The following is a 72,089-nucleotide window of genomic DNA, read 5'->3' as shown; positions in this document are numbered from 1 at the left end:
TTCAGAAATCTGGAGAACTTTAAGTCTAGACTAAGTTTGCACTAAGAATTTGACAGTATTGTTAAATTTGTCCTTTGTACTTTTATTGTTTTAACTTATTTGTTTTTTGATTATTGTTCAAAAATCACAGCATATTGTAGATATTGTTTTTAAAGCATTTTGCGAAGTTATTCCATGTAGACCTCTGTTTTTACTGTGTGTTGCATTTTGGGGGGTGTTTTTTCTTGCACTTTTAGCATTCCAGTCTTTAGAGGAATCACAATCTGTGGCATAGCTAGTAGCGCAATGAAACATAATTTAAATAAAGTGTATCAAAAAATGTTTTCAATAATGATTGTTAATTATGTATGCATATTTATTAGCAACAGTATAAAATTAACTGGTGTAATATAGATTTTTGTACTTTATTTTCTCTTCAGTCATTGGTGAAAGTCATTTGTATTTGATGCATGCATTAAGTCACAGCATGACACAGCAAATATGGCAGAGACAGGCTATTGGAGAATAGGATTGGTCTCCAACCCTATCTTCTAACTGCCATGTGCAGTTCACAGCTATTGATGGTGCCTTGCACCATTGTATTGCGGTCCTCTGTCTCCATTCACTACTACTTACAGTATTCAGAGTGCAGCAAATCATTGTAATGTGGTAATGGCCCGGACCGGGAGGTGGTCCACTGCTTACCGCGACCAGACGACACAGACACCAGACAGAGGCAGATTTTGGTTGTAACAGGTCCGAGTTTATTGGCCATCCTCCTGACGACCGTAGCCATATACCGCAGCATCTTCACAGCTCTCCGTATTCAGGCCCGGGTACCGGCACCTTTCTTCAGTCGTAGTGACGTTTCTCATGGCTCTTTTGCTGGGGCTGCCCTAGGCCTATCTACCGCCAGCGCTTCACCAGTCCGAGGTCTTCGTCCAATTGGTACCCCCAGGGCCTCATCTGTCCTGCGGTTCTTTGTGTCAGGGCCACCCCCCTGACGGTCTCTTCCTATCAGTCCACCGGTCGAGCGCTCCACCGTTGTCAGTTCTCCACACTGATTCTTCTCCTCCTGAGCTCCTCCCGGGACTAGCACCATCTGGAACCCTATCCTGTCCTATTTATCCCCCTCCTCGGGAATTTCCCTCCTGGGTTCCTATCTCCCCGCCCCCCATGACTAAGCGGTTTCTAAAGCCCTAAGCTGCTGTCAAGTCCTGAACTACGCTCCCCCCTCTCATCTTGTCGTCAAACTTAGGTACTGCACTCCTTTTCCATTTTCCCCACCTGTGTCCCTTCTGTCATTACAACCATCCATCTACCGAGCACAAACCATCCCGTCTCCCTACAGACAAGTCCGTCCATCAGGTCACCTTCCCTACAGTAGACTGCTGTGCACTGAGCCCTGTAAATAGTGGTGACTACTGGCAGCAGGACAGGCATCCGGGTTTGAGGTGTTGACTTCATCCAGAGGTGAGAAAATGTTGAATAGCTTACAATTGTACTACAAATGTCATGCCGCCAAACTTGTTCTCACCACAGAAAGAAGTCACCACTGCAGCCCTGATGTTCAATCTGCTGTCACCACCCATATCATGGTGCCCAGTCTTCCTTTCATCGCTCATCACTAATTACAGTGATCAGAGCAGAGCTGCTGCTGATGATTTTACTTGCACACTTTTTACACTGTAATTAGCACTCAGTGGTGAGAACAAGTTTGGGCACCAGGATTGTGGCAAAGACTCCTTCCTGCAGTGAGAACAGGTTGGGTAGTCTAGCATTAGTATTATATTGGCATGATGCCCGACCTGTCCTCACTGTGGATAATGTGACGTGGCAATAACAGTGAAGTGAAAAAACAAAAGAAAATGAAACAATAAAAAAAACTATTGAATCTCCACATTTCTTCTCAATTAAAAGTAAAGAAATGAAAAAATAAAGAAATATAGTTTCTATAGCCACACTTGTAAAGGCTGGTCAATAAAAATATACAGTTACTGTAATTAAATACCTGTGGTAAATGCGATAAACAGAAAAATAATCAAAATGACTGAATTTAATTTTTTTGGGGGGTTACCTCTGTAAAAACTGCAACAAGAAGCAATCAAAACATCATCTGTATCCCATAATGATATCAATAAAAAATGTCAGCTCACAGTGCATAAAGCCAGCCCTAGACACATCTCCATTGTCTAAAAAAGTAAAATTTAATGGATCCCAGAAAATGGTGACAATATATATAATTTTTTTACAAATAGAATTTTTTTCAACATTTTGTAACAATTTTTTTCAACACTGTCCACAAGTCAGTATCACATTACGGTCACTCACAGAATTACACTACGATCCTAAACTTTATTCTCCTTTTCCAAACAGCGAGAAGGGAAGGATCGACATCGCACTTACAGCAGTAGCCACATTTACAGCAACCAGAATTCAAGCAAGCGTTACAATTAGTTTTTTTGTCACTTTTTTATATTTTATATAAAAAATAATACTTATTTGAAAAAATAACATTAATACTTTCTAATTGTTTTACTTTTTTATGACAAATTCCTTTTATCTAAAAAAAGACAATCAAACCATAGATACAAAAACACCCAAGAGCATCCAAAGCTGCTGAAAGAAATGTATGAAAAAAAATCCAAGTAAAAATGATGTTGTTTTTACCTGCATTTTTTGTAACCATTGAGTAAAAGTGTGTGAGCCATTTTTTCCATGAATCGGAGTAATAAAAAAAAAATCAACTTAGTGCAACCCCATAAGAAAAGTCCTGGGGAGAGGAACTTTTTTGCAGGCAGTGTATGATAAATGATGAGATATCGCAGACTTGCCTGAGGTCAGAGTTCTCCTTGCATTATTATAATTATTATTTTAGTGTCAGGAGAAAGGCCCCTTTTCATGGCTTTGCATTTACCGGATAGGAGTCTGGTTATAGGGCGGTCAGAAGCGCAGCCACATTGTAACAAGTAGCTAAGGATTCACAAAGGCAGCGGTGACTTTTACCGCTTCCCTGCTCCATCTCGGTCATTAATTTCCTAGTGAGGGATGAGATGGTCACTTTGTACAGTTCTGCTCCATTCATTATGAGGAATGAGAAGCTGTTATAAATGTGCTCATGTGATGTATGCTTAGGTCATTGACTAGAGATACAATGAAGCCATAACTCAATCTCAGCGTCACCTGATGACTTAACGTTTGGATATTTTTTTTTCCTGCTGACATTTATAAAATTATAAATGTGGCTTCCTACCCTTAACCCATTGATAAAGTTTTAGGATTCTTCTGCTGCAGTGCGAAAATAAATTAAGTCCATATACCGGAATCACATAAGATAAATTTAATAAGGCTTCATGCAGAATTTTTCTGGATTACCGTTAACAAGACACTGCCCTAAAGTCACACATTTCGGAAATGAAGCTTCTGATTTCACTTATGTAAAAAAATAAATACTTAGATCAGGTTGGATCCTGATACTAAACTAAATAACAAAGCCATTGAAGAAGACTCAGGTCTTCAAAAATTCATTTATAACAACAAGCAAAAAGGCAGCAACACTTACCTGCCCAGGTCTAGAACAAATGCACTGCAGGGTGCAGCCAGCCCATATAGCAAGATGTCAGCAACACAGGTGCAAAATACCAGATTAACAGCCACTCTCCACATACCCATTCCTGGAGGGGGTGACTGCCCAGTATACAATTGCACAATGAGGGTCCGCATAGGGTACCGTTCACACAAGGGAACTGCATGGTGTCTGGTTCACAGCCTATTAGTAACGCCCCTACTATTCGATTAGGCGGGCTGGCCAGCACCCTCTCAATGCATCCCAGTGTGAACACCCCTCATACGAGACCAAACGTGTCTGGGCTCGGCTGCACCCCGAATAATGTAGTGCACAAAAATTTTTTTACCAATTAGTGAGGTATTAGCTGATATTTTGGGCAAAATACTTGAGCCCGTAAACTGCGCCAAAGTTCCTCACGCTTACGGGTCCCTACACTAAACTAAACTAAATAACAAAGCCATTGAAGAAGACTCAGGTCTTCAAAAATTCATTTATAACAACAAGCAAAAAGGCAGCAACACTTACCTGCCCAGGTCTAGAACAAATGCACTGCAGGGTGCAGCCAGCCCATATAGCAAGATGTCAGCAACACAGGTGCAAAATACCAGATTAACAGCCACTCTCCACATACCCATTCCTGGAGGGGGTGACTGCCCAGTATACAATTGCACAATGAGGGTCCGCATAGGGTACCGTTCACACAAGGGAACTGCATGGTGTCTGGTTCACAGCCTATTAGTAACGCCCCTACTATTCGATTAGGCGGGCTGGCCAGCACCCTCTCAATGCATCCCAAAATATCAGCTAATACCTCACTAATTGGTAAAAAATTTTTGTGCACTACATTATTCGGGGTGCAGCCGAGCCCAGACACGTTTGGTCTCGTATGAGGGGTGTTCACACTGGGATGCATTGAGAGGGTGCTGGCCAGCCCGCCTAATCGAATAGTAGGGGCGTTACTAATAGGCTGTGAACCAGACACCATGCAGTTCCCTTGTGTGAACGGTACCCTATGCGGACCCTCATTGTGCAATTGTATACTGGGCAGTCACCCCCTCCAGGAATGGGTATGTGGAGAGTGGCTGTTAATCTGGTATTTTGCACCTGTGTTGCTGACATCTTGCTATATGGGCTGGCTGCACCCTGCAGTGCATTTGTTCTAGACCTGGGCAGGTAAGTGTTGCTGCCTTTTTGCTTGTTGGATCCTGATACTAAGTCATATTTTGGATCTTATATGTACATGTATACCTTACTTTTGTGTGCCTGTGCTTGAAAAATTGTCCTTCAACCTTAGAGTAATGGAGCTTGATGAAATGAATATTACTGGCAAAATGGATGGACTTTATGACCTAGTAGGGGGCTTACTGGATCGATGCATTATTCGGTGCAGTACATATAATACATGGGGAAAAGTCTCACCTAGAAGTGATGCATTGGGACTTTTGCTACATCAGTAGCGTATGGTTTCTGTGAGAACTGGAGCAATGTTATATTGGCCCCTCGCCCGTGGAACTATATCCGCATCTTATTATATATGTCTATATGCTTAACCTAAAATGGTCATAAGTTCACATTAGCATTGTGGCTTCCCTTCATAATGAAACCAGGCTACTTGATCTTTTTAACAGAAGACAGAGTCCCCCGTAGCTGGAGAGACCCCATTTCAGCACTATTTTTTGTCTAATGATGGATTCTGTACCAGAGACCCAAAAGCAGATGTAAACAGGGCCTTTCATGTGACATTTTACTACCAATCTTCCCTGCCAGGATGCTGACTATTAAGACTCGTTTCAGATGTCTGTGATTTTTCATGCACGTGAAAAATGGTCCAAGTGTCATCAGGTTTTTTTGATTCAAGCCTCATCAGATATTCTATTATAATGAAAAATAATAAAAAAATTACAATGCTTCTCCAATGCATTGATTGTTAATCACGGATAGTAGAGAGGAGCAAATCTTTTGAAATTCGAATTTCTCAACTTTGCTGAATTTTCCCCAAGAATTCAATTCAAAAAGAATAATAAAGCTTGTAATTGTGCATAAAAATAAACATGATGGAGAGAAATAAAGAACTTTGCAAACTATAAGAGCTTGCACTTTACAGGTGAGAAAGAAAGTACCTGCTGAATATAAGAGCTTACCCCAGGGTTGGGCAATTAATTTTCTCAAGAGACAATATGACAGGCCATGACTGTAGTGAAGGGCCGAACCAATAGGCTGAAATTAATATTAGCATATTAATTATAATTATAATAATTATATGACTTAATTTTGAGCAGATTTAAGTGTGCTGACATCCCCATATATGTATGGTCCCTCACACAGCTCTCTTATATACTATAAGAGATTACACACAGCCTCCTATATACAGGGTGGGCCATACATATATGGATACACCTGGGTGGGCCATGTGTATTGATACACCTAAATAAAATGGGAATGGTTGGTGATATCAACTTCCTGTTTGTGGCACATTAGGGGAGAGGGGAAACATTTCAAGATCAGTGGTGACCATGGTGGCCATTTTGAAGTCGGCCATTTTGGATCCAACTTTATAAATGTATCCATATAAATGGCCACCCTGTACAGTATGAGCTCCCACATAGCCCCTCTATGTATAGTATGATCTGCCACATAGCCCCCTGTACACAGTGTGAGCATGTACATAGCCTCTCTATATACAGTAATAGACTTCTACATAAGCCTCAATATACACTATAAGCCACCACATAGCCCTCTATAATACAGTATGAGCCCTCACATGGCCCGTAAATACAATATGAGCCCTCATATTGACCCTTATATACAGTCTGAGTCCCTATATAGCTTATTTATACAGGATGAGCCCCCAAAAGCCTCCTGCAGTTAGTGTTAGCCCCCACATAACCCCTTATATACAGTATGAGCCTCTATATGTCCACTATAGCCTACTATATATAATATGTGCACAACATGTGCCTCCTATACAGTATGAATGTTCACATAGCCCTTATATAAAGTATGAGCCCCACATAGCCTCCCATATACAGTACTAGCCTTCACATAGTCTCCTATACACAGTGTACACAAACATCCCACATAAGTATGAAAAAACAACACATACTCACCTCACTCCCGTTTCCTAGGTACTCTGCTCCTATCTCCGATGCACTAACTCTCCGCACAGCAAATGCAAAATAATGACATCATCAAGTCTACTTTCCAAGGCCCACATGCTGATTGGTGGCAGAAGGAGCCGGCTGCTCCATCTTCCACCAATGTATTCACTACTGTCTGATTCCTAAGGAGGTGGTTAGAAGTAGCAGCATTAGGCAGTGGACTGGGGGCAGGCGAGGGCATGGTGCAGCCCGTGAGCCACTGCTTCACTCCTTCAGCTGTCTCGGTCTGCAGGCTGGACTGGAACAGCCAGAGAACACATGTGGCTTGCGTGCTGCACTTTACTTAACTCTGGCTTACACTCTAAAGGAAAGAGAGGACCCTGCTGATCATAACAGTTTACAGCTTACAGGTGAGAGAGAGATCATCTCACTGGCCATGAAAGCTTACACTCTACAGAAATGAGGTAATGGTGCTGAGCAAGTTTTTTTGTGGTCAGTGAATCTTAGAATGCTAGAATTTGCATAAAACGGCATATTTCAGGAAATGCGAATCGAAATCGATCCTATGCAAATTGATCTGTTCATATCTAAAGGACAGCACACAGATTGTACACGGATGCCATCTACAGTATATGCTGTCTGCAATTTTCATGGTCCCATAGACTTTTACAGGTGATTTTCACTTGTCTCGCCGATAAAAAGACAGACATATCACCATGACTTGGTTCTCATAAAAACATGAATATGTGAACAGTCCCATAGAATTCGTACCCATCATAGTTGTTAGGAGTCAGGCTCCTGCGTCTGCTCTGCAGGAATCCAGACCCTTACATTCTGCGGTCTCTTGCTTTTTATCTACCGCAGAGGAGATTGCCTTGCAGCAAATCTCTCCAGGGGCTGTCTCTCTGTCCTCCTACTGAGCATGCTCATGAGATGGTTTCCCATTGGAGATCGGGAGTCATGTGCTCAGGTCCTCCTCCAGATCTCATTGGTCCATCTCGGAGATCTGGAAGCTTCCGGAAGGTCCCGGCTGCTATAAAAAGCACGCATGGCCGTTCCACCATGTGCTAGTATAGACTATACAGCTATGTGTGAATGGAGACGGAATTATGATTCTGGTGACTGACTTATTATGAAACCCCTTCCCTCTGCTATTACACATGTGGTTAGGGAATTAGTTTTGTAGTCTGCGGCAGCCTGTGGCAAGCCTTAGGCCACTGTGCACACCGTACCTCTGCGCTAGCGTCCGACATAGCGCCTGCTTTGTAGCTGTGTCGTCCAGAGGCAATGTCCTGCACCGTGCTGCAGTTGCAGCCCTTCTTGGCGTTCGCAGTAGCGGCACCTCACACATGTATTTTCTGAGCAATTCCAAGCTTTCCAGTAATGACACGTATGTGAATTTCGCTGCAAATCATATTTTTTTTAGAGAATTTGGCGAAGTTGCAAATTTTACAAGATCCACTTAATTCTGAGATAAAAATAAAAAGTAGAAATATGGGGGCAGAGTGAATGAACCATGTAGTTTTATTGTGCGCACTATCTATTATGCTTGTAGGAGGGTCATTTTTATGTGTGGAGCTTATCACCGTTAACTTGGTACCTCACTCAAGGATGGCACTGAGATTTACACAGACACAGCAAAATTTTACTGAAACAGACATTTGCTCAGGATTAGGTACCTAGCATAGTGCCTACAGTTTATCAGGTACACGGTACAAAGATATACAGTTTATCAAGATTTTGTGAGTTAAATTACAGAATAAAGTTGAGGTACAAGTCTTGGTGATCAGTATTCATAGGAGTAACCATTTGGTTGCTTTTGTTTCTACCCACTGAATTTGCACTGTATGTGGTAAATTATACATTGGAAGTACTGTACAGTATTTTCCAACATATAACTCCAATGGAAGCGTCCAAAATAAGCTGCAGTATTGTCTTACAGTAACATATGTCACCCTGAGGCTCTCATGTTAAAAAGCAAAAAAAAAAAAAATGTTTAAAGGGGTAGACTCATGTTGCTGAAGAGTAGTGCCCTGCTCTCCTGCGTCCAAGCTTCTTTCTTGCTGGGGAATAGGGAGAGTTCCTGGTTGATTGACAGTTTGGACCAGCAACATGGTCACAATGACAGCCTGAACTGTGAACTCGCGGATGCTGCAAGCAAGTGTAAATTTGCCTACACTACATTGGAAGAGCGCAGTTGCACTGTAGTCATCCTCAGTGCAGTTCTTAGCCAAGAACCGGTAAGCGCTAAACTGTCATAGACTCCACTGTGGCAGGTAACCTAGCCAATATGTAATACACAATAAAATTAAAAATTCCTCCTTAATAGAGAAAAAAATAAACTGAGTAAATTGCAACGTTACTTTTTTTTTAACAAAGACTTTGCAATTCTACCCATTTAAGATGAGAAGACAATGCCTTTTAACTGAATGCCTTGATGCGATATACTACACTATTACATGTAATGTAGAACATAGTGTATAAATCTGGCATTCGTGCTAGGAGCTTTTTAATGATTTTCTTTCTTCCATTTATTTCATGTCAAGTAGATGCTGTTTACAAACAGGATACACAGTAAGTGTGAAGGATTTTCAGCAGACAAATGGCGCAACAAAATTTGTAGTAAAATTGTGATAGTTGGGAAAGAGCAAAGATGAATATTTGCATTTAGATTTTACGTTTCCTTTGAAGAATTTCACACAAATATTTTATCTAAGTTTATATCATCGAACTGAAAAATAAAATTATTTGCAAACATTTTATTCATTCTTTTTGCTCACTGAAAATGGTATGACAGGTGTTGGATTCTTTCGAGGTGTAAATATTGACTAGTTTGCTGAAAAATGCAAATTTATTGCAACCACGTAAGCGAGTAACAGTATTTTTGGTCTTCCAAGTTATATAATAATACATCTAAAATTTGTGGAGTGAAACTACTGGATTTTTCAAAAGTATGTTCATATCCTATAGCACTCAGTGGTTCCAAAGGCTATGACTGTATATTATATTACTGTACTCATTGACTAATCCAGCTATGGCCATTCACCTTTGCAAAATGATCTCCATTTACCTCATTTTGCACATGTTCTTGGCATTACCTAAAGATCTATCCAAGCTTCCTTTTTTTTCTCAAATTTGGTTAACAACTCAAATTTCTTACTAAAAAAACTGTATCAAAGTATCACAACATGTATGCAAAACTCTTTACATACACACATCACAAGTATCGTGTAGCCACATATAGACACGCACAGTAGCGAGGAAAACTAAATACACCCACTTTGGATTCTTTACATACGAGGACATAATAAAAATAAAAACATCCGGTCCTTAGAAGGTCTTAAATTAGGTAAATACAAACTCAAATGAATACCAATACATGACAAAGTATACCATATCATTTTATATTTTGAAAAATTAGGCCAAAATGTAAAAGCAGTGTTTGCAAAATTAAGTACACTCTTACTTATTGAATAGGATTTAAGAGGGTAAGTAGAAAACAGCTGCTGTTAAATAAATGCCCTTGATTAATTGTTCATCAGAATGTATGACTACATCTATAAAAGCAGAAGTTTGGGCACTTTGCTGACCCAGAACATTCAAGAGTGTATTAAATCAATGTCAAGAAGTTAAAGGCATCAATAACTTAGAAAAACAATGGCTGCTGCACATTAATATTTAAACGGTAATAAGACCATTTTCAAACAATTTGGAGTCCATAATTTAACAGTGAGAAACATTATTCGCAAGTGGAAAACATTCAAGACAGATGACAATCTTTCCAGGATTGGACATCCCAAAAAATTTGTGAAATTAACCCAAGGTCAGATCATAGAAATTGCAAAGAAAAACAAGAATTGCAGCTCAGACTTTAAAGTCCTCAGTATGTTAAATGTTCAAGTTCATGACAGTATAATTAGAAAAAATATGACTATTTTAGAAAGGGTGCCAGGAGAAATCATCTTCTGTTTAAAAATAACATGGCAGCACGGCTAAGGTTTGCAAAGTTGTATCAGAATAAACCCTACAATATCTGTGACAATTTCCTTTGGACAAACAGGATCAAAGAAGGAGATATTTGTCCTTAATGTCCTGTTCCACCTTTTTTAAAGGGCAAACACAACATACCAGCACAAACACGAACTGATGAGTTCAGTGTCAGAGTGGTGATTATATGGGCTTGTTTTGTAGCCACATGACATGTGTAGCTTCCAATCATTAAAGGGAACCTGTCACCTGTTTTGGCCACTAGAAGATGCAGCCACTGCCTTTCAGGGCTTTTCTTCAGCTTTCTATAATGCTGTAGAGAGGGGCCCCGGTCCGACCTGAAAGATAAGAAAAATTACTTATATTATATTCACCCGGTGTGGTCCGGTCTGATGGGTGTCACAGGTCTGGGTCCAGCGCCTCCCATCATCATCTTCTTGCAACGCCACCCTCCTGCTTGCTTCATCGCTCCCTGGCATCGGGCTCCTGCACAGGCGTACTTCTCTGCCGTGTTGAGGGCAGAGCAAAGTACTGCAGTGCACAGGCGCCGGGAGAGGTCAGAGAGGATCAGCGCCTGCACACTCCAGTACTTTGCTCTGCCATCAATTAAGCAGGGAAGTATGCCTGCACAGTAGTGCGATGCTGGGGAGCAATGAAGCAAGCAGTAGAGGCAAAGTCGCAAGATGATGGGAGGCGCCGAACCCGGACCTGCGACACCCATCGGACCAGACCGCACCAGACCGCCCCCCTGGGTGAGTATAATGTATAATAAAAGTTGTTTTTCTTATCTTTCAGGTCAGACCGGGGGCTTATCTAAAGCATTATAGAATGCTGTAGATAAGCCCTAAAAGTCAGTGGACCCATCTTATAGAGGCCAAAACAGGTGACAGGTTCCCTTTAAGCCAAACATAAGCTTATCTGTATTCCAAAGTATTCTAGAGGTAAATGTGAGGCCATACAACAGGACAATGAACCTAAGTACATCAGCAAAACTACATTATAATGGCAGAAAAAGAAAGGAATCAAAATGTTGCAATGGCCTAGTCAAAATACAGACAAAGCAAAGGGAATAATCTTCAAAGCCAAAGTCTATAAATACATTACTTCCATATACATACATTAAATTCCACTTGTCCTTCAGTAAGGTGCCCTGGAAGGGGGTTACATAAACGCTGAATTTCAGGAAAACAAAGTTTGATCAGCTTAGAGAGGACCTTTGCCGAATTGATTGAGACAATGTCCTCAAAAATAGGAGCACAGAAAATAAATGGGAAATATTTAAATCAGTTTTACACACCCACTGCGAGCTAGCCATACCGTACAGAAATAAAAGGGCTAGGAACAGGAGAATACCAATGTGGCTAAATAAGGATGTAAAAAGGGCAATAAATAACAAGAACAACGCATTTAGGAAGCTAAAACAAGAAGGCAATGAAGAAGCATTAAAAAGTTATAGAGAAAAAAATAAAATGTGTAAAAAACAAATACATTTAGCAAAAGTGGAAACTGAGAGACTCATTGCTAAGGCTAGTTTCACATTAGCATTTACGCCCGCAGCGTCGGGATGCGCACGGCCGCCGCTAAGCCCTGCCCCATGCCTCGCCTCCGCCAGTAGCTCCGCCTATGGGCACATGACGCTGCATGCATCCTGCATCCCCTATCTTTAGCACTGGGGACGCAGACCGAGCGCAGGTATGCATTTGGCGGCGCATGCATCCTTTTGACGGTGCGCCGACCAGCGCCAAACGCAACCTGTAGCAATTTGGAACACTTGGCGCACCGTCAAAAGAACGCATGCACCGCCAAATGCATACCTGCTCTCGGCCTGCGTCCCCAGTGCTAAAGATAGGGGACGCAGGACGCATGCAGCATCATGCACCCGTAGGCGGAGCTACCGGCAGAGGTGCGGCAAGGGGCAGGGCTTAGCGGTGGCCATGCGCAGCCCGACGCTGCGGCCATAAACGCTAATGTGAAACTAGCCTAAGGAAAGTAAAACAAACCCCAAACTATTCTTTAATTATATAAACAGTAAAAAGATTAAAATTGATGGTGTCGGCCCTTTAAAGAACAATGAGGGTGAAATCAAAGAGAGCGATGTAGGAAAAGCAAATGTTTTAAATACTTTTTTCTCAACAGTGTTCACACAGGAAAAGGATTTGCCAGGGGAAATGCAGAGTGATAATGTAAACTCCCCATTAAGTATTACCTGCCTAACCCAGGAAGAAGTGCAGAACCGCCTTAGTAAGATTAAAATTGACAAATCACCAGGCCCTGATTGCTTTCACCCTCGGGTATTAAGAGAGTTAAGTAATGTGATAGTCAGGCCTCTATTCCTTACATTTAAAGACTCTATAGAAACAGGGTCTGTTCCTTTTGATTGGCGGCAAGCAAATGTGGTACCAATATTCAAAAAGGGGTGTAAAAGGGAACCTGGAAACTATAGGCTGGTAAGCATAACATCTGTTGTGGGTAAAATTTTTGAAGGGTTTCTAAGGGATATCATTATGGAATATCTCATTGTTAATAAATGTTTAACTCCATATCAACATGGATTTATGAAGGATCGCTCCTGTCAAACTAACCTGATCAGCTTCTATGAGGATGTAAGCTCTCAAATGGACCAAGGAGAATCATTGGATGTCATTTATCTCGACTTCTCTAAAGCATTTGACACTGTTTCACATAAAAGACTGGTAAGTAAGATGAGAAAGCTTGGGCTAGGGGAAAATGTATGTAGATGGGTAGGTAGCTCACTTAGTGATAGAAAACAAAGAGTGGTTATTAATGGTGCATACTCAGATTGGGCCAGGGTTAATAGTGGGGTACCACAGGGTTCTGTATTGGGCCCCCTAATATTTAATATATTTATTAATGATCTAGTGGATGGCTTACACAGTAAAATATCAGTATTTGCAGATGATACAAAACTATGTAAGGTAGTTAACACAAAGGAGGACAGTTTGCAACTACATACAGATTTGAGTAAATTGGAGAATTGGGCTGAAAAATGGCAAATGAGGTTTAACACAGATAAGTGTAAGGTTATGCACATGGGAAGGAAAGGAGAAACAGATGCTATAATTACTTACTAAATGGGAAACTGCTGGGGAAATCAGACATGGAAAAAGACTTAGGCATCTTAGTCAATAAGAAGCTAAATTGGAGTGCCCAGTGTCAGGCAGCTGCCACCAAAGCAAATAGGGTCATGGGATGCATTAGAAGAGGTCTGGGGACACGAGATTAAAACATAATTCTCCCTCTGCACAAATCACTCGTCAGACCACACTTGGAGTATTGTGTGCAATTTTGGACGCCAGTGCTCAAGAAAGACATTACTAAACTTGAAAGGGTTCAAAGGCGGGCTACTAAAATGATAAATGGAGTTGGGTCACTACAATACCCAGAAAGGTTATCAAAATTAGGTCTATTTACTCTAGAAAAGAGAAGACTTAGGGGAGACTTAATATATATGTACAAGTATATCAGAGGGCAATACAGAGATCTCTCCAATGAACTGTTTGTACCAAGGACTGTGACAAGAACAAGGGGGCATTCTCTTCGTTTGGAGGAAAGACAATTTCTGCACCAGCATAGAAGAGGGTTCTAAACGGTAAGAGCAGTGAGGCTCTGGAATTCTCTTCCTGAGGAAGTGGTGATGGCCAACTCACTGAATTTAAGAAAGGAATGGATGCTTTTCTTGTGAGTAACAGTATAGAAGGTTACGAATAACAGAATATTATAGATAGATGGTTGACCCAGCTTAGGGGAAGGAATTTTTTTCCCTATGGATAAAATTGGCTTCTACTCTGTGGGTTTTTTGCCTTCCCCAGGATCAACAATGCAGAGCAGCTGCACTAAAAATAGGCTGAACTAGATGGACATAAGGTCTTCCTTCAGCCTTCAAAACTATGTTACTATGTTATGTTACATAAGAAATTGAAGATATGAGAGCATTCTAGTAAAAACAATTAAAAAATGCACGCTATAAAACGGTTTTACATTGTGTCGTTTGTGAAGAGTATACTAATGGCTCTTGTTATAATGTCTTTACTACACAAATTTGTTAAAATAGTTCATGTTTTTTCCAAGCCTTGTACTGTAGAGAATTCATTACTGGATTACTTAAGTACTGCAAGAGTTCTAAAGTGTACCCAATTACACAGAAAAGTTGGAAAAAATGTTTATAAAGACACAGCAGTCAAAACAGCCGTACCTGAATATTTCTTTAAGCAGTTTAAAGTTATGAAAAATGGTACTTAATGCTATTTTAGCTGATAACTTTAATTCCTAGGTCCTACAAATTGGTTTGCTTATTACAGTTCTCTGATTGTCCATTTTATGCAATCTGCTCTGTATAACTGTATGTATAGAATTCTTTAGAGACTATCTTTAGAGACTGTCATGGTGACCCGTCCTGTGTGACACGACGGTAACTAAAATGACAAGACATGGGGGAAGGGAAAGCAGTTACAACGGTGGGCCCTGTGCTAGGGAACCGGGACGTGGAGACCTTCTGCACTCCCCTGAGTCAGTGTCCCTCACACTCCTAACGTTCCCTATACAGGCTCCTCACCTGTCGCTGAGCCAGAACCTGTCACCCTAGCACACCCTACACCTATCCCTTGCTAGGGAGCTGGGTGGTGCAGGCACTGACCCCACCGCTGTACTAATACACACCAAGGAAAAATACAAACAGGGGAACACCACTTAGCTTTGCTCTGAACGTTTATTTCCACACATTCGTTTGTCATAATACGGTGAACTCTTTCTGGAACTGACAACAGAGGCGTCCCCCTGTGTCACCACACTCACACCCCCGCAATTCACCAAGGGAAATACCACCCTCCAACCCCTTCCACCATGAGGTCTCTGCCTCCCAGGGTTTGCTAATAGCGAGGGTTGAGCCTTGTCCCTACTCTCCTGCAGCACCTCCGCTGCTCTCACTGGAGAGGAAGGGGACGATTGTAGAGAAACGGCAGAGAGAGTAGCCCCTAGGCAGCAGCCCTCACACGACTGCTCCCAGTTGACTACTTCCCTAGTCCGCCAATCTAAAACCGGGTTGTGTTTTTTAGACCAAGGGGGCCCACAACGATAGGTGCTGGATTTCCCTCCAAGACGTAGTATGACTGTGACTCATCATGATGTTCACTATACAGCACAATGTCTTCTACGACTTGATGTAATCCCCCCTGGCTCAGTGGGATAGAGTTAATGGCCTGGACGCTTATGGGTTTTTCCGGCGTCTCACAACTCAGACCATGAGTCTGGACAAACTGAGCATCCACCAGACTGACTTCAGCTCCACTGTTCACAAGCACCGGTATGCCCTCAGGTACGTCACCAACCATCACCTTTGCTGACATAGTACTTTCTGAGGGCGAGGAGGAAATATACACTCCCAGGTCGTTTTCCTCCACACGACCCGGGGGACACGGCTTCTCTGATATAATCAAAGTTTTGGCGTGAGTGCCAAGGACTAACTCATTAGTCTGCTCACTACAGGGACGTACCCCTTCACCTTGGGGAACACCAGGCAGCACCATGGGGACACCGACTCCACCCACCTGCCTGGGTACGTCCGCCTGTATAAGCAAGTCTTGCTCCCCAGCAGGGACTCCACGGCACATCCTCGCCAAAGCCGTATATGAACCCTCTAGTTGAGGCAGAGGATAAGCCTCAGACCCATAATTCCACTGCAGGTGCTGCTGAAACAAATCATTCAGCTCCTCACTAATCTCAGTGAGAGCCAGCAGCAACTGCTCACTGGTCTGCACTTGGCCCATGGCTCACCAGCGGAACAAAATGTTGCGGTTGGTGATAAGGTCTCGGTGACCCATCCTGTGTGACATGACCCGCAGGCCGGTAACTAAGACAACAAGACACAGCACATGTAACTGTCCTGTGTGACACGACCCGCAGGCCGGTAACTAAAACGACAAGACACGGGGGAAGGGAAAACAGTTACAACGGTGGGGCCTGCGATAGGGAACGGGGATGTGGAGACCTCTTGCACTCCCTTGAGTCAGTGTCACTCACACTCCTAATGTTCCCCATACAGGCTCCTCACCTGTCCCTGAGCCAGAACCTGTCACCCTAGCACACCCTACACCTATCCCTTGCTAGGGAGCTGGGTGGTGCAGGCACTGGCCCCACCGCTGTACTAATACACACCAAGGAAAAATACAAACAGGGGAACACCACTTAGCTTTACTCTGTTGCTCTTGCTCCCAGCAACAGAGTCCACCACCAGAATGCAGCTTTTCCTCCTGAATAGCTGCCACCAAGCTCTGTCAGAGCTGCAAGGAACTCCTCTCTGACTCCTTCCACACCAGGACTCTGACTGAGCTGCCAGGAACTCTCTCTCTCCTACCTTCACCAGTCTTGGTTGGAAATGAGCAATATCATCAACCGTGATTGCAACACCTGACACTCTTTTATAGCAGAGCCAGAGCAATCACACCTGCTTTATAATCACATGCACTAAACTAAAGAAACCAGAGTGCAATGATCCCAATGGCCACCGGGGGCAAAACTAGAACTGAAACCACCACAGTGCAATGACCCTAATGGCCACCAGGGGCAAAACTAGAACTGAAACCACCACAGTGCAATGAGACCCTTATGGCCACCGGGGGCAAAACTATCTTTAAGCACCACAGCTTAAGGAAAAAAAAAGGTTACTAGTGCATTTTATCTGTCATGATCCAGCATGGATCATGACAGAGACTGTCTAGATTAGGCTATTTTCACATTGATATCAAGAATTGATTCCTTCCATTGCCCTTAAAGGAAATGGTCTGTAAGTAAATGGAGATCTAGCAGAAACTTGATAGACCAATCAAAACGTGTCAGTCATATTTATCATGTATACTGTTATATATGTGACATGTAATTCTATAAAATGAGATGACTGCAACAGAATTTTTTTATATTTTCTCGTATGTTGGTTTATAGATTAAGTTCCCATTTTGATCATGTCTCTATTAGCTAAAGCCTTGTGTATGTTTACTTAGTACTGTAGGTGCACATGGATGTACTGCTCTAAATAAGCTGGGCATCTGACTGACACATTAAAACTCCTATGCAAGGTATATTAACATATTAACAGAGTAAAATTATGTTTAAACTATTCCACTTGTATTGTATCTGGCAAGCCAACATGTTTGTTAAACCATACCCTCATTTCTTGTCTTGGCATAATCTATCAATGTATGTCTACTCATTTTAAGGCAGTAACGGGTTTGTTAATGAGGATTTCCCTTGACAATGAGCAATAGTCAGTAAATTTCAAAGTAGGGAGTCATATACAGTTGTGCTCAAAATTTACACACCCCGGCTGAATTTTTGCTTTCTTGGCCTTTTTTCAGAGAATATGAATGGTAACACCAAAACTTTTTCTCCACTCATGATTAGTGGTTGGTTGAAGCCATTTATTGTCAAACTACTGTGTTTTCTCTTTTTAATTCATAGTGACAACCCAAAACACCCAAATGACCCTGATCAAAAGTTTACATACCCCATTTCTTAATACCATCTATTGCCCCCTCTAACATCAATGACAGCTTGAAGTCTTTTTTGGTAGTTGTGGATGAGGTTCTTTATTTTCTCAGATGGTAAAGCTGCCCACTCTTCTTGACAAAATACCTTCCTGTAAGTTCCTGTAAATTCCTCGGTTGTCTAGCATGAACTGCATGTTTGAGATCTCCCCAGAGGGTCTCAATGATATTGAGGTCAGGAGACTGAGATGGCCACTCTAGCACCTTCACTTTGTTCTGCTGTAGCCAATGACAGGTCGACTTGTGTTTTGGATCGTTGTTCCATAAAAACAATCAAACTTTTACTTGACAAATGGCAGTCTTTACAAACAGGCATACAGGAAAAGGCCCATCTGGTTGTTGTCTTTCACACATGTACTGGACACAATTTCAGCCCTGGTTCTTAGTATGAGTAGAGTATCCCTTTTGATTTCTTCCCTACAACTAGGAATTCTTCTATACTTGTAGCAGTATATTCAGATTCCATCTCACTCCGCCACTGAGAGCTTGAGCCCAATATCTCCTGCAGATCTGCAGGAAGAGTGTGCCCTTGGGCCCCAATGTCTATCTTGAGTTCCCATGCTGGCAAAGAGACTCATATGGAGGGCATCTCTGGCAATCCTCTGACCCACTTATTAGGCCCATGTTATCCCTAGCAGCCTCTGACATGCGACTGCTACTAGATACTTCTCTCAACTCACTTGTCACTTCCTGAACTTGACAGTGATCCTCAGTTCCTCCTCCCCATTCTGAGCTGGCTGCTAACCCTCACACTGCCTCTATGCCTGCTTTGTTACTGGGCAAACTTCACTTTCCACCTACATTCTAGACAATGACATCTTGAGACCATTACTCATTACACCAGCCCACAGGGGAATTACAATTGTAATAACAAAGAAACATATCAGGAACAAAACATTATTCACACTCCACACCACAGTAGCATTGATGTCATCTGGGGGAACACGGCAGCTGGTCTATTTCCTTACAACCGCAGCACCTGACTGTCCGGAAGTTTTAGGTAATTGTCACAATCTCTCAATCTAAGTCTATGTGAGTCTTTTTCATATTCCCATAGACTTACATTAAAAAGTGACCCCTGACTCACCCAGCAAACACTGGACTGATCCGGCAGGTCACAAACTGCAGAAGACAAATGGAATGATACAGAGAACAGTAGAAGACAGCAGCTGGTAAGTATAATACTAATGGCAGGGAATTAGTGATATTACATAAGCGATATCACTCAAGCGTTGAAATAAAAACCAAATGCTGTGGCAGTGTTTTAACCAACAATGACCAATTTAAGATTCACATGCATCAAAAATGTTATGAAGATATGTACAGGGATAAATCTTCCCCATTACCAGAAAGATCAGAAATGTGGATTTCTATATGTTCAATCGTATGTTCTCACAAAGGTAACTTCTCCCCTTCTCCCCACTGAGGACACGTGCTCACTCAGCCACGTGAAGTGTGCATGCTTTGTGGGGGCTGGAACAAATAACTTGTGTGCAGAGTGAGAGTGAAAATATTCCAATTTAATTTGATGGACCCCCGAGTGTAGTCTATTAACACATTCTACCTTTAATATTAAATCCTAGAAGATTTAATGTTTATTTCACTTTATGGAAACCAAACTTTATCACAAATAATTATTTTATACTTCTAAGTAGAATTAGCAATCGTTGCAAAAGATAAAGTTGCCCAATAAGAATTGATCTACCTGTCTATTTAGCTACCTTGCTATTTCATGTTTAATTTCTTAGAATTAGCCTTAACAGGTTAACGAGCAGAGATCATCATGTCCTGGGTACTTCTGCTCTTTAACAGTTTTCTAAGCTAATTACAGGAATATAATAGATTTGATCTGACTGTTTACATTTTTCTTTTGAGATCTGACATGGATAATAAAGCTATTGTTGTTATAATGTAACCTTATATTTCGCACTCTCAGCGTGACAGTTGTATGGGGTATGTTACTTTGTCACTGGAGACACCTCATTCCATCATGTCTGACTTTACGCATACAGGCAGCATACACTCTGACTTTTAAATGTCGGCAGGGCTGAAAAATCTATATGGCGTAAACTTTTGCCTAAAAATCAATCTCATGTAGGGTTTGATTAGAGGAAAATTGTTATCCCATTTGTTTCTACATTTGTCTGCATGTTGTCCTTTTCACTCATAGGCTAGCCAATGAGAAACGTTCTTTAAAAATTCCCAGAGAAAGTGTATGACATTAAAATGTCCTTTGATGCTCTTTCACTAAACATTGGACATTAGCAGTTAGGGTGACACTGATCCCTAATGCATCTCAGTTCAATCAATACCTCCAGAATTTTGCAATTAAGAAGGGTTTTCGTCCTTATAATGCAGAATGTTTTGTGCTATTTTCATCTTCTTGTTCCGCGATACGATTTAAGGAGGAAGATACATTTCTAGCTTAGTGAATGATTATATTTGTTACTTAGCATATTATTATCAGACGCAGAAATGCAAATTCTATTTTGCATACCTGCTTTACTAAATACCTCTCAAAAATAACGTTCTTTATCTGTATCTTTCCTGTTTCCGTCCCCCTTTCTGCCTTCCCTAACCCTGTTATTTTGTTCATGCCTTTGTCCCAACAAATTACACTTCTTTTTACTGCCCTCTCAATCTGGTAATTTTATAGTTAAAGGGAATCTGTCACCCATTTTTAGTGATATCTTGTAAAGATATCACCCAATTGTGCATCCCAAAAGGATTCTATTAGGACTTTTGATTCCCCCTGACCCCGCACCTTTGATGCATAAATACCTTTTTTATCTTGGTGGAGATGTTTGGAAATCGCCACGGTCCGGTCCGATGGGCGGGGCTTATTCACCTCCCCCCCCCTCCTCGGCTTGCTGAACATAATCTTCATCTGTCAATATCACAGATGCCGTAGTTTTCTGCACTTGCGCTTTGAAAAGGCCTCCGTCGCTTGCACAGTACACACACCACTCTTGATTCCCACAGAAGTGCCAGTGCCAGAAACCTGGGTAAAACTGACATACTCTTAGACCAGTGACGGGGACAAGGGAGCATCCTCTATGTCTGGAGGAAAGAAGCTTTAAGCATACTCACAGACGTGGATTCTTTACTGTAAGAGCAGTGAGACTATGGAGCTCTCTGCCATATGATGTTGTAATGAGTGATTCCCTACTGAAATTTAAGAAGGGCCTGGATGCCTTTCTTGAAAAGTATAATATTACAGGGTATATACACTAGTTTCCTTAATATTGCGTTGATCCAGGGAGCTAGTCTGATTGCTGTATGTGGAGTCGGGAAGGAATTTCTTTCCCCAATGTGAAGCTTAGTGTTTGCCACATGGTTTTTTTTTGCCTTCCTCTGGATCAACATGTTAGGGCAAGTTAGGATAGGATATGGGTTGAACTAGATGGACTTAAAGTCTCCCTTCAACCTTAATAAGTATGTTACTATAGCAGCTGAGATTCCTACAATGGTGCGAGAGCCCACAGCACCACCGAACTGTATAAGGACATTACCGAATGAGATCCAGATGTGAAAGATTTGTGTTTTATTTGTAAAATTGGCAAATAAAGTCATTATGTTGAATTTTCCTGGGTAACAGCCTAGCTACCTTACTGATGGGAAAGGTGTTGGCTTAAGGGGGCTTTACACATAGCGAGATCGCTAGCAATATCGTTAAAGCGTCACTGATTTTGTGACGCAACAGCGATATCGCTAACGATCTCGCTACATGTGACACTTTCCTGCGCCTGGCCCCCCGCTGGATATCGCTGATCGCGTGTGAACGTCCAGGGCTATTTTCTCCTTGTTGGCGTCCCTCTGGTGCTGATTAGCGATGCATGGACGCAGGCGGAATCGTCATCATCGCTGCCGTGTGAGAGGTAAGAACGACCTCCAAGCATCGCTGGATCGCTGCTGCATCGCTGGTGAGATCTGCCTGTGTGGCAGCTCACTAGTGACCATTTAGCGATGCACCAGCGATCCTGACCGGGTCGTATCATTGTCGGGATCGCTGGTGCATCGTTAAATGTAACGGGACCCTTACATATGCTATGAAACTGTAGTCACTGTTTGCATTTCTCTATGGTACCGAGATAGGGTGAGATGTCACAAAGCCACAGCCTGAATAGAAAACCGATGTAACAAAAAATGTGCAAAGGCTAAAGTAAATGTAAATACAAAAAAATATATTTTTATTAGATAGATAAAAAAAACGCATTCGTGCAAATAGTAAGTGAGAAACTTAATTCAAGCAATAAAGTTATACCGCGATACAAATTGTAGTGCCAGCAAATATAATTCCCTGTAGATTAACCCCTTAGTGACCAGGCCAAATTTTTGAAATCTGACCAGTGTCACTTTATGCTGTATTAACTCTGGAACGCTTCAACATATCCCATTGATTTGGAGACAATTTTTTTTTTGGTGACACCTTATACTTTGTGATAATGGTAAATTTAGGTCAATATGTTTTGTGTTTATTTATAAAAAATATGAGAAATTTTACAAAAATGTAAAAAAATGTGCAATTTTTAAACTTTGAATGATTATCCCTTTAATCCATAGAGTCATACCACATAAAAACATTAATAAATAACATTTCCTTCATGCCTGCTTTACATCAGCACCATTTGTAAAATATTATTTTATTTTGTGAGCATTTTAGGAGGTTTAAAAATGCAGCAGCAATTTTTCCTTTTTCAAAGGACATTTTCAACATTATTTTTTCTAGGGACCTATCCAGGTTTGAAGTGACTTTGAGAGTCTTGTATATTGGAAACTCTCCAAAAATACCATTTTAAAAACAGCACCCCCTGACATATTGAAAACTGCAGTCAGGTAGTTTACTAGCCCTTCAGGTGATAATCAGGAATTAAAAAAAAGTGACATGACAGGAATGAAAAAGTGTATTTTTACCACCTAAATGTTGCTAACTTCTGGACAGATTACTATAGCCGGAAGACTCTACGGCCGATAGTTGGTAGTGAATTGCCATGGCAAACATCAGGACCACACAATTAAGATCTCAGGGTGCCGATGGGGATAAAGAGGGAGCCCCTACACTCTGATAACCATTTATATGATGTAGTCACTACTGACAGCAGCATTTAAGGGGTTAAACAGATATGGATGGTGCCAACACTGATCATGGCTGATATAGCAAGTTGTCAGCTATACATAGTGGACATCCTACTGCTTCTGGATTGTTACCTGTATGGGGATGCTATTCTCTTATACCTCAGGTCAATAAAAAGATGTATTGTGGTCGTTAAGGTGTTAAGTCACATAAGGTGCAGATAGTGCATATAGTAATGTAGACATAATGAGGCTCACCCACCAACTAATGCAAGTTTCCCCAATGCTTTGTCGGGGGTAGAAAAAGTAATGGACATTGATGGGTCCTTCCTTATTTTTGGAGGTTTACCTTGTAGTTTATGCAACATTTATGTTTGTGTCTTTTTTTTTGGATATATACATATGTTTTTTAAATCTATTTAATAAAAATATACTTTTTAGTATTTGCATTTACCTTAGTCCTGGCACATTTTTTGTTGTGTCTGTTTAATTTTTTCAAATTGGTTCTGAAACCTATAAGGAGCGAAAACACAGCCATACAGTTGTGGCCAAAAGTATTGACACCCCTGCAATTCTGTCAGATAATACTTCGTTTCTTCCTGAAAATGATTGCAAACACAAATTCTTTGGTATTATTATCTTCATTTAATTTGTCTTAAATGAAAAAACACAAAACAGAATGAAGCAAAAAGCAAAACATTGATCATTTCACACAAAACTCCAAAAATGTCCCAGACAAAAGTATTGGCACCCTCAGCCTAATACTTGGTTGCACAACCTTTGTCCAAAATAACTGCGACCAACCGCTTTCGGTAACCATCAATGAGTTTCTTACAATGCTCTGCTGGAATTTTAGACCATTCTTCTTTGGCAAACTGCTCCAGGTCCCTGATATTTTTCGAACAGTGCCAATACTTTTGTCCACCCTCTTTTTTATGTTTGGTGTGGAATTATATCCAATTTGGCTTTAGGACAATTCTTTTTGTGTTCTTTCATTTAAGAAAAATTAAATAAAGATAATAATTCCAAAGAATTTGTGTTTGCAATCATTTTGCAGGGGTGTCAATACTTTTGGCCACAACTGTATGTGTGACATAAATTCTAGTCCACTATACGGTAAAATGTTTCCTCTTTTACCGTTTGGAAACTGAACTTCTTAAATGTTTTTTTTTCTGTTTATTAAACATTATATCAATACAATGTAATTTAGACTTATTTCCTGTGTTTAGCTGTTCAGTCTGTGACTTGCGCTGGTCTGAAAGAAAAAGAGCATTTAGGAATGCTTTAAATTCTAGACACAAGTTAAACTTGGCAGCAGAGGTGTCAATACACACATAGTCTTTATTGCCTGCCTATTAAACTTTGCTGAGGGGGAATAGGTACTTCTAATCCAGATGTGGCCACATGCTCTAATCTGCCTGCCATCAGTCTGGAAGGAGGTCCAAGATACATGTTGGATGGATTTCATTAGAGGGAACAAAGTACACATTGTTTATCCTTTCCAGATAGTCCAAGTAGGAAACAAGCGTATCATGCTAATTTGTCTCCATTAGAATATCACTCAGTCAGAAACAGTTTCAGCCGTCCAGATTTCCAGCCTGATACCAGACAGACAAAAGTGAAAATGTTCAGTTTAATGTAACTCCATCCCCTCACGACAAAGCCAACAAACTGGTCATTTGGGTAACCTGACCCTGGAAGTGACTGATAAGTCTGTGTAAGTGGAAGAAAATCAAGTTCTAACAAAGTACCACTGGCAAACATGTCCCCCGAATAACACAATTATCTGCTGACACCAGGTGCAGCCTTGTTGTTCTGTTAGACTTTTGTTTCATTTAATAACATTTCCAAAGTGCTCCCAGACGTCAATTAGACTCAGACCCCTTTCCCCTATGAAGTCGAATGTGCAGCGACATTTTGCTATGAAGTGAACAGCGCTCTCACAAAATCTCTCCATGTGTTCGAGACACATCATTTGAGATTCGTGGTGGCTTGAGGAACTTGGGCAGGTGGCAGCAAATTTCTATTTCCTTTTTAATTTAAACCCTAAAGGCAGCAAAACAAATGTTGTCAGCCCCCAAGTCTGAGAACAGTGAACTGCACTTCCTTTAATTTTGCTGATCGGCTCCTATGTGGCCTGGTTTTATATACAACCCATCAGAATCCATTCTTTTGTGCCTCAACTGATGATAACTGATGTCTAAACAGCATAATTTGTCATCAAGCTTTTCCTTCAGCATCTATTGCAAACTGGTTAGCTGGTTTAAAATAACACAACATGTAGGGTTATCTGATCTGGCTCTTTGAAGGCTCCAGAGGAACAACTGAAAAACTGGATAAATGTGAATGATCCGATAGAGGGCTGTAACTACAACCGGGGCAGCCGGGGCACTGCCCCGGGGCCCCAACCACCCAAGGGGCCCCAAACTGATGGTAAACAATTGTATTTTAATACTTTAATTTCTCATAGAATACCCAGCTCCAATATTATTCGAGTTTAAAGTTAATAAAAATAACGAAAAGATCCATGAAAGTGCAAGCGTAAATGTTTTTGGTTCGTTTATACTTTAAATGGGGAAACGCTATTTCGCTTAGTAACAGGAGTTCTATGGCAGACAGTAGACTGTTAGCTGATCGTGTGGTGTCGCGCCAGGCGGTGACTCAGCCAATAGTTCAGGCAGCGGCCGCGACGTGCACTGACACTGAGGTCTTGTTTACCCCAACTGCTGAACTGCTCATTGGCCATTGCTCATCGGTCAGCGGCAAGTGTCGGATCGTCAGTGCAGTCTGTGTCGCATATAGTAGTTGTAGTGCGTGTGTAGGTAGATAGTATTTAGTATTACCGTATTTTCCGGTGTATAAGACGACTGGGCATATAAGACAACCCCCAACTTTTCCAGTTAAAATATAGAGTTTGGAATATACTCGCCGTATAAGACTACCCCTCTTCTGCGGTATGATTCCCATTGTGAACCCCACACAGCCCTTCATACAGTATAATGGCCCCTACATCTCTTCACACTGTATTATGGCCCCCACACAGCCTTAAAGGGATACTGTCACCAGGATTTTGCCATCCCATCTGATAGCAGCATAATGTAGAGATAGAGACCCGGATTCCAACGATGTGTCACTTACTGAGCTGCTTGCTGTAATTTTAATATTATTACTGTTTTCCCTGCTTCATATTTAGCAGTAAATGAATGTGCTGAACTATTTGATTAGTCCTACAATGTTAATCTCAAACTGATTGAACAGTGATTTTATGAAAACTATACTGAGCAGCCCAGTAGGTAACACTAGTGACAGTGTCCCTTTAAATCACCCTCCATAAAGTAGAAAGGCTTCCTCATAGTCCTTCAAGTATTATCATGCCCCCCTCAGAGCCCTCCCAGTATTATAATGGCTTCCACATAGTATAATTGGCTCCGTATATTATAGTGCATCATCCATAGTCACCCATTATAATGCACCATCATAGTACTCCATATAGTATACTGCACCCCCATAGTCCTCCATCTAATATATAAAGCTCAAGTGTGTGTATGTATGTATGGATGTGTGTATGTCCGGGATTGGCATCCGCACCGTCGCAGCTACAGCCATAAAATTTGGCACAGTCACACGTCTGGACCCCGAGAGTGTCCTAGGCTATGCTGTGAGGCGAAATTTTAACCCCACGTGTTCCAATTCACCAAACAATTTTGCCGCTATCTACATAATGGGGAAAAAGTGTATGTGTATCAAGCCCCGCCCCTCATTATGATGTCATAATGGTTGCCATGGCGACGCTGATGTCATCATAGGTTGCAAGCCCCGCCGCTCATTATGATGTCATAATGGTTGACTATGGGATGGAGGATGTGTGATGGGTATATGGGCACTGGACTACCCATCATATGTATACCCATCATATGTATACCCATCATACATATCCTCCATCCCATATTCCCATGCCCATATACCAATCATACATAGCCTCCATCCCATAGTCCAGTGCCCATATACCCATCACACATCCTCCATCCCATAGTCCCATGCTCATATACCCATCATACATATCCTCCATTCCATAGGATGGAGGATATGTATGATGGGTATATGAGCATGGGACTATGGGATGGAGGATGTGTGATGGGTATATGGGCACTGGACTATGGGATGGAGGCTATGTATGATTGGTATATGGGCATGGGAATATGGGATGGAGGATATGTATGATGGGTATATGGGCACAGGACTATGGGATGGAGGATGTGTATGATGGGCATATGGGCATGGGACTATGAGATGAAGGATCTGTGATGGGTATATGGGCACTCGACTATGGGATGGTGAATATGTATGATGGGTATATGGGCATGGGACTATGGGATGGAGGATGTGTGATTGGGTATATGGGCACGGGACTATGGGATGGAGGATGTGTGATGGGCATATGGGCACTCGACTATGGGATGAAGGATATGTATGATGGGTATATGGGCACGGGCCTATGGGATCGTGGATATGTATGATGGCTATATGGGCACGGGACTATGGGATGGAGGATAATTATAATTTGCTATAACTAACCACAGTTAGTCACTATGCCCGGGCAGCGCCGAGCTCTCCAGCATTGTGTGGAGGGGGGTGGAATATGGGGGTTGGGATGTGCCATCACCGTGAGGGGGTAGGTGACATGGAGAGGAGTTTGTGCTTGTGTCAAGATGGGGGGCAAACTTTCCTGTCAGACAATGTCACCCGGAGGACAGGAGACTCTCATTTCAATAATTTCCAGGAGCTCTGCCAGCTGTCAATTGATGGAAACCTACACTGGCCTGGAGAGTCTCATAGCACAAGATTTGTAACAATGTGGTAGTCTGGAGATCACAGAGAGTTGGCAAGGCAGGCACAGTGCAAACTGTAACAAACTCTCAGCATTGAGAGGAGACAGTCTCAACAGACACAAATATCTCTGCGACAAACTGTGAGAAGCCCTGCCCCTCTCCAGTCTGCAGGTCTATACTGCTGAGAGGGGGAGGGGAGGAGGTCAGGAGGAAGTCTCCATAATCACACATTCCTCCCGGCTCCGGGTCATGCAGTATCTATCTTCTCAGTGAATCATCTGCTTCTTGTTTTCAATAATCAGAGCTGTGTACAACCCCCACTCAGTCTCTCCTCACAACCGGGAGAGAGCAATAGTGACTGCTGTACCTGTGGTCAGGGGTTGTAGTATTTGATGTCTGGCACCTGCTGGGGGAGGCAGAAATGTCAGCTCCAGTCTCTCTCCTCCTGGAGAGAGCTGCTGGACACAGTGCACATATCCTGGGCAGCCGCACTGTCTCTTTGCCAGTAGGTGGCGCCCTGCACCTGGCGTATAAGACGACCCCTGACTTCTGAGAAAATTTTCAGAGGTTAAAAAGTAGTCTTAGGCTGGTTTCACATTCGCGCTTTTTAAGCGCACGCACGGCCCGGGGTAGCTCCGCCCCCGAGCCGGCTCTCTGCCCGGCGTGCCCGCCCCTTCCTTGTAGCGCCACCTCCTAGCGCACAGCGGCGCCTGCGATCGGCGCACCCTATCTTTAGCATAGGGTGCGCAGATCGTGCGCAGGCCGTGCGCTAGTTGCGCTTTGACCTGCGCTGCGCACTTTTGACGGTGCGCCGTGCGCGCCAAAATCCGCAAAGTTTGATTTTGGCGCGCACGGCGCACCGTCAAAAGTGCGCAGCGCAGGTCAAAGCGCAACTAGCGCACGGCCTGCGCACGATCTGCGCACCCTATGCTAAAGATAGGGTGCGCCGATCGCAGGCGCCGCTGTGCGCTAGGAGGTGGCGCTACAAGGAAGGGGCGGGCACGCCGGGCAGAGAGCCGGCTCGGGGGCGGAGCTACCCCCGGCCGTGCGTGCGCTTAAAAAGCGCGAATGTGAAACCAGCCTTATATGCCGGAAAAGGAAAATACGGTACTGTGATTGTGTGTGTTAATAAAACCGTTTATTATGAAACTAATTCGGCACCCACCAGCCAAGTGGAAATAAAAAAAGACAGACTGCGAAAAGAAGAAACTTCGGGGTAAGTTTCCTCAGGTTATTCAACCCAGATCCACGAGGTTCCCAACCTTGTCACTGAGTCCTGCCATTGATATCTTCACCAAATTGGTGACTGAGGATTTTAAAAAACTCTCCTCACGGCGGAGATTTGATAACTTAACTCATAAACAACGACGGGCGATTACTGAGTTACAATCAATTCCAGGGGTTTTGTTTAAACCCGCTGATAAGGGTGGGAACATCGTGGTCTTGCCTACAGATCTTTATGAGCGCGAAGTATATAGACAGTTAAGAAATTCTCATACATATGAGAAACTGTCATACAATCCCACTTCCTCCTTCTCGCTCTTACTCCAGCGTATTTTGATTCGTGCACTGGATGACAATATCATCACCAAGGCAGTTTTTGAGGGGTTAATGGTCAGGCACCCTAGGACACCTACCTTCTATCTTCTGCCTAAGATCCACAAAGACGCCGTCGACCCTCCCAGGCATCCGATCGTGTCTGGCATAGAGAGTCTGTGTGATCCGGTTTGTAAATTTTTGGACTTTCATTTAAAACTTTTGGTCGAATTATTACCCTCCTATGTCAAAGACACGACGGATGTCCTTACACGGGTTTTCTGGAAAACCAGGGGAAGAGTCTTGAGGAGATCATTTGCATATTCCCAGTGCCTTCTGGGATAAGTGAAGAGTCTCCGCAAGCTCAACGATCACTGGGTTTTGGCCGTTGCAGCTGAAAAGAGGAGATCGGAAAACCAGGCTCATCTTTCATCATTTATAAGAAATCTCAATATGGAAGAGGCCAGGAGCCATTTGGTGAGCTGCATTTCTTGCTACATGTTCACAGACTTACCAGTGGAAAAGCCAAACTTCACATGCCACAAATGCAAGCTTGTGTCCCTGTTGGAGGAAAAGTTGCAAAGTCTCGAAGAGAGGTTAGCTACGTTGAAGATCATTAAGGAAGGTGAAGAGTTCTTAGACAGAGCAGAATTATCTCTTCATGTTACAGAAAGAGAAGAAATTCGAAGTGCACCTGAAGAAACAGAGGAATGGAGACATGTGACCCAGAGAAGCAGGAGGATCGGGAGGCAGTCAGCACCCATACTTCTCAGGAACCAGTACCAGGCTCTCACGCAGGAAAACGATGAAGAAATACATCAGGATAAGACTTTGCCCACATACAGCAACCTTGTACGCCTTCAGAGTCCTCCTGGATGGAGAAAGAAAAATGTTGTGAAGAAGAAACGGAGAGTGGTGGTCATGGGGGATTCCCTGTTGAGAGGAACAGAGGCCGCTATCTGCAGACCGGATATAACTTCAAGAGAAATGTGCTGTCTTCCAGGTGCAAAAATTAAAGATGTGGCTGACAAGATATCAGGACTCTTCAGACCTACAGATGACTACCCATTCCTGCTACTACATGTGGGGACAAATGACACCGCAAGAAACGACCTGGAAACCATCTGCAGAGACTTTGAAGACTTAGGCAAGAAAGTGAAAAAACTGGGAGCGCAGGTGGTCTTCTCTTCCATCCTCCCAGTGGATGGCCATGGAACAAGGAGGAGGTGGAATAAGATTCTGCAGGTGAACAACTGGCTACGTCGATGGTGCCGTCAGCAGCGATTTGGATTTCTGGATCACGGAGTGAATTACCTTTACAATGGACTACTTGCTAGAGATGGGGTGCACCTTACGAAGACTGGAAAACATGTATTTGGAAGTCGTCTTGCTCCACTTGTAAGGAGAGCTTTAAACTAGAACAACATGGGAAGGGAAGCAAAAGACCAGAAAAAGCCATACACCTGACAAATGCTATTGAGAACTCTGCTATTAGAAGTGGAAAGGAAGAACAAAGACAAAAGAACCTAATTAATAAAAATATTGGAGAAAGAGAAACCAATCACAAACTAAAATGTTTCTATACTAATGCACAAAGCATGGGCAACAAACAAGGAGAATTGGAACTACTAACACAGGAAAAGAAATATGATGTCATTGGAATCACTGAAACTTGGTGGGACAATACACATGATTGGAATACAAGACTAGAAGGATACAACTTATTTGCAAGAAACAGACTTGATAAACGAGGAGGAGGTGTCGCATTGTATGTTAGAAACGCATATATCTGCACAGAGATTGAAGCTTCAGAGACTGGGAGTTCTGTGGAAACTGTTTGGGTAAGAATACAAGGACAGAACAATGGAAAGGACACCATTGTCGTTATTTACTACAGGCCGCCTGTGCAAGCTGAAGATAGGGATGAACTCTTTATGCATCAAATGGCCAAGTTCTCCAAAAAATATGACATAGTTTTCATGGGAGATTTCAACTATCCAGGCATTTGTTGGGAATCTCTCTCAGGCAAAACTAACAGGTCAAGGAAATTCTTATCCTCTCTTGCTGACAACTTTATCTTCCAAAAGGTAGGAGAGAAAACAAGGGGAACTGCTACCTTGGATCTAATCCTTATAAACAGGGAGGAAATGGTTGAGGAGGTAAAAGTGGCTGGGACCCTAGGAGGTAGCGACTATGCTATTTATAATTTTGGAAGACCTGTGAAGACTCAGACGTCAAGGTTAGATTTCAGAAAGGCAGATTTTAAGGGATACAGAAAGAGAATTGGAGGGATCCAATGGCTGGATATCCTTAAAGACAAAAATGTCCAGGAAGGATGGGAAATCTTGAAAAATGAAATTCTCAAAGCACAATTGTTAACAATTCCAAAAAGAGGGAAGAATAGGAAGCATTTAAGGAAGCCAGGATGGATGAACACAGAACTTAAGCACATGCTAAAAAGGAAGAAAAAAATGTTTATAAAATGGAAAGAGGGAGGCATATCTAAAGAAGAATATAATGCTGTCTGCAGAACCTGCAGGGCACAAATCAGATTAGTAAAGCTGACAATGAATTGAGGCTTGCAAGAGATGTCAAAACCAATAATAAAGGATTTTGGGGATATGTCAAAAGTAAAAGAAAAGTCAAAGATGCTATAGGATTTTTACTGGATGAAAATGATGAAATGGTAAGACAGGATGTTGAGAAGGCCGAACTTTTAAATTCCTATTTTGCATCTGTTTTCTCTCAGAAAGGAAATGTAACACCAACTGTTCTTCACTGTCCTATTAAGGGAATAGAAGAATCCAGGATATCTATAAACAGAAAGATAGTGAGGAAACACTTAGCTAACCTAAATGAATTCAAGTCTCCAGGTCCAGATGAATTGCACCCCAGAGTACTGAAGGAGATAGCAGAAGAAATTTTTGAACCCCTCTCCATAATCTTTGAATATTCTTGGAAAACAGGAGAAGTCCCAGAAGACTGGAGAAGAGCAAATGTTGTTCCTATCTTCAAAAAGGGGAAGATAGGACTTCTATACTCTACTATAGGCCGGTGAGTCTGACTTCTATACCAGGAAAGATCTTTGAACAAATTATTAAACAACATGTATGTCAGTACCTGGATAAGAATGAAGTGATTAAACAGAGTCAGCATTGGTTTGTAACTAATAAATCATGTCAGACTAACTTAATTTCCTTCTATGACGGTATCACTGATTGGGTGGATCAAGGAAATGCTGTAGATATAGTATATCTTGACTTCAGCAAAGCATTTGACAAAGTATCTCATACAATCCTTATTGAAAAAATGACTAAGTATGGAATGGACAAGGCAACTGTTAGGTGGATTCATAACTGGCTTAGTGATCGGACCCAGAGAGTGGTCGTAAATGGCTGCACATCCATTTGGAAGAATGTTTCAAGTGGGGTACCACAGGGCTCTGTCCTGGGCCCTGTATTGTTCAACATCTTTAGCAACGATTTAGATGAAGGAATTGAGGGTAAACTGATTAAATTTGCTGATTACACAAAGCTAGGAGGGATAGCTAATACTAGAGAAGAGAGAGAGAGGATTCAAAAAGATATAAATAAACTGGAGAAGTGGGCAGCAACTAACAGAATGGTTTTTAACAGGGAAAAATGCAAAGTACTACATCTGGGCAATAAAAATGAAAAAAGCATATACAGAATGGGAGGAATAGGCCTAAGCAACAGCACATGTGAAAAAGACTTGGGTATACTAATAGATCACAAACTGAATATGAGTCAACAGTGTGATGCAGCAGCAAAAAAGGCAAATGCAATTCTAAGATGTATTAACAGAAGCATGCAGTCCAGATCACGTGAAGTCATTATTTCCCTCTACTCCTCTTTGGTCAGACCTCATCTGGTATATTGTGTCCAGTTTTGGGCACCACATTTTAAAAAAGACATCAACAAACTGGAGAAAGTTCAGAAAAGAGCGACCAGAATGGTGACCGGTCTGCAAACCCTGTCTTATGAGGAAAGGTTGCAGGATTTGGGATTGTTTAGTTTGCAAAAGAGAAGACTGAGAGGAGACTTAATAGCTGTCTACAAATATCTAAAGGGCTGTCACATTGTAGAAGGATCAACTTTATTCTCATATTGAATCCCTGTACACTTGCATCGATCATAATCAGGGTGTGGATGCGGTCCGCCTCTTCCTGGGGATGTCTGACTTGGATGGCCCCTTGTGTGATTTGATCCTCGAGCTGCTGCACTTTGTCCTTACCCATAATTTTTTTGTATTTAAAGATCAGTCCTATCTTCAGCGGTGCGGCACGGCCATGGGCGCGGCCTGTGCGCCTTCGTACGCTAATCTCTTCCTTGGGTCATGGGAGAGATTCATTTTTGGCAACGGAGGCGCATCGGCCGCCTCCCATGTTCTGTGCTGGCACCGCTATATTGATGATGTATTATTCTTTTGGGATGGGACGGTGCAGCAGCTCGGGGATTTTATGGCGTGGCTTAACATTAATAACTTTAACATCAGGCTTACTTTTAAGTATGATGATAGGTATATCGACTTTTTGGATGTTTCCTTGGAAGTAGACCGTGATCGTCACATTCAGACTGATGTGTATTGAAAACCAACATCAGTTAACTCTTTATTGCACGCCGTATCTGCACACAATTATTCTACCATCAGGGCTATCCCGGTCGGGCAATTTCTAAGGATGAGGCGGATCTGCTGCACAGGTGATAAATTTGAAAATCAGGCCCGCGACCTGAGGACACGTTTTCAATATCGCGGGTATAGTAATAGATGCATAGGGAGGGGCTATGACAGGGCGAGAAGAATGCTACTTAGGGATTTATTGTACCCTCGGGCGGATTCTGGCAGAGGGGTTGGTGTGACCAGTGGAACTTCTGGCAAATTTGGTCCTATTCGATTTATTTTGACCCATAACCACGAGTGGGACCGTATGAGAGAGATTCTTACCAAGCATTGGGCTGTGCTGAGCTCTGAGCCGTCCCTAAATCAGGCTATTGGAGACTATCCCATGATGACCTCAAGGAGGTCTAAAAATTTAAAAGATCTCCTTGTTAGGAGCCACTATGTCCCTGCACCAATTAACCCGTTTGGTACTAGGGGCCCTACAGCCGGCTCTGTTCCATGCGGCCACTGTCTTGCCTGCCGGAATGTTTCGCGATGCTCTACGTTTCGGAATTTGGATGGTTCAAGAGAGTTCCGGATTGCCCAGTGTATATCATGTGGGAGCACCAATGTTGTTTACTATGCTGTATGTGGGTGTCCCATGATATACGTTGAATCATAGAATCATAGAATCATAGAGTTGGAACGGACCTCCTGGGCCATCTGGTCCAACCCCCTGCTCAAAGCAGGATTCGCTAAATCATCCCAGTCAGATGTCTGTCCAGCCTCTGTTTAAAGACTTCCATTGAAATAGAACTCACCACTTCTCGTGGCAGCCTGTTCCACTCATTGATCACTCTAACTGTCAAAAAGTTTTTTCTAATATCTAATTTGTGTCTCCTCCCATTCAGTTTCATCCCATTGCTTCTAGTCTTTCCTTGTGCAAATGAGAATAAAGTTGATCCTTCTACAATGTGACAGCCCTTGAGATATTTACAGACAGCTATTAAGTCTCCTCTCTGTCTTCTCTTTTGCCAACTAAACATTCCCAAATCCTGCAACCTTTCCTCATAAGACAGGGTTTGCAGACCGGTCACCATTCTGGTCGCTCTTTTCTGAACTTTCTCCAGTTTGTTGATGTCTTTTTTAAAATGTGGTGCCCAAAACTGGACACAATATTCCAGATGAGGTCTGACCAAAGAGGAGTAGAGGGAAATAATGACTTCACGTGATCTAGACTGTATGCTTCTGTTAATACATCCTAGAATTGCATTTGCCTTTTTTGCTGCTGCATCACACTGTTGACTCATATTCAGTCTGTGATCTATTAGTATACCCAAGTCTTTTTCACATGTGCTGTTGCTTAGCCCTATTCCTCCCATTCTGTATATGCTTTTTTCATTTTTATTGCCCAGATGTAGTACTTTGCATTTTTCCCTGTTAAAAACCATTCTGTTAGTTGCTGCCCACTTCTCCAGTTTATTTATATCTTTTTGAATCCTCTCTCTCTCTTCTCTTCTTGGGCTGACTTCAAGAGAATTACAGGTTCGAGTCCGTGAGCATGTGCGTGACATTCTGGCGGCAAAGACAGTGGCCGACCTTTCTACTTTGAAGACGATTCCCCGCCATTTTAGGTTGGTACACAACTGCGACCCACAAACATTTATGGTGAGAGGAATTGATTGTGTACATTTAGGAATAAGAGCCGGAAAATATAAAAGAATTTTAGCCCAAAGAGAGACCAGGTGGATTGTCACCCTAGACACAGTTACCCCGAAAGGTCTCAACGAGTCTCTGAGCTTCGCCTCTTTCCTGTAGTTATCTATTTGTATATGTAGTATTCCTTTTTGCCTTCTCCACCACTGCATATATTTCCCCATGGGTGTGGTGTTTATTTTTTTTTTGTTTTTAACTTTATATGTCTTCTTTCATTTTTTAGTTGTTCTTATATCTGTTTTGCTGTTTGGACGAATAGAATCGTTATTCCCTTTTGTTCCAATAATGGGGGCTGCAATGACAATGGAGTGTCATGAAGATCTTATCCGGATTCAGATTTGCTTTTGTGATCTGTTTTAATTATCCTGTTTTCTCCTTTTTCTTTTTTCCTCTATATATGGGGGACTTTATGATCTATGTGATGAAAGCAGGACATTTGTATATTGCATCATGTACATATGCCATTATTTTTTTGGCTCACTCAGTAGTCCCTTATTGGACAATAGTAAGGTAATTGTTTTTGATTGGCGCTTGTCTTTTAAATTGTCATATATATAATTGCATTGTTCTATGTATCATGGTTTATGTTCACATTGGCGCTTTCAGTTATTGGCTGTGCGCATGCGGTATGTGCCCTCCATGCTTTCTCCTCATGGGGCCGGCGCCCTTTAGCCTGCGGCGCGGTCCTGTTGCCTTTGCCCCCGCGCATGCGCCTCAGTGCTGGGTGTCTGTCCCCATGTTAGAGGACCTGGTAGTGGCGCGGCGCATGCGCCGACATAGCCATTCTGATTGGCTTACTCACGTCACATGTTTGGTCATGTGAACGCTACCATGGATACAAAGGGTCCTTTGTCCTAGTATGCTGCATCTCCTTGAGAAAGCGCTCCATGGTGGCGCGAAACGCGCGTCGGTGATCTCTCCACACTCTGGGGTACCCGGGCATCTTCGGTAAGCTCTCCCTTTGTTTTATATTTTGCCATTATGGCGTTATTATGCAGGATATGGGATGTGCTTGCCGCTAACCCTTCTCATTGTGTGTCAGTCGTTTAAGCCTGCTGCCTCTTTCAGGCCTATTATGGTTGTGATCCTTTTATAATGATTATAGACAGCAGCATTTTATGCATACATCATTTGGGCTTTCCATTGAGCAGGGTTTAATGTTTTGGTGCAGTGGGTCGTGAATTTTTTCCCCCCATCCCCCTTATTTTTGGTGTCAGCTAGTCATGTGCAACTTTGCTATGAATATTTATTGTACACATTTGTCATAATAAAATTTGTTATACTTTATTATAATTCTTTGTGGATTCAGTTACTCCGTGTTTCTCTGTGTATATAATTAGTCCATGTAGTTCTTTCTATCATACCATGCCTGGGTTATCAAGTCAAATCGTGAATTCCCAAATCCAAGATGAATCAGACATGGAGTGTGGGTGGCCAGTCAGGGCAGTGGGGTTAATAATCGGTACCAAGCCGGTGTCTCACAGGGATGTGTCACGGTGGTGGTGACCCGTTCCGTGGCCCTGGGCGTCCATGCAAAGGGGTGAATTACGTTTATAGGTGAATGATACGTGACGCCACCTGTGGTTTATGATTAGATTGACCAACGCTGCAGTGTCGCTTCTCTGGGACTGATGTTGTGGTGCAGCTAAGATGTAGAAGCCCTGCACCGGTAGGGCCGTAGTCGCAGGGCAGATGAAAGAGTTGGTAGATGGTGTGCAGTGCAGGATGTAGCAGAGCCGTGTGCCAGGCGCAGGATAAAGATGACAGACACAGTCGTGCAGTTCCTTTACCTGTACTTGGTAAGTGCCGTCCAGGACCCAGAGTACAGATGGAGAAGGAGTTGGTCAGCCTGGAAGCCAATTTCTAATTCTCTCTCTGCAGATAGGTAGTGTGGCCTCCGTTCTAGTGCTTATCTGAGGTACTCGCAGTGCTGAGTTCAATGAAGTTCCCCCTGTTGACTCTCTTTTGGAACTTTCTCGTATGGCAGGCAGCCGTAGCCTTTTCCTTCTGGCTCCCACACGTCGATGCTGGGGCCTCTGAGCCTTAGTTGGGTACAGAGCATTTACAGCTGCTACTTCCTCCCGGTTTCTGCTGCAGGAACGTCAGTGTCCCTACAAACTCGGAGACCGGAATCCGGACCATGCGCTCCAGCTAGCAGTGAGCCTTAACTCTGCTCATCCTCCAGCTCCCCTTCTCACGTCCACACACTTCCCCTTCCCTGCACAGAGTGCCCTAACTTACCTCCTCCCGACCACAGAGAGCAGCTCCTCAGCAGTCAGGTTCAGAGGTCTCCCTGCTGGCCTGGAGTGGGAAATGTGTTGTGTGTTGCTCCATATATAATTGGCCCCATTTCTAATGCTCCAGTGTATAATGGACCCTGTAAATGCTGCTCCAGTGTCTGATGTCCACCTTTGGAATGCTCCAGTGTATTGTCAGCCCCATATATCATTCTCCAGAGTATAGTGCTCCCCAAAAATTGCTGTCCCAACATTGAAAACAATTAAATAAGTCTCCTCACTAGGGAATCCCTGTACTAGTCTGGACTCCTCGTCGTCCCCATCTTCCATCTCACTGCACTTTGCTGTTTAGGCAGAGGGCGTACAGATGTGATGTCATTGCACTCTCTGATCAGAATATCACTGTCAGGACACGCGGAAGACGTCATGGCGGTGGAGCAGGGAGAGGTAATATTTCAACTTTGCAAGTGCTGTGATCCGGAGCAAGCAGGGGGGCCCACTTGTTGGCGACTGCACTGGCACAGGACCCTTCATAGTACGGCTGTGTGTGGTGGTATGTCCGACGGCGGATGGGTCCTCCCACTGGCAGAGACACTTTTGCGTACTATGATGGGCCCTGTGCCAGTGCCGTCGCCCATGAGTATGCCCCCACCAGCTCAAGGAACCTGCACTTTCATCTGCACCTTCCTCTTTGTCACCTTGTAAGGTGGTATAGTATGCGGGAAGGGGAACCTGACTTTCCTCAGGGTCAGATTCTGGCTGTGTAGAGTGTGAGGGGAATCCCTGTACTAGTCTGGACTCCTCGTTGTCCCCATCTTCCATCTCTCTGCACTTGGACTGTTTAGGCAGAGGGCGTACAGATGTGATGTCATCGCGCTCTCAGACCAGAATGTCACTGTCAGGAAACGCAGAAGACGTCATGGCGTTGAAGCAGGGAGAGGTAAGTATTTCAACTTTGCAAGCAGGGGGGGCCCACTCGTTGGCGACGGCACTGGCACAAGGGCCCCTCATAGTATGGTGGTGTGTCTGACGGCGGGTGAGACACTTTTGTGTACTATGAGGGGACCTGTGCCAGTGCCGTCGCCCATGAGTATGCCCACCCACCTGCTCAAGGAACCTGTACTTTCATCTGCACCTTCCACTTTGTCACCGTGTAAGGTGGTATAGTATGCGGGAAGGGGAACCTGAGTTTCATCAGGGTCAGATTCTGGCTGTGTAGAGTGCGAGGGGAATGTAGTGGTCTGGGTCAATGTACCAGCAGAATCATCTAGCAGTGGCTGGGCATCAGTGCACTTGTGGCGCCCCCAGGAGTACGGTCACCACAGTGGCATTGCCTTCTTCCTATGGAGTGTGAAGTCATGCTTGGGAGCAACGAAGGATCTCTCTAGCAGTTAAACCAACATGCAACACAGTTCCCACTCCAGGCCAGCAGGGAGACCCCTGAACCTGACTGCTGAGGAGCTGCTCTCTGTGGTCGGGAGGAGGTAAGTTAGGGCAGTCTGTGAAGGGAAGGGGAAGTGTGTGGACATGAGAAGGGGAACTGGAGGATGAGCAGAGTTAAGGCTCACTCCTAGCTGGAGAGAATGGTTGGGATTCCGATCTCCGAGTTTGTAGGGACACTGACGGTCCTGCAGCAGAAACCGGAGGAAGTAGCAGCTGTAATTGCTCTGTTCCCAACTAAGGTTCGAAGGCCCCAGCAGCGACGTGTGTGAGCCAGAAGGAAAAGGCTATGGCTGCCTGCCATGCAAGAAAGTTCCAAAAGAGAGTCAACAGGGGGAACTTCAGTGAACTCAGTACTGCGAGTACCTCAGATAAGCGCTAGAACGGAGGCCACACTACCTATCTGCAGAGAGATAATTCCAAATTTGCTTCCAGGCTGACCAACTCCTTCTCCATCTGTACTCTGGGTACTGGACGGCACTTACCAAGTACAGGTAAAGGAACTGCACGACTGTGTCTGTCATCTTTATATTGCGCCTAGTGCACGGCTCTGCTACATCCTGCACTGCACACCATCTACCTACTCTTTCATTTGCCCTGCGACTACGGCCCTATCTGTGCAGGGCTTCTACATCTTAGCTGCACCACAACATCTGTCCCAGAGAAGCGACACTGCAGCGCGGGTCAATCTGATCAGAAACCACAGGTGGTGTCACGTATCATTCACCTATAAACGTTATTCACCCCTTTGAATGGACGCCCAGGCCACGGAATGGGTCATCACCACCAACGTGACACATCCATCTGAGACACTGGCCCGGTACCGTTTAACCCCACTGCCCTGGCTGGCCACCCACACTCCATGTCAAATTCATCTTGGACTGGAGAATTCACTATTTCACTTGATAACCCAGGCATGGTATGATAAAAAGAGCTACATGGACTAATGTGAAGTGTGGCCTGCTGCATCATTCACTTTTGGTGGGGGTGAAGGACACAAGGAAAGGGGTTCTTCCTGACCAGGAGCCAGCACTTGACAACTCAGTGCTTACATTTTTTGAAACTTCAGAAGAGGAGGGCATATTTGCTGGAGTCTGTTTCGGCAATGTAAGCCAAACCCAGTTCCTGATGCTCCAGCTTAAAAGTGGTTAACCTACTCCCAGAAAAGATAGCCTTCCAGGCATTCCGGAGCCAGACCATGACGCAGGCTCAACACCTCTTGCCTTAACTGCTACTGTGCTTTTGCTACTACCAGCAGATGCACCACCACCATCAGCACCAGCTGGCCCCCCCACGCCCACGTCCACGGCCTTTTCCACCAAACTTCAAAATGTTGCAGAAAATGAACCCAAAATAACATCAGATATATGTACAGAAGAGTACAGCTCTTTACAGTCAAAGAATGATTGTCAATCTCCCTATATATACCATCAGTCTCAGAGACGCTCACAGGCTCAGTATAGATTAGACAAGAATATAAAAAGTAGAAAAAGTGTACAGTATCATCAGAGAGCAGGTATATATAGTATAGTTTAAACATTCTAAATCTCCATAGATATTTCAGGAGGCAGACACAGACGCTCTCAGGCTCAGTATGGATTACAACACAATCTAAAAAGCCGTAAAATGGTAATAGATCTGAAGAGTACAGCTGTACACAGTGTAGGGGTCATTGTTGTCAATCTCAGTATATATTTCCACAGTCAGAAAATAACTCTCACTTGGTCAGATTGGATTAGACCAGAATATAAAAAGCAGTAAATGGGTAATGTATCACAAGCGTAGAGCTGTATACAGTGTTGGGGCAATTTTTAAATGTACATCTAAATTGCAGGAGTAACCCATAGACACTCACACGCTCAGGATGGATCACACCACAATATAACAAGAAGATCCTCAAGAAATAATCACACATGTGGGACAATGTTCCTGGTGTCAATGATACACTTAGGCTAAGTGCACACGTACCGGAACTCTCGCGGAAATTACCGCGAGAATTCCGGAATTCCATTCCGCGGGAAAATCGCATTTTAAATTCCCGCGATTTTCCCACGGAAAAACTAGCATTTTGCAAGCGTAATTAGCTTGCAAAATGCTAGCGTTTTCCAAGCGATCTGTAGCATCGCTTGGAGAACTGATTGACAGGTTGGTCACACTCGTCAAACATAGTGTTTGACGAGTGTGACCAACTTTTTACTACTGAGGCCGCCTATGCGGCATCAGTAGTAAAAGATCTAATGTTAAAAATAATAAAAAATGGTGTTATTCTTACCTTCCGACGTCCCTCGCAGGCGTTCCCAGTAATCCTTTGCGAAAATGCCCACGATGACGTCCGTTCTCGCGGGATCGCGATGTCTCGTGGTAATTCGCGATGACGTTGCGCGAATGACCGCGAGACTTCGTGATCCCGCGAGAACGGACGCCATCGCGGGCATTTTCGCAAAGGCTTACTGGGAGCAAGAGCGTAGAGAGAGGCGGGAAGATTGCGCGGGACGCCGGAAGGTAAGAATAACAATATTTTTTATTTTAAATTCTATATTTTACAGGGATATGGTACCCAAAGCCCGGAGGACAGTCTCCTCTCCTCCGGACCGTGGGTACCATCCGCAATTGTTCTGCTTACTTTCCGCATGGTGTGCACAGCCACATGCGGGAAGTAAGCGGAACAATGCATTCCTATGGGTGCGGGATCGCCGCGATTCCGCAAATTAATGAGCATGCTGCGTTTTTTACCGCAAAGCGATTCCGCTGCGGTAAAAACCGCAGCATTAGCACAGCATTGCGGAATCCCATAGGAATGCATGGGATGCTTATTTTTCGCGTTTTCGCGGCAAAATCGCGCAGTTAAAACCGCCGTGGAAACGCGAAAAAAACGCCACGTGTGAACTCAGCCTTAGAGTGTTGGTTGGAGGAGGACTTCCTGGCAGAAAGGGTACAGTATCACCAGATACCAGGTATATATAGCATAGTTTAAACATTAAAAATGTACATCTATATATTCAGGAGTAGTGTTGAGCCACCCCGCTAGTGTTCCAGTTCATTTTGGTTCGTCGAACACGAGGCAAGTTTATCGAATGTTTGTTGAACGTTCGACGAACAACGTCGAACACCATTGAAAACAATGGCAGGCAGACACAAACACATACAAACACATAGAAAACAATTATAAAACACAAAAATACAAATATAACATATGGAAAATGGCAGCTACATATAGAAAAGAGGTGAAGGAGGAGGAGGAGACACAGATATAGGCATGTCATTCCCTTATGAAGTCAAGAAAGGCTGGAATAAAAATGTAAAACACCAAAAAACAGTAAAAATCTGAAATCGCAGACGATCATATACCGTCGGACTCCCCACCATAAATTAGGCCAACTGCAGATCGGGCGGCGTTATTGCCACGAATCTCCGAACAGCGTCCATGAATTCAAAGTGTTTGGTTTCCGGGGGCAGTATGATTGCAAAGCTGAACCTAAAAGGAATGTCCAGAAGGGCACCACCAGGAGAGGAGCCTGCGACTTAATTCGACTCTACCCGGGAAACCTCAACCATGCCAGCTACAGAAAAGATTGACAGATTGCAAGCTTTGATGATTCTGTGGGTGGTGGTGGATGTCCGTTTTTAGTTGTTCTAGCGGTTTGTCAGCTTAATTCCGTTAACGAACGAGACTCCGGCATGCCCCCGCGGTACGCGTCAAGCTTACTAGAGGGACACGCGAGGCTCTGGCACGCGAGATCGATCAATAACAGGTCTGTCATGCCCTTACATGTCTGGGGCTGCATGCGCGCTACACTGAAAGGTTCAGCGTGTGTCGCTTACAGGTGCAGACAACCCGCTGAACCCCGTTAGTGATGGGGATCTGGGATTCCAATTCTTCCCCGTGAGCGAGGATTTCACAGTAAGTGCAGGTCAACCGGAATTCCGGAATTTGGCCTAACCGGCATTCCAGAAAAAATGAAAAAATTAAGTGTCCAAGCCACAGGTGCTGTAGCTTGCTTAACAGCTGGGTTCCTATGCTGAGTAGCACGTAGTTCTTACATAAACAGGCGGCATAGCTTGGTTCACTGGTGGGCTCCTCTGCTGAGTAGCAGACAGTGCTACAAGGCCCAAAAGGATTTTCTGGACAAGATGCGGTAAAAAATAATTAGAAACACACACGGTGTAGCTCCTTGACAGGTGTACTACACCGCTTGCCACCACACACCGCTACTATGCCATGAAACAGTCTAATAACATTGAAAACCATTATTAATGTGAAAATGAAGTTACGCTTTTGATGAACGAACCGTTCTCGAACGGAACCTCGAACAGCCGAATTTTAAGCAAAGTGTTCGAGTTCGACGAATGGCTTGAACACTGCCCCAAACAGCTGGAATTTAAACTTGGCGAACAGGTCGACTCGAACACCACTCATCTCTAATCAGGAGGCAGACTCAGACGTTCTCAGGCCCAGTATGGATTCGACAAGATTGTAGAAAGTTGAGAAAGGGTACAGTATCACCGGATAGCAGGTATATATGTAGCATAGTGTCCACCTGAAAAACCTATGTCTATATATCAGGAGGCAGACTCAGAGGGTCTCAGGCCCAGTATGGATTTGACGTGATTGTACAAAGTTGAGAAAGGGTACAGTATCACCGGATAACAGGTATATATAGCATAGATTAAACATTAAAAACCTATGTCTATATATCAGGAGGCAGACTCAGACGGTCTCAGGCCCAGTATGGATTCGACGTGATTGTAGAAAGTTGAGAAAGGGTACAGTATCACTGAATAGCAGGTATATATAGCATAGTTTAAATATTAAAAATCTGCGTGTATATTTCCGGAGTCCGACAAAGACACTCACAGCCTCAGTATGGATTAGACAAGAATCTAAAAAGTAGGAAAAGGGTTATGTATTCGAAGTGTACACCATTATACACTGTTGGGGTATTTTTCAATCTTCATTTATATTTCAGTCTCAGTAAGACAGTTCAGACTCTCCTCAAGAGGAAACGAGATGGATACAAGTCGACTGATTCCAGAAATGTTGGAATTACTAATCATGGTAAAAACTCCCGGGAGAATTCTCAGAGGCGATGCTGACCCTCAATTACTTTGTCTGTTGAGACAGCGAAAACAGTTCTTGCGAAGAAAGGTTTGCTGTATCGCAGTACCGTGGAACCCATCACCGTTACTCATCTCCATCAAATTGTGATCACAGGGACAGATGCAGACATTGTCCTCACTGCCTATCATGATCTGTCAGGTAACTTTGGAGTGCAAAAGACACAAACCACAGGCCGTAGGCAATTCTATTGGATTGGCATGAGAGGGCACATTTAAAAACGTGGGCAGGAATGTCACACGTCTGTTAGTCGTAAAACCGTGAAAGCTGATGATAAACCACCACTGCATCTCATTGTGAGTCGACGTCCAAAACAAATGGAAGCCATTGATCATCTGAAGATAGAGCCCAGTAGGACAGGGCATAGCTACGTCTTAACCATCATCTATCATTTCACCAAATTTTTATTGGCAGTCCCAGTGAAGTATTTAACAGTCCAGACTACACAGTGGTGGAGTAGGGAGAGGTAAGTATTGCAAGTGCTGGTGCCCTGAGCAAGCAGGGGGGGCCCACTTGTGGGCGGCGGTACTGGCACAGGGCCCCTCATAGTACGCTGGTGTGTCTGACGGCGGGTGTGCACCCCCACCATCAGAGACACTTGATTCTACTATGAGGGACCTTTTGCCAGTGCCATTGCCAAAGAGTGTGCCCACCCACCTGTCCAGGGCAACGGCACTCGTATGGGTGCAGGTGGTGACCCCAGCCCTGTGGGGTGAGGCAGCCCAGTTAGGGAGGTGGAAAAAATGGCATAAGTTGATGTTGGACATTCAGCAGCTGCAAATGGAGTAATTGGAGAAGTCCGCGGAAAAGGAGGACAAAAGCAAGCCATTTTTCTGGCAACCTACGTGTCAGCAGGGGAGGGTGGGACAAAATCCTTTGAAACCCATGCATGGTTCATTTTAATGAAGGTTAGATCATCAACATTTTGGGTCGACAGACGGGTCCTTTTTCAAGTCAGGATTGATCCAGCAGCACTGAAGACTCGTTCAGATAACACACTAGCAGCAGGGCAAGCGAGCTTCTATAAGGCATATTGTGCCAATTCAGGCCAGGTGTCAAGTTTACTGGCCCAATAGTCAAAGGGGAATGACCGGTGAGGGAGAACATCGATATGGGCGGAGAAGTAGTTTGTTACCATAGTTGACAACTGCTGTCTCCTGTTACTTTCGATCGATGCAGTATTACCAGTCGTGTGAGCGGTACTTGAAAAATCAGTCCACAACATAGTCATGAAACTCCTGTGTCCAATGCCACTTCAGCTGTGTGCACCACGAACACCTCTTCCATGTTGCCCCCTACGGCTCGTTGGAAAAACATCACCGCCGCTGTGTGCTAGGAATGCCTCAAACGGTTTACCAGAGTTGCTTGTTTGTTAGCCAATATTAGCTCTAGGTTCTCCTGTGGCATGATGTTTTGGAATTTGCCTTTACAGCGTGGATCCAGGATGCTGGCCAACCAGTAGTCATCATCGTTCATCATTTTGGCAATGCGGGGGTCCCTTTTTAGGATCTCTAAGGCATAACCAGACATGTGGGACAATGTTCCAGGTGTCAATGATGCACTGCGAGTGCTGGGTGGAGGAGCACTTCCTGGCAAATCCACATCACTCCGGTCACGCACAAACCCTGTACCTGATCTTGCCATGCCAACATTTTTTCTTGCCCCCTGAGAAGCATCCTCCTCCCCAAAATAATCATCCTCATCATCCTCCTCCTATTCTTCTTCCTCCACCTCGTCCAGGAGACTTCCCTGAGCAGACAATGGCTGACTGTCATCAAGGCTTCCCTCCTCTTCCTCCTCGGCTGCAGACGCCTGCTCCTTAATGTGCGTCAAAGTTTGCATGAGCAGACGCATATGTGGGATGCTCATGCTTATGATGGCGTCGTCTGCGCTTACCAGCCGTGTGCATTCCTCAAAACACTGAAGGACTTTACAGAGGTCTTTCAGCTTTGACCACTGCACACCAGACAACTCTATGTCTGCCTGTAAACTGCCTGCCCGTGTATCCTCCCACAAATGAATTACAGCCTGCCTCTGTTCACACAGCCTCTGAACCATGTGCAGGGTGGAGTTCCACCTTGTTGCAACGTCAATAATTAGGCGGTGCTTGGGAAGGTGGAGCAATCGCCGCAGCTTCTGCATACGACTGGAGTGTACGGGCGACCGGCGGATGTGCGAGCAGTCTTTGCACCTTGTGGAACAGGGGTGTTAACTCCGGATAATTATTGAGGAAGCACTGCACCACCAGGTTCAAGGTGTGAGCAAGGCAAGGTATGTGTCTGAGTTTTGAAAGGGCTATGACTGCCACAATTCTGTCCGTTATCACTAACTACCTTGCCTGCCTCAAGATGTAGACTGCCCAGCCAGGACTCGGTTTGTCGCTGCAAGTAGTTGGCTAGTACCTCCACGGTGTGTCTGTTGTCGCCCAAACACATCATCTTCAACACAGCCTGCTGACGCTTACCACAAGCTGTTCAATAGTGGGACACCTCGTGTGCAACACTGGCAGCTGCGGATGGAGTGCTCGTGCGACCGCGCTCTGTGGACGAGCTTTCGCTTCTGGAGGAAGAGGAGGAGGAGGGTTGAACGCCTACAGCCAACTGTTTCCTATACCGTGGGCTAGGCAGCACTGTCCCACTGCCACTGTCCCCTGTGGACCCTGCATCCACCACATTAATACAATGCGCAGTGATGGACACGTAACGGCCCTGGCCATGCCTACTGGACCATGCATCAGTTGTGAGGTGCACCTTTCCACTCAATGATTGCTTGAGTGCATGGACAATGCAGTCCTTCACATGCACGTGGAGGGCTGGGATGGCTTTTCGCGAATAGAAGTGCCGACTGGGTAGGTCATGGCGTGGTACTGCGTTGGCCATGAGCTCGTGGAAAGCTTTGCTTTCAACCAACCAGTAGGGCATCATCTCTAACGAGATTTGTTTGGCAATGTGGGCGTTCAAAGCCAGTGTACGCGGATGAGAGGATGAGTACTTTCTTGTCCTACTCAGAGTCTCTGGTAGGGTGAGCTGGACATGAGAGCTGCATATGGTGGAACTAGCGGTGGACATGGCGGACTGAGAGAGGGTTGGTGATGGTGTTGGTGGTGTTGCTGATGGCCTCAATTCAGTCTTTCGTAGCAAAAACATTGCGATTCCATGACTGCTTTGCCCTTGCGACGACACCTCGACATTTGTTGGTGTGCTAACCGGGGGGCTTACAGTGGGGGAAGCGATGTAGCGTTGCTGACTACCTTCATTCGGATCAGGTGCACATGTGTTACATGAAGTATGGTAGTCAGTCCCCACCTGCAAGTTCATGGTGGTTAAATGTCTAAGCATGCGACTGGTATTCAACTTTCTCCGATTTTTCCCTCGACTAAAGGTCTTTGCGCACTTCTTACAGATAACTTTTGCCTGATCATTAGGATTTTGTTCAAAAAAGTGCCACACTGCACTCTTCCTACTTTGGAAGACATTTTGAGTTCTTGCACGCTGTGGTAATTTGACTGTCTGGCCATGCTGTCCTGCAACTCCTTTGGTTTTTGTAACACGTTTTTGGACTGCTACGGTCATGCCAGATGCCACATGTCAACAACTGGGTCATCCACCACCTCCTCTTCAATTTCATGTGCACCTTCCTCTGTGTCACCGCGTAAGGTTGTATAGTATGCGGGAAGGGCACCTGAGTTTAATCAGAGTCTGTTTCTGCCTCAGTACACTGCGAGGACAATGTAGTGCTCTGAGTGAATGTAACAGCAGAAAAATCTAGCAGTGGCTGTGCATCAGTGCACTCCATGTCAGATTCATCTTGAACTGGGGAATTCACGATTTGACTTGCTAACCCAGGCATGGTATGTGAAAAGAGCTCCATGGAGTAATCGGTAGTGTGGCCTGCCACATCCTTCACTTTTGGTAGGGGTGAAGGACACAAGGAAAGGTGTTGTTCCTGACCAGGAGCCTCCACTGACGACTCAGTGCTTTTATTTTTTGAAATGCCAGAAGAGGAGGCAAGAGAGCTGGAGGCTGTGTCAGCAATGTAAGTCAAAATTTGTTCCTGAAGCTCCAGCTTTAAAAGTGGTTTACCTACTCCCAGAAAAGAGAGCCTTTGAGACCTTGTGGAGCCAGATGATGACGCAGGCTCAACACCTCCTGCCTTTGGTGCTATTGTGTTTTTGCCACTACCAACAGATGCAACACCACCACCATCGGGACCAGCTGGCAACCCCCGCCCACTTCCATGGCGTCTTCCACCATACTTCCTCATTTTTGTGAAAATGTACCCAAAATACTACCAGCTATATGGTACTGTAAAACAAGGTAGAAGATGTATCTACTATTGGTGAGAATTTGAATCTCACTAGAGATTTGAGGACGCAGAACTATTGTCACAGGCCCAGTAGAGATTACACCTCAATGTAACAGGCTGAAATCGGATGGTGTATGACAAGGTGGAGGGTGTCTATAGGATTGGTGAGATTTTGAATCTCACTATAGATATGAGGATGCAGAACTATTGTCTCAGGCCCAGGAGAGATTACACCTCAATGTAACATGCTGAAATTGAATGGTGCATGACAAGGTGGAGGGTGTCTATAGGATTGGTGAGAATTTGAATCTCACTATAGATTTGAGGATGCAGAACTATTGTCTCAGGCCCAGGAGAGATTACACCTCAATGTAACAGGATGAAATTGGATGGTGTATGACAAGGTGGAGGGTGTCTATAGGATTGGTGAGATTTTGAATCTCACTAGAGATTTGAGGACGCTGAACTATTGTCTCAGGCCCAGGAGAGATTACACCTCAATGTAACAGGCTGAAATTGGATGGTGTATGACAAGGTGTACGGTGTCTATAGGATTGGTGAGAATTTGGATCTGACTAGAGATTTGAGGATGCTGACAATGATGCTCTCAGTCCAAGTATGGACGCAGGCAGCCTAATAAGCAGGACTGCTGCACACACAAAAGGGTGGAAAAATGAACGCTTGGTAACTGTGCAGAAAAGAGGAAGAAAAGTATTTTTGCTTTTAAAAAAGCAGTTTGCACAGCAGTGTGCAAACAGCAATGCAGCTATCAGGGAGCCTTATAAGGCAGCCTAATAACCAACAGAGCTGATGCACAAAAATAGAGCCTCCCCTGTCACTGCACACAAAGTGTTGTGTTGTAAGTGGAAATCGCTAACAGCAGAAGCATTTTTTTGGTTCTTCTTCCCTGCCTAACGCTCTCCCTTATTCTGAATCAGCAGCAGCAATCTCTCTTTAATGCTAAGATCGTCAGAAGTAAGATGGCTGTCGGCGTTCACGCCCTTCTATAGCCCCTGTGATGCCACACAAAGCCAGCCAATCACTTGCATGCCCTTCACAAAGATGTTGGTGACCGATGCCTATGTCATCACGTTGCCCACAGTGTGCGTCCTCCATCATTGGCTGAAAAAGGGCGCTGGAAGCATCTTTTGAAACGCGACTTTGGCGCTGTGGTCGCCGACCTCGTGGCCGACCTCATGCTATGGTCGGATTTCGTTTCATGAAACCCGACTTTAGCGAAAGTCGCCGACTTTTGAATATGACCGAACCGTTTCGCTCAACTCTAATGACCATGTGATATTTCAGTTTTTCTTTTTAAATAAATTTGCAAAAATTTCTACTTTTCTGTTTTTTTCAGTCAAGATGGGGTGCAGAGTGTACATTTATGAGAAAAAAATGAAATGTTTTAATTTACCAAATTTTAAAGGGGTTTGAATATTTTCTGTGTTTAGTGTCTATGTGTCTAGTGTCGGGTGCGTGTAACATAGAATGTGTGTAGAATCCATGTTTAAAAATGCCGGTAGTGCATGTGAACAATTGTAAAGATAAACATGTCAGAAAAATGTTTATTGATTGGGTATTTGGAATGTTTATGATGGAACCAAAATTGCCGTTCATGGTCACACATCACCAGGTGAAAACATGACATGTGCATCAGATAACACTCTGTGTGGGGACAGAATAATATATTAGTGATCGGTCTACCCCTCTCATTCTTCATCTGCCTCTTCTATATAGAGAGGCCGGTAAATAAGCGCTTAGCGACTTGAAAATCGTTGATTGCCCCTAGCTTAGCAGACTGAATTCAGCTTGTTTAAATACCCTAATTGTTTATGTGGGATGGTGCAATATGTCAGTAATTGGGACCCCTCTTTTACTCTTGCTTAGGGCCACACTTTTTTAAAAAAATTGTCCCTGGGTAAACAGCATTTCATGCAAAAATGTTAGGCAAAAGGCTATTGTAATATATTCTGCAGCTTATAATGCTGTCTCTGAAGAGTACATGAATAAAGTCTGTAGTTTCTGTAAATCAGATGCACTGAGCTTGCAAAAAAATGGCAAGAAGATGTAGATATTGGATTGTACCATTATGTTTTACCAGAATAGAAAAAATACACCAATTTGCTGCTGTGTCCTAACTCCAAATACATATCTTATTGATTATACTTCAGGGTTTTGTAAGCGTCTGAATACAAGTGCTTCATATGTTCAGAGGCTTTGAAGCTGGCTGAAGTAGCTGCATACAGGTAATACTAGCTGGGAAATCAAAGGCATTGAAACGTCTCCTTCCCCTTCAGTAAACAATGCAGTCTGCACTTGCATAATTATTATTACTGCCTATTACTAGGACATAGTGAGCACAGGAAGAAAAGATTCTGACCACCTTTAGAAAAGAAATATCGCACATCTGACTTAATCAGATTTCAGGCTGAATAAATTGTTTCACTGAACATGTCCATGTAGTCGCTTTCTTGACCGATAAGCCATCTTGGGTAGGATTATCTCGGAAAGGTTTTTCCATTTCAACCCTTTTAGAACAATTGTCAGAAAGTAGGAGTTTATTCTTAAAGGGGTCAACCACTTTTTAAAAAAATAAAAATATGTCATAAAACAAAAAAAAAGCAACAATCATACTTGGCCAAGAGCTTCCAGCTGCTGTCCTGGACTTTCGGAACAAAGCAAGTGACCTCAACAGCCAATCAGTGGCACTCAGGTCATGTGCAATACTTCAAATGCATACAAATCAAAAAACTGACCGTCACATCCAAACATGAACTAGGTGTGGACAGGTGCCTACCTAGAGTCACCAACTCATATACAATCAAACAAACAAGGCAGCACACTGCAGCGCTATAGCATGCAAAAATGAAACATGAAAATTGAATTGCAATACTGCAATAGAAATATGAGAAATTGAGAATGCTTAGCACATAAATTGGCCAAATCATGTGTACCTGGTAGCTACGGTAAGGCGATTCTCATATTCCAGGACCTAACAATGCCAATCCTCTCTTAGACAGTCTACAACTCTATGGGAAACCTAATGTGAATTCTCTCCTAATGTCAGTACTTTATATGCATCAGCACTCAGCGCAGAGCCATGATGCCAATAGTACATCCCGTAACAAGTGTGGTTCCTATTTGGCTACAACATTCACAAACTCTCTGCTTTTACCCCCTTTACCCCAAGGGTGGGTTGCATGTTAATGACCAGGCCAATTTTTACAATTCTGACCACTGTCCCTTTATGAAGTAATAACTCTGGAATGCTTCATGGATCCCAGTGATTCTGACATGGTTTTCTCGTGATATATTGTACATCATGATAGTGGTAAAATATCTTTGATATGACTTGTGTTTATTTGTGGGAAAAAGATGGAAATTTGGCAAAAATTTTAAAAATTTTGCAATTTTCCAACTTTGAAATTTCATGCCCTTAAAACAGAAAAATATGTCACACAAAATAGTAAATAAACAACATTTCCCACATGTCTACTTTACATCAGCACAATTTTGGATTTTTTTTTTGTTAGGAAGTTATAAGGGTTAAAATTTGACCAGCGATTTCTCATTTTTACAACACCATTTTTTTAGGGACCACATCACATTTGAAGTCACTTTGAGGGGTCTATATAATAAAAAATACCCAAAGTGACACCATTCTAAAAACTGCACCCCTGAAGGTGCTCAAAACCACATTCAAGAAGTTTATTAACCCTTCAGGTGCTTCACAGGAATTTTTAGAATGTTAAAAAAATGAACATTTAACTTTTTTTTCACAAAAAATTTACTTCAGATCCAATTTGTTTTATTTTACCAAGGGTAACAGGAGAAAATGAACCCCAAAAGTTGTTGTACAATTTGTCCTACATATGCTGATACCCCATATATGCAGGTAGACCACTGTTTGGTAGCATGGCAGAGCTCGAAAGGGATGGCGCACTCTTTGACTTTTCAAAGCAAAATTAGCTGGAACTGAAATCGGACGCCATGCCGCGTTTGGAAAGCCCCTGATGTGCCTAAACAGTGGAAACCCCCCACAAGTGACACCATTTTGGAAACTAGTTCCCTTAAGGAACTAATCTATATGTGTGGTGAGCACTTTGAACCCCCAAGTGCTTCACAGAAGTTTATAACGTAGAGCCATGAAAATAAAAAATAATATTTTTTCCCCAAATTGATTTTTTTGCCCCCACATTTTTATTTTGACAAGGATAACAGTAGAAATTAGACCACCACAGTTGTTGTGCAATTTGTTCTGAGTATGCCGATACCACATATGTGGGGGTAAACCACTGTTTGGGCGCACGGCAGATCTCTGAAGGGAAGGAGCGCCGTTTGACTTTTTCCATTTAGAATTGGCTGGAATTGAGATCGGACGCCATGTCGCGTTTGGAGAGCCCCTGATGTGCCTAAACAGTGGAAACCCACCACAAGTAACACCATTTTGGAAACTAGACCCCTTAAGGAATGTATCTAGATGTGTGGTGAGCACTTTAAACTCCCAAGTTCTTCACAGAAGTTTATAACCCAGAGCCATGAAAATAAATAATCATTTTTTGTTTCATCACAAATGATTTTTTAGCCCACAATTTTTTATTCTCACAAGGGTAACAGGAGAAATTGGACCCCAAAAGTTGTTGTCCAGTTTGTCCTGAGTACAATGGTACCACATATGTGGGAACGAACTACTGTTTGGGCACACATCAGGGTTCAGAAGGGAAGTAGTGACGTTTTGAAATGCAGACTTTGATGGAATGGTCTGCGGGTGTAATGTTGCAATTGCAGAGCCCCTGATGTGACTAAACAGTAGAAACCCCCCACAAGTGATGCCATTTTGGAAACTAGACCCCCCAAGGAGCTTATCTAGATGTGGGTGAGCACTTTGAACTCCCAAGTGCATCACAGAAGTTTATAACGTTTTAACCAGAATCCCACAATGTCTGTCTGCTATTTCATCCTTCTTCTCTGCTAGATTTCTAAAACTTATTGCGGACAAAGCATAATTCATCATCTTTCTCCCATCTCACTCAACCCCCCAGCGGACCTATCCATTAAGTTAAATGGCTGCCCACTCTCCCCAATCCCACAAGCTCGCTGCCTCAGGGTAATCCTTGACACTGATCTCTCTTTCAAACCACATATACAAGCCCTTTCCACTTCCTGCCGACTTCAATTCAAAAATATTTCACGGATCCATACATTCCTCAACCAAGAATCTGCAAAAACCCTAGTCCATGCCCTCATCATCTCCCGCCTTGACTATTGCAATCTCCTGCTCTGTCGCCTCACCTCTAACACTCTCACACCCCTCCAATGTATTCTATACTCTACTGCTTGACTAACCACCTGTCCCCAGCTATTTCCCGGCCTCTCCCCTCTGTCAATCCCTGCATTTGCTCACCATAACCCAAAGACTCCAGTTCAAAACCCTAACCACGGCATACAAAGCTATCCACAACCTGTTCCCTTCATATATCTCTGACCTTATCTCCCGGTACTTACCTACACGCAACCTAAGATCCTCACAAGACCTCCTTCTCTACTCCCTTCTTATCTCCTTTTCCCACAATCGCATACAAAATTTCTCCCGTGCATCACCTCTGTTCTGGAATTCTCTACCACAACATATCAGACTCTCACCTACCATGGAAACCTTCAAAAAGAACCTGAAGACATACCTCTTCCGAAAAGCCTACAACCTGCAGTAACCACCGATCAACTAAGTCACTGCACAACCAGCTCTACCCTCGCCTACTGTACTACTTTATCCTTATCCATCCCTGGTAGATTGTGAGCCCTCGTGGGTAGGGTCCTCTCTCCTCCTGTACCAGTCGTGACTTGTATTGTTTAAGATTACGTTACTCATTTTTATTATGCATACCCCTTTTCACATGCAAAGCGCCTTGGAAAAAATGGAGTTATAATAATAAATATTAATAAATAATTATAATAATCAGGACACTTCCTGGACATATAAGAGTGGCATGTACACTAAAGTTGGTTTTACTGGTGGTGGGGATTAAATGCAAAAAGACAATGAGAGATGCGTTTTTGCTGGAAAAAATCTTGACAGATATGCATTAAAATGACTACCCCTATCGGAGCCATATTTCCTGTTTAAATATTTTATTTTTTGCCAGTCGGAAGTTGCACAAGACCAATTCTTCTTTCAGTCTACATTCACTGTTAAAAAAATAAAGGGAACACTTAAACAACAGAATATAACTCCAAGTAAATCAAACTTCTATGAAATCAAACTGTCCACTTAGGAAGCAACACTGATTGACAATCAATTTCACATGCTATTGTGCAAATGGAATAGTCAACAGCTGGAAATTATTGACAATTATCAAGACACCCTCAATAAAGGAGTAGTTCTTCAGGTGTGGACCACAGACCACATCTCAGTACCAGTGCTTTCTAGCTGATGTTTTGGTCACTTTTGAATGTTGGTTGTACTTTCACACTCGTGGTAGCATTAGACAGACTCTACAACTGACACAAGTGGCTCAGGTAGTGCAGCTCATCCAGGATGGCACATCAATGCGAGCTGTGGCAAGAAGGTTTGCTGTGTCTGTCAGCGTAGTGTCCAGAGGCTGGAGGCCCTACCAGGAAACAGGCCAGTACACCAGAGACATGGAGGGGGCCGTAGGAGGGCAACAACCCAGCAGCAGGATTGCTACCTTTGTGTAAGGAGGAACAGGAGGAGCACTGCCAGAGCCCTGCAACATGACCTCCAGCAGGCCACAAATGTGCATGTGGGTCGCCCTCCCATGGCTGTGGGGTACTCGGTACCGGGCCGGTCTCTCAGAGGGGAATGTCACAGCAGCGGTGACCCAGTCCATGGCCCTGGGCGCCCATGTAAAAGGGGTTGAGTTGGGAATAAAGTTTATGAATGATTCGTGACGCCACCTGTGGTTTTCGGCAAGGAAGGTGTTAAGTCGACGCTGCAGACAGATCCTCTGGGACAGGTGGTGTGGTGTAGCAGTGATGTTATAGCCCTCCACAGGCAGGGCTGTTGGTCCCAGAGCAGTGTAGCGGAATGTTTAGGAAGAGGGTGCAATGTTTGGCACAGGGATGTAGCGGTGCTGAGTAGAGTTGAGCGAAACGGGTCGAAAAAATTCAAAAGTCGCCGACTTTTGGCAAAGTCGGGTTTCATGAAACGAAACCCGACCCTAGGATGAGGTCGGCCACGAGGTCGGCGACTTACGCGCCAAAGTCGCGTTTCAAAAGTTTGTTTTGCGCTCTTTTTCAGCCAATCAGGATCCACGGACACTGTGGGCAACGTGATGACATAGGCATGGGTCACCACCATCTTTCAGAAGGGCATGCAAGTGATTGGCTTGCTTTGGTGGGCGTCACAGGGGGTATAAAAGGGCGTGCTCGCCGACCGCCATCTTACTTCTGCCGATCTTAGCATAGGGAGAGGTTGCTGCTGATTCTGTAGGGAGAGCGTTAGGCAGGGAAGAAGACCAAAAAACTGCTTCTGCTGCTAGCGATTTGGCCTGCACAACACACCAGTCACTGTGTGTGCAGTGCAAGGGGAGACTATATAGTGGTGTATCAGTGGTGTTGGTTGTTGGGCTGCCTTCTAAGGCTTCCTGACAGGCTGGCATTGCTGTTCACCCACTGCTCTGCAAACTGCTTTTTTAAAAGCAATCCAATCTCCCTTATCCTCTAGTCACTTTGGTCACAGCTGTGCCATCGAGCTTGTCACATAGCGCTCAGAAATTCATTGGGCCTCACACAATCCAAAAGTGTCCAGTGTCCAAAAGTGTGTGCAGAGATTCAAACTCTCACTTATCCTCTATCACTTAGGTCACAGCTGTGCCATCGAGCCTGTCACATAGCGCTCAGATATTCATTGGGCCTCACACAATCCAAAAGTGTCCAGTGTCCAAAAGTGTGTGCAGAGATTCAAACTCTCACTTATCCTCTAGTCACTTAGGTCACAGCTGTGCCATCGAGCCTGTCACATAGCGCTCAGATATTCATTGGGCCTCACACAATCCAAAAGTGTCCAGTGTCCAAAAGTGTGTGCAGAAATTCAAAATCTCCCCTGTCCTATAGACACCTTGTTTTACATACTATATAGTTTGTTGGATTTTGTCTACATTTCTACCAAAAATGAGGAAGGCTGGTGGAAGAGGCCGTGGAATTGGGCGGGGGTTGGCAGCTGGTAATGATGGTGTTGGTGGTGGATCTGATGGTAGTGGCAAGAGCAAAATAGGACCGAATGCAGGAGGTGTTGAGCCTGCGTCATCGTCTGGCTACATAAGGCCTCGAACGCTTAGTTTTCTAGGAGTTGGCAAACCGCTTTTAAAGCCAGAGCATCAGGAAAAAGTTTTTCCTTACATTGCTGACTCAGCCTCCAGCTCTATCGCCTCCTCTTCTTCAGTTGTAAAAAGTAAAAGCACTGAGTCGTCATTGGAGGCTCATGTTCATGAACCACACCTTTCCTTGTGTCCTTCACCCCAACCAAGATTGAAGGATGACGCAGGCCATACTACTGATTACTCCATGGAGCTGTTTTCACATACCATGCCTGGATTATCAAGTGAAATGGTGAATTACCCAGGCCAAGATGAATCTGACATGGAGTGCACTGATGCACAGCCGCTGATGGATGATTCTGCTGGTACATTCACTCAGAGCACTACATTGTCCTCGCAGTGTACAGAGCCAGATTCTGACCCTGATGAGACTCAGGTGCCCCTTCCCGCACACTATACCACCATACACGGTGACACAGAGGAAGGTGCACATGACATAGAAGAGGAGGTGATGGATGACCCAGTTGTTGACCCAGATTGGCATCCATTGGGGGAAGAGGGTGCTGCTTCCAATAGCTCAGATGAGGAGCATCCACAGCAGACATCGACATCGCAACAGCTGTTATCTGGCAGGCCCGTAGCACTCCAAAGACAGGTTCCAAACATCAAAAGAGTTGCTGGACAGCTTGCCCAGAGGGTCAAAAGATCACAGCGTGCTAGGCCACAAAATGTCTGCCAAAGTAGGAAGAGTGCAGTGTGGCACTTTTTTGAACAAAATCCTCATGATCAGGCCAAGGTTATCTGTAAGAAGTGCGCAAAGACCTTTAGCCGAGGGAAAAATCTGAAAAATTTGAATACCAGTTGCATGCTTAGACATTTAACCAGCATGCACTTGCAAGCGTGGACACAACACCAAACCTCAAGTGCCACATGTGCAACTGATCACAACGAAGGAAGTCATCAACGCTACATTGTTTCCCCCACTGTAAGCCCACCGGTTAGCACAGCAGCAAATGTTGAGGTGTCGTTGCAAGGCCACAGCAGTCAGGGAATCCCACTGTTATATCAACGAAAGACTGATTCTAGGCCATCAGAAAGAACACCAACTCCATCACCATCATCAACCCTCTCTCAGTCCGCCCTGTCCACCGCTACTTCCACCATATGCAGCTCTCAAGTCCAGCTCACCCTCCCAGACACTATGAGTAGGTCAAGAAAGTACTCAGTCTCTCATCCGCGTACACTGGGTTTGAACGCCCACATTGCCAAACTAATCTCGTTTGAGATGATGCCCTTTCGGTTGGTGGAAAGCACAGCTTTCCGCGAACTCATGGCCTATGCAGTACCACGCTATGACCTACCCAGTCGCCACTTCTTCTCTCGCAAAGCCATCCCAGCCCTCCACCATCATGTGAAAGACCGCATTGTCCATGCACTCAAGCAGTCAGTGAGCGGAAAGGTGCACCTCACAACTGATGCATGGTCCAGTCGGCATGGCCAGGGCCGTTACGTGTCCATCACTGCACACTGGGTTAATGTGGTGGATGCAGGGTCCACAGGGGACAGCGGTGGTGGGACAGTGCTGCCTAGCCCACGGTATAGGAAACAGTTGGCTGTAGGCGTTCCACCCTCCTGCTCCTCCTCCTCCTCCTCCTCCAGAAGCGAAAGCTCGTCCACAGAGCGCAGTCGTACGAGCACTCCATCTGCAGCTGCCACTGTTGCACACGATGTGTCCCCCTATCGAGCAGCTAGTGGAAAGCGTCAGCAGGCTGTGTTGCAGATGATGTGTTTGGGCGACAGACATACGGCCAAGGTGCTGGCCGAGTACTTGAAGCGACAAACTTAGTCATGGCTGGGCAGTGTACATCTTGAGGCAGGCAAGGTAGTTAGTGATAACGGCCGTAATTTTGTGGCAGCCATAGCCCTTTCAAAACTCAGCCACATACCTTGCTTGGCTCACACCTTGAACCTGGTGGTGCAGTGCTTCCTCAAAAATTATCCGGAGTTAACAGCCCTGCTCCAGAAGGTGCGAAGACTGTGCGCGCACATCCGCCGGTCGCCTGTACACTCCGTTCGTATGCAGAAGCTGCAGCGATTGCTCCACCTTCCCAACCACCGCCTCATTATCGACATTGCAACAAGGTGGAACTCCACCCTGCACATGGTGGAGCGGCTGTGCGAGCAGAGGCAGGCCATAATGCATTTGTGGGAGGATACACGGCCAGGCACTTTGAGAGCAGACATGGAGTTGACAGGTGTGCAGTGGTCGAAGCTGAAAGACCTCTGTAAAGTCCTTCAGTGTTTTGAGGAATGCACACGGCTGGTAAGCGCAGACGACGCCATCCTAAGCATGAGCATCCCACTTATGCGTCTGCTCATGCAAACTTTGACGCACCTTAAGGAGCAGGCGTCTGCAGCCAATGTTGATGAGGAGGAAGAGGAGGAGGGAATCCTTGATGACATTCAGCCATTGTCTGCTCAGGGACCTCTCCTGGATGAGGTGGAGGAAGAAGAGGAGGAGGAGGATGATGATGGGGATGATTACTTAGGGGAGGAGGATGCATCTCGTGGGGCAAGTGAAAATGTTGGCGTGGCAAGGTCTGGTACAGGGTTTGTGCGTGACTGGAGGGATGTGGATTTGCCAGAAAGTGCTCCTCCAACCAGCACTCGCAGTGCATCATTGACACCGGGAACATTGGCCCACATGTCAGATTATGCCTTGCGGATCCTAAAAAGGGACCCCCGCATTGCCAAAATGATGAACGATGACGACTACTGGTTGGTCAGCATCCTGGATCCACGCTATGAAGGCAAATTACAAAACATCATTCCACAGGAGAACCTTGACCTAATATTGGCTAATAAACAAGCAACTCTGGTAAATCGGTTGCTTGAGGCATTCCCAGCACACAGCAGCGGTGATGGTTCTCACACGAGCCGTACGGGCCGGGGGCAGCTTGGCAGAGGTGTTCGTGGTGCACACAGCAGAAGTGGCGTTGGAGACAGGGGTTTCATGACAATGTTGTGGACTGATTTTTCAAATACCGCTCACACAACTGGTAATACTGCATCGATGGAAAGTTACAGGAGACAGCAGTTGTCAACCATGGTTACAAACTACTTTTCCTCCCATATCGATGTTCTCCCACACAGGTCATTCCCCTTTGACTATTGGGCCGCTAAACTGGGCACCTGGCCTGAATTGGCACAATATGCCTTACAGGAGCTCGCTTGCCCAGCTGCAAGTGTGCTATCGGAAAGAGTCTTCAGTGCAGCTGGATCAATCCTGACAGAAAAAAGGACCCGTCTGTCAACCCAAAATGTGGATGATCTGACCTTCACTAAAATGAACCACGCATGGGTTTCCAAGGATTTTGTCCCACCTTCCCCTGATGACACATAGGGTGACAGAAAAATGGCTTGCTTTGGTCCACCTCTTCCTGGGACTTGACCTATTTCGCCTTTTGCATCAGCTGAATGTCCAGCATCAACATATGCCACTTTCTAAAACTCCCTAACTGTGCTGCCTCCCCCCCCATGGCCGGGGTCACCACCTAGCGCACGACACCGTGCAAGTGCCGTTGCCCTGGACAGGTGGGTAGGCCGACTCTTGGGCGCGGGCACTGGCACAGGGTCCCTCATAGTGCAATCAAGTGTCTCTGATGGTGGTGGTGCACACCCGCCGTCAGACACACCGCTGTACTATGAGGGGCCCAGTGCCAGTACCGATGCCCACGAGTGGGCCCCCCTTGCTTGGGCAGGGCCCCAGCATTTGCAATCTTTACTTCTCCCTGCTCCTCCGCTGTGTAATCTGGGCCGTCAAATCCATACTGGGCCTGACACCATCTGAGCCTGCCTCCTGAGACATATATTTTGAATGTGTACGCTATCCATACATGTTATCCGGGGATACGGTACCCTTTCTAACCTTTGTGCAATCACGTGCAATCCATACTGGGCCTAACACCGTCTGAGCCTGCCTCCTGAGACATATATTTTGAATGTGTACGCTATCCATACATGTTATCCGGGGATACGGTACCCTTTCTAACCTTTGTGCAATCACGTGCAATCCATACTGGGCCTAACACCGTCTGAGCCTGCCTCCTGAGACATATATTTTGAATGTGTACGCTATCCATACATGTTATCCAGGGATACGGTACCCTTTCTAACCTTTGTGCAATCACGTGCAATCCATACTGGGCCTAACACCGTCTGAGCCTGCCTCCTGAGACATATATTTTGAATGTGTACGCTATCCATACATGTTATCCGGGGATACGGTACCCTTTCTAACCTTTGTGCAATCACGTGCAATCCATACTGGGCCTAACACCATCTGAGCCTGCCTCCTGAGACATATATTTTGAATGTGTACGCTATCCATACATGTTATCCGGGGATACGGTACCCTTTCTAACCTTTGTGCAATCACGTGCAATCCATTCTGGGCCTGACACCGTCTGAGCCTGCCTCCTGAGACATATATTTTGAATGTGTACGCTATCCATACATGTTATCCGGGGATACGGTACCCTTTCTAACCTTTGTGCAATCACGTGCAATCCATACTGGGCCTAACACCGTCTGAGCCTGCCTCCTGAGACATATATTTTGAATGTGTACGCTATCCATACATGTTATCAGGGGATACGGTACCCTTTCTAACCTTTGTGCAATCACGTGCAATCCATACTGGGCCTAACACCGTCTGAGCCTGCCTCCTGAGACATATATTTTGAATGTGTACGCTATCCATACATGTTATCAGGGGATACGGTACCCTTTCTAACCTTTGTGCAATCACGTGCAATCCATACTGGGCCTGACACCGTCTGAGCCTGCCTCCTGAGACATATATTTTGAATGTGTACGCTATCCATACATGTTATCCGGGGATACGGTACCCTTTCTAACCTTTGTGCAATCACGTGCAATCCATACTGGGCCTGACACCGTCTGAGCCTGCCTCCTGAGACATATATTTTGAATGTGTACACTATCCATACATGTTATCTGGGGATACGGTACCCTTTCTCACCTTTGTGCAATCACGTGCAATCCATACTGGGCCTAACACCGTCTGAGATTGATAGATGGGGCCCACCATACACTGGAACATTCCAAAGGTGGACATCAGACACTGGAGCAGCATTTACACTAGAGCATTAGAAATGGGGCCCATTATGTTTGGAGCATTATTTGGGCCCATAAGACAGTGGAGCTTCATCCATGGGGACCAACATATACTGTAGCATTATGTGGAGCTCATCATATACTGTTTCAAACATTATATGGGACCAATGATTCTGTATGGAGAAATAGATGGGCCTCGTCATGAGATGTAAAAAGTGAAGTATTTTTCATTGTACTATACCGCTATTTCTCTGCCGTATCGGAGCATGATCATTGATGAGTTGTGGTATGTGTTAAAGGGGCACTCTTTCGCCCAGGGCACATGAAAACCTGCAGCCAGCCCTCCCCCCCCCACAACTTTAGCCAAATAACCCCCATTTTTCAGTGCGTAACTTGTATTATGAAGTTAATTAAGGTTGACAAGCTTAAGTAAGAAGAATTGATGCTTTTGGCATTCAAATGGGCACTGTAGGTGTGTTTCCTGTCCTCCTCTCACTGCCGACTTTTATTCCCCATTGACTTACATTGGGTTTCGTGTTTCGGGACGACCCCGACTTTTCCCTATAATCGGACGATCTTGCTCGACCCGACTTTTGGAAAAGTCGGGTTTCACGAAACGAAACGCGACCCTAAAAAACCAAAAGTCGCTCAACTCTAGTGCTGAGGATGTTGCAGGAAGGAGGCAAGGACACAACAGGATGCAGTTTCTTTACCTTTACTTGGCAAACGCAGTCCAGGGTCCTGGTTACAGATGGCACAGGAGCAGGCTAGCCTGGAAGCAACTCAGGGATCTCTCTATCAGATGGGTTGTGTAGTCTCCTTCCTAGCACTGGCTTGAGGCACATCCAGTACTATGTTACACTGAAGTTCCTCCTTCTTATCTTCACTTAGAACTACCTCGTATGGCAGACAGCTGTAGCCCTCTATCTCTCTTGGCTCACCGGTCGCTGTTGTGCCTCCGAGTCTTAGTTTGGAATAGAGCATTTACAGCTTCCTATTACTCTGGTTTCTGTTGCAAGACCTTCAGTATCCATACAACCGTAGAGACCAGGCTCCAGGTCATGCGCTCTCACTGGGAGGAAGCTCTCTATCCTCAGCTCAACCTCCAGCTTCTCTCCACACGTATACACTCGTTGCCCTGCTCACACTAACTCCTCATTTCCCTTCCTGGCCCTCAGAGAGCACTCCTCCCCCAATTCTGGTTCAGAGCTCCCTCTGCTGGCCTGGAGTGGGAACATGTTGCATGTAAATGATTAATTGTTAGAGAGACCCTTATTGCTTCCAAGCCTGACATCACCCTCCCTGGAGGAAGGCAATGCCACTGTGGCGACCATACTCCTGGGGGCGCCACACATGTGTCTGCACAAACGGTTAGAAACCAACTCCATGAGGATGGTCTGAGTGCCCGACGTTCACAGATGGGAGTGGTGCTCAAAGCCCAATACCATGCAGGACGCTTGACATATGCCACAGAACACCAGGATTGGCAAATTTGCTACTGGCGCCCTGTGCTCTTCACAGATGAAAGCAGTTTCACACTGAGCACATGTGACAGACGTGATAGAGTCTGGAGATGCTGTGGAGAGCAATCTGCTGCCTGCAACATCCTTCAGCATGACCAGTTTGGCAGTGGGTCAGTAATGGTGTTGGGTGGCATTTCTTTGGAGGGCCGCACAGCCCTCCATGTGCTCGCCAGAGGTAGCCTGACTGCAATTAGGTACCGAGATGAGATCCTCAGACGCCTTGTGAGACCATATGCTGGTGTGGTTGGCCCTGGGTTCCTCCTAATGCAGGTCAATGCCAGACCTCATGTGGCTGGAGTGTGTCAGCAGTTCCTGCAAGATGAAGACTTTGAAGCTATGGACTGGCCCACACGTTCCCCAGACCTGAATCCGATTAAGAGCACTGGGACATCATGTCTCGCTCCATCCACCAACATCACATTGCACCACAGACTGTCCAGAAGTTGGCGGATGCTTTAGTCCAGGTCTGGGAGGAGATCCCTCAGGAGACCATCTGCCGCCTCATCAGGAGCATGCCCAGGCATTGTACAGTAGAGGGGTCAAACAGGCACGTGGAGGCCACACACAATACTGAGCATCGTTTCCTTGTCATGAGGCATTTCCACTGAAGTTGGATCAGCCTGTAATTTGACTTTCCACTTTGATTTTGAGCATCATTCCAAATCCAGACCTCCATGGAATATTCATTTTGATTTACATTGATAATTGTTATGTTTTATTGTTCTGAACACATTCCGCTATGCAATGAATAAAAATTTGCAACTGGAATATTTCATTCAGAGATATCTAGGATGTGGTATTTTAGTGTTCCCTTTATTTTTTTGAGCAGTGTACATTAATCCATGTGAATATATATTAAATACAGATCACATACAACTCACTGTAGAGAATCACGCAGTGCTGAAATGACTGCGATCCAGAATTAGCTACACATTCAGTCTCACTGCAATAAGCACAATACCAAGTAATTTCTAGGATTAAGATATTAGTTCTTTTAAAACTGAGATGTAAATGTTAAATAAAGAAAGCCCCTTGGAATCCCATATGGCTCACAGGTGTGTAAACTTTGGCTCAGTGCCTGAGAAATCTGGGTTACTTCATGTGTTTCAGCCTTAATTGTGCCTTCTGATAATATTTCAACAGGTTTGCACTCAAAGGCCCAGTCTTTCTATGGCACAAGCCTGTCTCACTCAGGAGCTGCACAGATGTTCCTGTCGAAAAAACAAAAACCCTGAGCAGCAAGGAAAAAAAATACATTCCGAAGCTTTCTCTTTTATTAAAACCTACACCCCCATGTGTGTCTCATTTAGCATTGCTCTGCAGGGAGTTTACATTGCATGAAAATGATCTGGTAATGGAAAGAAAAGACAGAGGAATGCAACTACTAAAAGAAATGATGTCTACCTGTTCTTTCAAAAGAACAACATATGCAAACTAAAATCCACCAGACAGGTTATAACTCTTCTACACTGCCCAATTCTGAGATCGATATTTGTTACATGGTTTCAGCAATAGAGATTTATGTAGAATTCTACTTTGGTCCATCTATTCCCTTGGAGACTGCCACCCACTCAGATTTGTAGGGTTTGGAATGATGTACAGTATGTAGGTTTTACTTATATTATTCATGAAGGTGCTCAATCCCAGGAGGGTGAATATCTTATATCTACAGAAATAAATGCTAAACAACAGAAGGGAGCTACAGGAGACGAAAAGGGTGGCTCCTTTGGCCCAATGCCAAAATCTATAATGGTCCCCTTACAGTATGATGATTGTACTTGTGCCACACATGTCACTCTTACTTTTGCACCCTTCACCAATTAAATTGTTGTCCCAAATCTATCTAGCTATTTATCTATAGAAAACAAAATCAGAAAAAGTGCAATTATCACACTGACAACTAAGCCAAATACCAGACTTATACTTCCTGTTCTATATGGGTGACTTTTCAGCGCTCATTATTTTTGCAGACATGATAACAATGACAGATAAAACCTCTATATAGAGTAGGTAATGGAGGATCCACCGTTCCCACTAGTCAAGGCCCATCTCACCCAGGGCTGCCAACTGTCCAGAAATACCAAGACTGTCCAGAAATATTGGACACTTTTTTGCCCTATCTTTAAAAAAAAATTAAGGAGTCCTTAATTTTTTTGAAGCTGAAAAAACTTATACAGAATATTTAGATTTTATTGTCACTTTACATTTTATGGATGTCTTCATATCAGAATTATGGGCTCGGCTGGTTTCACATTTGCGTTTTTTAGCGCTGGAAAAAAACGCATACGTGCGCATGCGATTTTTCCCCTATATTTAACATGGGTGCGCATACCTGCGCACTTGTAAGCGCATGTATGCGATTTTCATGCGCTGCGTTTTTTTGGGGTGTGCGTTGGTATTTTCCAGACGCTGCATGTTGCATTTTTTGGCCCTTGAAAAAATCGCATGCGCACGTATGCGCACGTTTTGCGCTAAAAATGGCCATTATAGCCTATGGATGCGCATACGTGCGCACTGGCATGCGCAGGTATGCGCTTTTTTAGCGCAGCGTTTTTTGGGTGGTGTCCACTTTTTATCCTAGTTAGAATCTTCTAAAGTCCAAAAAAAAAAGGCTATATAAAGGAGGTGCCTGCCAAAACTCTGCCACTACTACACTAGACAGATTGAAGAGCAGACATTCAACCAAGAACCCATTATATCAGCGAAGAATGTGAGTATATTACATTATATGCCTGTCCTTTTAAATTATGTATGTACTAATGATTTTTATTATTTTTACATGCAGTATGTCTTCAGAATCGGAGTATTCCCCATCGCGGCAGGAATTGGCGCAAGCAGACCGTGAGGTGATTATTTTCGTGCATCTGGTAAGTATATCTGCTGCTTCTCCAAATCTCTTACGTTTTTTTCAACTTTCAGACATCGTCATCATCATCTGCGGACGGGAATAGTGAGGGCGAACAGCAGGAGCAGCGAAGCCAATTCCCGGTGGTTATACGTAATGTAAGTATCAAATGATTTGTAATGTTTTTTGTTTTTTTTTATCTTCTATTTTTACTCTTTTTTTTGTTTCTTTTTTTGTAACTTTTTAGTCAATTTAAATTTGATTATTCTAATGAATGTGTTTTGTCTAGGTTCCACAACGGGATGAAGACGTCTACCTGGATAATGAGCAGCTCATCAGCCTGGTCCAGGAGCGTTCGCCGTTGTGGGACAGCCGTGACCGGCTGTACAAGGACAATGTGGTGACACGGCGGCTATGGAATGAGGTGGCCGCAGCGTTGATGGATGGCTGGGACAGCGCCACAGCATCCGCCAAAAAGGCGTTTAGTGAGTATTTCCCTGCTCTGTATTGTGCCGCAGTGACTGTTGTCCTTGACGGCACTGTTGGGTTTCGTGCTAGGCGTATTCTAGCAGGAAACCCAACAGTGTCATCGTGGTCTACAGTGACTGCTTTGAGTATTGTATTGCTACATTGTGCCGCAGTGACTGTTGTCCTTGACGGCACTGTTGGGTTTCGTGCTAGGCGTATTCTAGCAGGAAACCCAACAGTGTCATCGTGGTCTACAGTGACTGCTTTGAGTATTGTATTGCTACATTGTGCCGCAGTGACTGTTGTCCTTGACGGCACTGTTGGGTTTCGTGCTAGGCGTATTCTAGCAGGAAACCCAACAGTGTCATCGTGGTCTACAGTGACTGCTTTGAGTATTGTATTGCTACATTGTGCCGCAGTGACTGTTGTCCTTGACGGCACTGTTGGGTTTCGTGCTAGGCGTATTCTAGCAGGAAACCCAACAGTGTCATCGTGGTCTACAGTGACTGCTTTGAGTATTGTATTGCTACATTGTGCCGCAGTGACTGTTGTCCTTGACGGCACTGTTGGGTTTCGTGCTAGGCGTATTCTAGCAGGAAACCCAACAGTGTCATCGTGGTCTACAGTGACTGCTTTGAGTATTGTATTGCTACATTGTGCCGCAGTGACTGTTGTCCTTGACGGCACTGTTGGGTTTCGTGCTAGGCGTATTCTAGCAGGAAACCCAACAGTGTCATCGGGGTCTACAGTGACTGCTTTGAGTATTGTATTGCTACATTGTGCCGCAGTGACTGTTGTCCTTGACGGCACTGTTGGGTTTCGTGCTAGGCGTATTCTAGCAGGAAACCCAACAGTGTCATCGTGGTCTACAGTGACTGCTTTGAGTATTGTATTGCTACATTGTGCCGCAGTGACTGTTGTCCTTGACGGCACTGTTGGGTTTCGTGCTAGGTGTATTCTAGCAGGAAACCCAACAGTGTCATCGGGGTGTACAGTGACTGCTTTGAGTATTGTATTGCTAAATTGTGAAGCAGTGACTGTTGTACTTGACGGCACTGTTTTTTTTTATCAACAGTGGACAAAGTCCGAACACGTTGGCGTTCGATCAAGGACCGCTTCAACAGTGATGTTCGTACTGAGGGCCAGGTTCGCAGTGGATCTGCGTCAAGGACCAGAACTAGATACCGTCACTATCACGCGTTGCAGTTCCTAAGACCGGTCCTTGCCACAAGATCGTAAGTATTATACATTTTGGGTTTTTATTTTTATTAATCTGTGTTTTTCTAATCCACAGCTGATGCTTCTTGTAAAGGCATGGTAGTAATGATTTTCCTTTCTTCCACAGCACCTGGAGCAGCACCCTGCAACCTGGCCCTGGAGCGGTCCTTCCTCGGACGTCCTCTGACCCGTCCCAGCCATCCGACAGCCAGGAAGCACCTTGCAGGTCCCACACACACACAGCTGGTGACCAGGAAGCTGGGCCATCAGGTGTTCCCCTGTCCCAGGTCTCTGCCACTGGTTATGCGGGCACTACCCGCCAGCGGCAGAGGGCCTTGGACAGGAATGTCTTGCCCGAGTTTATGCATTTGAGCGAGACATTTAATTCCAGCCTCAAGTCACTGTCCGACAGAGTTGAAAGCGGTTTTGCACTGATGGAACGTGGTTTTAACCACTTTGAACACCGCTTCAATTCTGTAGAACAGCGCCTTGACCGTCTGGAGGCCGACCTCAACAGACCAGCACACCATTTTTTTAGTAAGATTGAAAAGGGCATGGCGGAACACCTTAGTCCTGATCAACAGCTGAATGTGCTGCAGGCCTGCAACAATGCTTTCTTGCAGGCTATGCAGCATAATCGGTACGGTCAGCAGTCAGTGGTGTCCTTTCCACCTGTGCCACCATTGACTCGCTTCACCTCACTACCGACTTGTGCTGCATACCACTGCACGGACACCTCTCTTCAAAGGCTGGACACCCACCGTTACACCACCACAAGTCTGAGTGCAGCTGGTCACTTCACCGACACCACCATGGCAAGCGCTGCTCCTGTCTGGAGCACCACCGCCAATCCCATGCATGCGTGGAGCTCAGCCACCACTAGGCAAACATGGAACAGCCCTGCCGCTACAACAACATGTAGTAGCCCTGCCACCACCACTCTGCAAACCTGGGCCATCACTGCCGCCACCAGTCCTCCTGCAAGGACGAGCACTGACCAAGAAGAGCAGCATCAGCCACCTCAGCAGCAGCAGCCAACTCAGCAGCCGCCACCTCAGCAGCAGCAGCCACCTCAGCAGCAGCCGCCACCTCAGCAGCAGCAGCAACCACCTCAGCAGCAGCCGCCACCTCAGCAGCAGCAGCAACCACCTCAGCAGCAGCAACCACCTCAGCAGCAGCTGCCACCTCAGCAGCAGCCGCCACCTCAGCAGCAGCCGCAACCTCTGCAGCAGCAGCCGCCACCTCAGCAGCAGCAGCCATACCAGCAGACGGGGGACCTACATTCCATATTTGCCCCTACTTCAAGGCGAAATCAATCAAGGCGGGCATTGGGCCAAAGTCGGTCCAGGCACACAAGCCTACGGCGACATGCCATTACAACTAATGTAACTGAACAGATTTCCTCTCCTACAAGTGTTCCAAGTTTAATTCCCTTAACTGGACTACCTTCCCCCACAAGTTTTGTTGCCCCTTCCCCTCAAACACCGTCTTCAACTGCAAGTGTTGCATATTCCCTGCACACCCCCAAATTGAAACCATCTGCCCCCAAACGCCGTAAAAAATAATTTTTAAATTTTTTTTTTGTGATAAAAAATAAATTTACATTTGTGGTTCACCATTAATAAGTTTCATTAATGTTGTTTGCGCCGCTCACACACACTGATGGGTAAATACATGTTAAAAACCAACCCAAGGGCTAGTATAGTCATATGTGAAATAACATGGACTAGTATAGTCATTCAAAGGCCTAGTGTAATAACTCTAGTTTTACCAAATAGAATCTGGTTTCATGAAAAACAAATTGTTGAAACTTGTCTAAAAAATAAAGTTTCTTTCTAGTTTCACCACTTTGTTTTTGGTGAAACAAGATGCTAGTTGTTTAAAATGCTAGTTGTTAAAAATCGAGTTATTACAGTAGGCCTTGGTATGACTATACTAGGCCGTGGTATTTCACATATACTACTAGCCCCAAGGCCTAGTATACTCATATTTGAAATACCACGGCCTAGTATAGTCATTCCAAGGCCTAGTGTAATAACTCTAGTTTTACAAAATAGAATCTGGTTTCATGAAAAACAAACTGTTGAAACTTGTCTAAAAAATAAGTTTCTTTCTAGTTTCACCAGTTTGTTTTTGGTGAAACAAGATGCTAGTTGTTAAAAATCGAGTTATTACAGTAGGCCTTGGTATGACTATACTAGGCCGTGGTATTTCACATATACTACTAGCCCCAAGGCCTAGTATACTCATATTTGAAATACCACGGCCTAGTATAGTCATTCCAAGGCCTAGTGTAATAACTCTAGTTTTACAAAATAGAATCTGGTTTCATGAAAAACAAACTGTTGAAACTTGTCTAAAAAATAAGTTTCTTTCTAGTTTCACCAGTTTGTTTTTGGTGAAACAAGATGCTATTTAAAAATCGAGTTATTACAGTAGGCCTTGGTATGACTATACTAGGCCGTGGTATTTCACATATTACTATACTACTAGCCCCAAGGCCTAGTATACTCATATTTGAAATACCACGGCCTAGTATAGTCATTCAAAGGCCTAGTGTAATAACTTTTAATGGAGCAGATTACATTCATCCACTCAATGCTGACTTGTATTCCCCATGGACTTTCATTGGGGTTGGGTTTTGAGTGTTGTGTTTTGAGAAAATCACATACTTTGTTTTAAACTATTTGCACAATTTTATCTTGAAAAAAAATGGTTTCCTGATTCATGGCCTGCAGCTTTGCTCATTCCAATATATTTAACGCAGACTAGCAATGCTGCATTTTAACTCGTATGTGTATTTACCTGCCCAGGTGTGTGAACATAACAAAATTCAGTTATACATGGGAAGTTTTTTAATTAATCGGAGTTTAAAAAATATAGTGCACTCAGTAATGGTATCAAATAAGGATTTTTATTACCATAAACAACAACATTACACCATTTCATCTTGCCAGTGCACCCGTCCTACATCAGAAATAAAGTAGGCCGCAAATTTGTCCCTCATTTGGCCAACTTCAACGGATGACCTGAGAGTGTGCTGAGTGAATTCAGGCAATGGGTTAGGAGCATCATCGTCCAGTTCAAAGGTCGGGTGCTCTTTAGCCATCACAAAGTTATGTAGAACCACACAGGCCTTCACCACCTCATCGACTGTTTCAAGTTTAAGATTAATGGCCGTGCCCAGAATTCGCCATCTGGAAACAAGAATCCCAAAAGCACACTCGACAGTTCTTCTGGCCCTGGTCAGCCTGTAATTAAAAATTTTTTTGGTGTGGTCCAAGTCCCGGCTGGAGTAGGGTTTCAGTAAGTTTCCGCACATTTGAAAAGCCTCATCGCCAACCATTACAAAGGGCAGTGGCGGAGCTTCGGTGTGAGGAAGAGGCCGTGGCATAGGGAAATTAAATTGGTTGCCATACAACCTCCGGCCCATGTCTGAGTTTTTAAAAGCCTGCGAGTCATTACCACGGCCAAATGCTCCAATGTCCACTGCTACAAACATACATCCGGCATCCGCAATTGCAATGAGTACTATTGAAAAGTACTTTTTGTAATTATAG

Source organism: Dendrobates tinctorius, unplaced genomic scaffold, assembly GCF_039654945.1.
Source record: "Dendrobates tinctorius isolate UK_male_01 unplaced genomic scaffold, ASM3965494v1 ptg000022l, whole genome shotgun sequence".
NCBI lineage: Eukaryota > Metazoa > Chordata > Amphibia > Anura > Dendrobatidae > Dendrobates > Dendrobates tinctorius.
Note: the sequence above shows the minus strand (reverse complement) of the source record.